The 68094-nt window shown below is 57.5% G+C and overlaps 5 protein-coding genes across 19 annotated transcripts; 4 read left to right on the forward strand and 1 right to left on the reverse strand.

Moving 5' to 3' along the window:
* Positions 1-18189: 18189 nt before the first annotated feature.
* ZBTB7B (zinc finger and BTB domain containing 7B) lies at positions 18190-20512 on the forward strand. The gene is made up of 2 exons (XM_079696663.1): positions 18190-19355; positions 19747-20512. Exons 1-2 carry the CDS (start codon positions 18196-18198, stop codon positions 20210-20212), a joined length of 1626 nt encoding a protein of 541 aa, XP_079552789.1. The 5' UTR covers positions 18190-18195; the 3' UTR covers positions 20213-20512.
* A 219-nt stretch (positions 20513-20731) lies between these two features.
* Positions 20732-33989, reverse strand: DCST2 (DC-STAMP domain containing 2; the record flags this gene model as incomplete). Its single annotated transcript, XM_079696831.1, has 15 exons — positions 20732-22283; positions 25178-25318; positions 25424-25517; positions 25879-26006; positions 27339-27469; positions 28115-28215; positions 28346-28513; positions 29983-30147; positions 30888-31045; positions 31223-31436; positions 31928-31993; positions 32547-32740; positions 32983-33088; positions 33387-33557; positions 33734-33989. The coding sequence occupies 15 exons, from the start codon at positions 33987-33989 to the stop codon at positions 22238-22240; spliced, it is 2139 nt and encodes a 712-aa protein (XP_079552957.1). The 3' UTR covers positions 20732-22237.
* Positions 33990-34309: 320 nt separating this feature from the next.
* DCST1 (DC-STAMP domain containing 1) lies at positions 34310-49610 on the forward strand (the record flags this gene model as incomplete). Its single annotated transcript, XM_079696830.1, has 16 exons — positions 34310-34370; positions 34731-34856; positions 35150-35224; positions 39445-39573; positions 39915-40054; positions 40780-40996; positions 41098-41241; positions 41908-42029; positions 42430-42587; positions 44664-44763; positions 44889-44984; positions 45124-45250; positions 45636-45752; positions 46237-46379; positions 46501-46614; positions 49356-49610. 16 exons carry the CDS (start codon positions 34310-34312, stop codon positions 49608-49610), a joined length of 2124 nt encoding a protein of 707 aa, XP_079552956.1.
* Positions 49611-50139: 529 nt separating this feature from the next.
* ADAM15 (ADAM metallopeptidase domain 15) lies at positions 50140-60591 on the forward strand (the record flags this gene model as incomplete). Of its 15 annotated transcripts, none has more annotated exons than XM_079728368.1 (23): positions 50140-50218; positions 51415-51521; positions 52159-52235; positions 52634-52712; positions 52890-52966; positions 53059-53251; positions 54044-54109; positions 54192-54260; positions 54338-54507; positions 54659-54743; positions 55195-55343; positions 55428-55602; positions 55850-55942; positions 56310-56614; positions 56701-56902; positions 57169-57246; positions 57699-57771; positions 57977-58153; positions 58524-58588; positions 59234-59308; positions 59716-59787; positions 60054-60178; positions 60268-60591. In XM_079728368.1, 23 exons carry the CDS (start codon positions 50140-50142, stop codon positions 60308-60310), a joined length of 2634 nt encoding a protein of 877 aa, XP_079584494.1. In that variant the 3' UTR covers positions 60311-60591. The 15 variants fall into 15 exon arrangements, with proteins under 15 accessions (XP_079584494.1, XP_079584507.1, XP_079584501.1 ...); XM_079728381.1 differs by having other exon boundaries at positions 57977-58115; positions 58519-58588; positions 59716-59793; positions 60117-60178; XM_079728375.1 differs by having other exon boundaries at positions 57977-58115; positions 58519-58588.
* A 1174-nt stretch (positions 60592-61765) lies between these two features.
* Positions 61766-66186, forward strand: EFNA4 (ephrin A4; the record flags this gene model as incomplete). The annotated part of the gene is given in 5 exon segments (XM_079725045.1): positions 61766-61878; positions 64318-64613; positions 65023-65091; positions 65650-65699; positions 65703-66186. Coding segments are annotated over 5 exon segments (630 nt in total). The 3' UTR covers positions 65805-66186.
* Positions 66187-68094: the final 1908 nt, after the last annotated feature.

Here is a 68094-nt window from a genome sequence, read left to right on the forward strand (position 1 = left end):
GTCTGGCAAGGGCCACTGGGGAAGTAGTAGGGGTGGAAGGCAGGGCCTGTGATTGTGGCAGGTGGTGGGAGCTGAAGAGGGGAGAGAAGTAGTGACTGCCAGTAGCCCAAGGAGAGTGTCAGAGCTGGAAAGAGAGTGTCAGAGCCCTAAAAGTGGAAAGACTCAAGAGAGGGATGGGGAGGATAACAAAAACCTCATATACCATTCCAGAGTCCTTTTCAGCTACAGAGTATCTGAGCCTTACAAAAGTCCACTTCAAAAGTAGGCAGGACGAGGGCAATTGTCCCATCTTAACATGAACAAGCCCAGAGAGATGTGGTGACCCCTCCAAAGTCATATGAACAGCACACTGCAGTAGGGTAGTCATTTAGTGAACCCAGATTATTTTCTCATCTCAAATTCAGAGCTTCTCTCCTGCCTTCCTCTTCTGAACTGGTGCTTGGGATGGTAGCCTAAGTGGCCTGGGAGGCAGGGCCAGGCTAGCAGGAATGGGGAGGGGACTATCCACCTCTATTCTGCACCTACTCCATGCTTTCCCACTTCACCTCAACCCTAATCTCCCCTTGTTCTTTTTTTTTTTTTTTTTTTGGAGTATAATTGCTTAACAATGGTGTGTTAGTTTCTGCTTTATAACAAAGTGAATCAGTTATACATATACATATGTACCCATATCCCCTCCCTCTTGCGTCTCCCTCCCACCCTCCCTATCCCACCCCTCCAGGCGGTCACAAAGCACTGAGCTGATCTCCCTGTGCTATGCGGCTGCTTCCCACTAGCTATCTACCTTACGTTTGGTAGTGTATATATGTCCATGCCTCTCTTTCGCTTTGTCACAGCTTACCCTTCCCCCTCCCCATATCCTCAAGTCCATTCTCTAGTAGGTCTGTGTCTTTATTCCTGTATTACCCCTAGGTTCTTCATGACATTTTTTTTTTCTTCTTAAATTCCATATATATGTGTTAGCATACGGTATTTGTCTTTCTCTTTCTGACTTACTTCACTCTGTATGACAGACTCTAGGTCTATCCACCTCATTACAAATAGCTCAGTTTCGTTTCCTTTTATGGCTGAGTAATATTCCATTGTATATATGTGCCACATCTTCTTTATCCATTCATCCGATGATGGACATTTAGGTTGTTTCCAACTCCGGGCTATTGTAAATATGGCTGCAATGAACATTTTTGTACATGACTCTTTTTGAATTATGGTTTTCTCAGGGTATATGCCCAGTAGTGGGATTGCTGGGTCATATGGTAGTTCTATTTGTAGTTTTTTAAGGAACCTCCATACTGTTCTCCATAGTGGCTGTACCAATTCACATTCCCACCAGCAGTGCAAGAGTGTTCCCTTTTTTCCACACCCTCTCCAGCATTTATTGTTTCTAGATTTTTTGATGATGGCCATTCTGACTGGTGTGAGATGATATCTCATTGTAGTTTTGATTTGCATTTCTCTAATGATTAAAGATGTTGAGCATTCTTTCATGTGTTTGTTGGCAGTCTGTATATCTTCTGTGGAGAAACGTCTATTTAGATCTTCTGCCCATTTTTGGATTGGGTTGTTTGTTTTTTTGTTATTCAGCTGCATAAGCTGCTTATAAATTTTGGAGATTAATCCTTTGTCAGTTGCTTCATTTGCAAATATTTTCTCCCATTCTGAGGGTTGTCTTTTGGTCTTGTTTATGGTTTCCTTTGCTGTGCAAAAGCTTTGAAGTTTCATTAGGTCCCATGTGTTTATTTTTGTCTTTATTTCCATTTCTCTAGGAGGTGGGTCAAAAAGGATCTTGCTGTGATTGATGTCACAGAGTGTTCTGCCTATGTTTTCCTCTAAGAGTTTGATAGTTTCTGGCCTTACATTTAGGTCTTTAATCCATTTTGAGCTCCCCTTGTTCTTGATTTCCCCCGCGCTCATTTGGGAGGCCCAGCTACGCCCTTTTCATGTAAGCCACAAAGCCAGGAGATGGTTCCCTGGACTACACCTCTCCACTGGTCTAGAAGGGAAAGTGAAATGTGGCAGCTTCCCTGCAATGTTCTCTTCCCAACTAGAGTAAGTTCAGGTTTTAAGTGTCCAAACTACTGCCTCAAGAACTCACTGGAGGGGGATGAGGGGAGCAATAAAGGAAGATGTGCAGGCACCTAGACAGGGAGGGATGGGTAAGATCTCATCTACCCTTCGGCGCCCCGGGGCCCTCTAGTGGCCACAAGGGGTAGGGGACTGGGCGGGGTAAAACAGGGAAGGAGACCAGGCAGAACTGGAAGTGACCCCCAAGTACGACAGCATGCGGAGGAGCGGCCTGATATCCAGGATTCCCAGCTGATTACGTCGGATATAAGACCGTCAGTGGTGTGCAGAAGCTGGAGGAGAGGTGTCAAGAGAAGTGGTCTGAGGAGCCGTGCGCAATACACTGGATATTATAGTAATAATCTTGGAAGGGCCCCACGTTTTCCCAGCTAAACTGAAAGACGGGCAGAAAGGGGAGTGTGGCAGTTGTTTCACTAGCGCCAGAGCGCAGACCCCCAACGGCATACGCTCTTATTTGCGTCCCTATTTGCATCTCGTTTGCATATGAGTTATTTCCCCTTCAAAAGGCATTAGTCCTTTCTCAGTTATGCCCAGCTGAGACTGTCTACTCCAGTCTTTGCCAGCCTTGGGGGCATACCCATTCTTCTGGCCATTCTCTGACCCCTCTGACCTCGCCCCTCAGTACCCTCAGGTCGTTCTTTCTCAACCCTTTACCTACCCCAGCTTCAAAGCAGCGACCCGGCTTCTCGAGCCGGGGAACCTGCGCCGCCTGGTGGCTGTCCGGAGGAGGCTGAGGGCAGAGGGGTTCAGTTTCGCCTTCTCTGGGACGTGGAGTTTTGGAAAATGTTCCCCCGAGCTTCCTGAGGCTAAATTTATCTCCCCCGGCCCTGGGGGGCGCAGAGATCCCGGCGACGATTAGCGCTGCGCGACACCGGGCTCCCGCCCAGAGGCCCGGAATAGGCGCCGAGTTATAAATAGTGCAGCCCGCAGGTGTGGGGGGAGTCGGCGGGAGGGGGGCAACCCTGGCAGCCACGGCTCCTTCAGGTGGGTTGGGCGGTCGCGGTGGGGGAGCCGGGGGGCGGCAGGGCTGCGGTCTGAGCGCCCCCAGCGGTTTCCTGGGCGGCGGGTTTTTCGAGGGAAGCGGAGGCAGCTGGGGGAAGGCGGAGAGCGGGGAAGAGGTGGGCGCCGAAGCTGATGCGCCGCTTCCAGCTCAGCCCCCCACATTCCAAAGCAGGCCCCTAGACCCACTCACTCAGGACCCCGCCCAGTCACAGCCTTGCCTTTCTTCCCGCCAGAAGCCCTCTCTCCTCCAGGCTCTGCAAGCCTCCAGCTCCTCTGCAGCTCACCCTTGGCGCACGTGGCCCGGCCTAGCACCTGGCCCTCACTCCGAATCGCTGTCGCAGCCCCAGGTGCGCAGTTCTCCCTAAAAGGGGTTAACTCCCGGCCTGGGCGTTCATCCTTCTCTTTGGTCAACCACCTCACTCTCCGGGTATTTACCCACCTCCTGCCACACAAAATTAAGGTCTAGTTGGTCGCTTGAAGACCATCTGAACGTGCAGATCTTGGACGCTCCCTGATCCCCTGGAGGGCCCTTGGAGAGCCCACACCTGCCCTCCAGTTCCCAGTTCCAGTCCAGGCCTAGTGGCGGGCAGGGGTGGCGGCAGGCCCCAGGGGCCAGGCTGGGGTTTCGTGGGAGAGGGCGGGGCCCTCAGTCAGCGTTTCTTGGCCGACGCGGTCTCAGTGGTTTGGCGAGGTAAGGGCCCGGGAATTGGGGGTTAGGCGGGAATTTCAAGTCGGGGTTCCCCACTCCGACTTCTGAGCGAGGGAGCTTTGTGGACCAGAAGAGAACGTGGGAGGGGGCGTCACTGAGAAACTAACAGGAGGTTCCCGGACTCTCGAGACTCAAGTGAGGAATGGCATTCCAGCCACTGAAAAATCCAGGTGGGGTCCAACAAGACGCCTGGGGCGACCCCCAGGGATGGGGGACATGGCGAGCCCGCTGTTCGCTTCTCTATACCTAAGGGCTGATGCCAAGACGCCCTCCCTTCTATTGCCTCTAGAGGCCCTGGCTCTACCCTCCCCGAGCCACTTTCCCGCCCCCCTTTTCCTCGGCCATGCCCTCTCCACCCCGAAGCAGCCCCCTCTCAATTTCACTTGTGCGTCTGGCACTGCCGTCTTGCCCCTGGCACGGCCCTTCTCCAGGCTAGCGCGACCCCGAGCTGGAGAAGGGAGGGAAAATCCCTGGCCTGGACCCCGCCGGCTTCGGGCGCTCGCGAACCAGAATCTGTCCGGCAGGGCCGAGAAGAAGACCCGGAGCAGTGACCAGCCTCGGGACCCAAGAGGGACAGGGACGATAGGAAAACCTGGAGCGGATTACCCGAGCGGGAGAGCCCCATGCCTGCTACTGCTACCCCCTCCTTCCTAGAGCCCCCCTAAATCTACAGTGAGATAATGTCTGGGGTGGGGGGCTGTTTGGTTTGGCCTGGGCCTTCAGGGGCGCCTCACACTTTCCGCCCCTGTCTGGGGAGTAGGGCAGCGGCCCCGAGGCTGAGTCACGGCCGGAGGGAGAGAGAGGGAGGGACCGGGACTCCGCCCCTCCCCCTGCTCGGGGATCCCGGGTCAGCCCGGGTGAGGGCCAGGGCCCCCCTGGCGCCGCCTATTGTGGTCCAACAGGTTGAGCTGGTGTCCCGCGGAGCCACCTGCTGGAAAGGGAGGGAGGCCCTCTGCGGAGGGGGCTGGGGTTGGAGAAAGCAAGTTCGACCCGGTTCGGCCCGGCCGGCCTCGGGGAGCGGAACCTGGCCCGCCGAAGCCGGATTTGAATCAGTTTTACACTAGTGGGAGGGGCTCTTTGGGGTACGTAGCGCCGCAGGCCCAGTTGGAAGCGTCCCAAACAGTCTACCTTCCTCAGTTGGGGGGCACTGAAGTACGTATCCTGATCCCCCCCCAAATCCACATACACATCGTAAAACACTCAGTCCCCTCTCGCCTCCCAGGTCTCTGAGCGAACCCAAGTCCAGAGGTCCCTCCTTCGCGGAGACTCAGTTTCTCCACTTAGGGAACAGCGGGATGGAGGCGGGGAGCAGAAGCGTGAGCGTTCCTCCCCCTCCCCCTTCACGGACCTGGCCCCTCCCCTCCGACAATGCCAAGGCCGCATCGGGCACCGGCTGGAGCGCAGAGGCTGCTTGCCCAGGGCGCCGTTCCCTCCCCGCGAGGCGCCGTCACGCGTGGGGAGGGACGCAGGGTGCCCGCAGCCTCAATTCCCCCGCCTCCAAGGGGTGGGGTGGGGCGTAGGAGCTGGAGTTGATGGCCGGGTGGCTCCCCTCCCCCTACTTCCAGGGGCCCTGACCTGATTATAGCCCCTCACGGGACCCCCTCCCTCAATCCCCAAAGTCCCCGCCTCGCCCCCACCTACTGTATCTTTAACCTCCTCATACCCTTCCCTCCCGAGGTGCTGACCCTACGGAAGCCCCTCTTGTAGGAGTGGGAGCCCTTGATGGGGGTGCTCGGTTCCCCGGCCGCTGCGGACACTGCCCCCTCCTCTTCCCCTCCTCCAGGTTTCAGGCCAGCCCCTCGGCTCCGCCCCCTCCCAGGCCGAACACAGGGAGGGACCCACTTGGGATAGGCGGGTGTTCAGGCCAATGAGCGGGCCGGGAGGTGGAGTGCAGGGGGCGGGACGGAGTAGCGGCGGAGGGCTGGATGGGGGTCGGGGGCGGAGCTCGAGTTAAGGTGGACTGGGAGAGATAGGGGCTAGAGAAAGAGAGAGAGAGAGAGAGAGAGTGAGAGACGGAGAGGGAGAGGGAGAGGAGGAGGAGGAAAGGGACCGCGGCAGGTGAAGGGAGAAAGAGAGAGAGAAGGAAAGAAGGAGGGAAAAGAGGAGGGTGGGAAAAGCTCGGAGAGCAAAGTAAGAGCTTGGAATAAGAGAGCGAAAAAGGAGGGAGGGATCCATCTGCGCCCTGCAGAGACTGGCTGGACCAAGGGGTTGAAGTTTATGTCCTTATTGGGCGGAGGGAGGGGGGCCTGGGGGGGCGGGTGAAAAACCAGGAAGTGACAGAGGGTGTTGCTAAGGGTTGGGAGGGGGAGTTTGGGGGGTGGCAGGGGGCGGGGGGAGGGATGGGGGGAAAGCAAGCAGGAGGACAGGTGAGACAGCAGGACAGGTGAGGCGGGCCCTGAGGGGGGGGCGGGTGGGAGCCAGGTGAATGTACGGTTCTCGGCGGCCGAGGGGGGGGCGGGAGGCAGGAGGAGGCAGAGGGCTGCGGAGGAGGAGCCCCCCAGCAGAGAGCGACGAGCCACTGACCGCGGCCTTCTGACCAGGACCGGAGCAGGGCCCCAAGCCCCCGGGCCTGGCGGGGGACGCGCTTCTCCCCACACCCGGAGCCTCAGCAGCTCCAGCCAGCGGACCCAAAGGCAGAGAGGTGAGTGTACCCCACTTTTGTCTCCTGGCTAGAGGCCCCCCATACTCGAGACTGCTGCAGTGTCCTTCGTCCGTCCTGTAAGTGGGACCCCCCCACACACACACACGCACGCAGACCAGATTCCCACCACTCCCCTTCCCTGTGCCTTCCCAACACTCCGGGTCTTTGGAATTGATTTTAACAGGGAGGAAAGGTAGAGAAGGAACTACTGCCGCCCCCAACCCAGGGCGGAGGGTCCCCAGAAACTTTCTCTGCACTTCTGGGATCAGACAGACTGGCGGCTCCGGGATGCAGAGTGGGTGAGGCGGCGCTGAGCGCTCCCCCAGTCTCCTTCGTGACTTTAGGGGGAGACCCCCGACCCGTCCGAGTTGAGGGAATGGAAACGCTGACGGATTCTAACTAGGACAACGCTCCCCCCCCAACTCCGCGCCCCCTGGCGCGGTGGGTTGGACCCAGGCCAGTTGCATGGGGGGTGGGGGGAGCACAGGAGGAGCCGCGGCTTGGGGGAAAGTTACCGGCTGGACTATTCGGTTTCTTGCGCTTCCAGAGTCGCGCTCTCTCGCTGGTAGTGGGACTCAGCGACAACCTCCGAGCGACATAGAACGACCCCTCTCTCCGCCTCCCCTCAATCCCACTCTCTTCGTTCAGGCTCCAGTACCGCCGCCACCTTTTCAAAGCCAGCTCCGGCCCCCAGAGCCCAAGAGCGAGGGTGGGCGACTGGGAAGAATTCTACCTACTACCCGTCCCCCCACAGGCGCCGGCGCACCTGCCCCTACCCGGAGTGGGGGTCGCTACTGTGTTGTTGTAGAACCTACTCTGAGCGCCGCTGGCAGAGGGCTGCCATTCAAAGGGGTGGGGGGCGCTGCTTTCAATTTCCAGCTTTCTCTCCTCCCACCCCACCCCAAGTAAGAGAGCGACGTGTCCCGGCCAGAGCGAGGGGGGGCCGGGAGTGGGGGGGCGGCGTGGGCAGCGGGTTGTGCCCGGACACGTGCCTGCCCAGGCGCCCCGGCCCTGCTGGTGTTTGGAGAGAGGGCGGGTCCCCTGCCCCCCGCCCCGCACAACCCCCACGTATCAAAGGGCGGCTGAGACGTGGTGAGACCTCGGGGCGCCCTGGGGGGCGGGGGGCGGGGAGCCTGGGTCCGGAGCAGGGGAGGGGCAGAGGCGCGGGTGCTAGCTGACCCACAGGAAACGAGCGCTGCTGACCTAGTTTGGGACACCGGAAGTGGGTGCTGGGGAGAGGGGGAGACCAGCAGGCTGTCCTGGCTTCCGGGCCAGGTGGAGGGCGTTCTTGAATTGACCCCCACCCGAGTGCCTTAGAGACCCCTAGCTGCAGCTGAGAATGGGAATGAGTCAGCGCAGCTATTCCGCCTTCCCCCAACTTATTCCTGGAGGAGGGAGACAGTTTATCACGGGGCAGGGGGAGCCAGATTGGGCGGTGAGGGGTTAAACCAGGATGGGAACTCTGTTTCCTGAGGGTGCATGTGTGTAGGGGGGGTGAGGCCTGGATGATTATGGGGTTGCCTCCTGCTCCCCCCACACACACCAACTGGTTTGGTCACCCCTGTACCCTCCTGGCACTGCTGGGAGAGCTGGCATGGAGTGGGCATCAGGTTGGGAGGGGAGAGTGGGCATATGGAGTGTTGTGCTGGGCTGGAGAGGGACATATTTGTGACTGAGTTTGGGTAACACTTAGTGTTCCTCCTTAGTGGTGACTGGGGAGAAGGGCAGGGGGCTCCCCCTGGAGCAGCTGATGAAACAACAAGAAATCTCTGTCAGTGCCTCCTGGCCCTGGCCCTCGGGACCCCGGCTCCCCCAGCGTGCCTCTGTTACATGGTTGCTGTGGGCACCACACAGCCTGCTGGCACCCCCAGACACTGTCCCCTCCCTTGGGTACCACACCCCCCAACCTTAGCACAGGGGTCAGGAAGGGGTTAATACCACCCGAAGGGGGCTCTGGGGAAGAAAGAACGCAGTGCCCACTAGGCTCAGGTGTCAAGGAGAGAGGCCTGCTCTAATGGGGTACTCTCATCACTGCTCAGCTCTGGCTGACATGGACCCCAGGGACTGGGAGACAGGTGCTGACCTCTTCCCCCTTCCCCATGGTGCCCCCTGGCACCCAGGGCCCCCAGCTCCTCCTTGGCCTAGTGCCTGCCCCGGGAGGGCGAGGCGGGCAGCGGGGGCTGGGCTAACAATGCACCATCGGGCCCTTTGTGTGCTTGCACTTGGCACCCTGGGGAAGGGTGGGGGAGGGGGCCCAGCGGGCATGGGGGGCGGAGCGCCTCTGGGGTGGGGACAGTGAAGGCTGGGGGAGAAAAGCAGAGAATGAAAGCAGGTGGGGAGGAAAGGGAAGTAGGTCAGATAGGGTGCTGGCCCCTCATTCCAAGTCAAGGCCTAGAGAACCAGCCCGTGATCCTATGGCTGCCCAGATGGCATCATGCTGCCTGAGGCACAGCCTAGTACTGGGCATTTGGGGTCAGAAGTCACTGCCCAGGGGACTGGTCAGATGGAGGAGGCCTGGCCTGGTACTGCCCCCTTCTTGGTGGCTAAGAGACCCAGTTCTGGCCTAAGGCCGAGGTCCCAAGACTGGTAGTGAATGGGCTCCAGGCAGGGCACTGCCCTCTGATAGAAGCCTCTGGGCCTGCTTCAGGGCTTCCTGCCTCCAGCCTGCTTGGTTCCCTGACCTTCCAAGAGTTAAGACTGCCCTGCCACCAGGGCTTGGGGCCTATGCCTGTTTTGGCCTAGGACTGAAGAGGAGGGTGGGGGAGGAAGGTGGGGACAAGCAGACGGATAGGACCCTGGCATGGGGTGTGCCTGCCCTGGCCTCTTCCCCCTCCTTCTGCTGAGTAAACTCGTGAGTAAACTTGACGTTTTGCCCGGACAGTTTGAAGTTGCCTCGCCGCCCCCCCCCACCACCAGTCCTGCCAACACACAGGCGGCCAGGCGCCAAGGCGGGCCTGGGGGACTTGGGGGAAGGGGTAAGAGCTACTGTTGCCCACCATCAAAGGCCTTGGAGAGGCAAGAATGACCCACCACCCAGCCAGACCCAGGTCTTGGCAAGAGTCTTGGCTGGGGCCTATAAGCATCTGTCCCAGAACCTTGGGGAGCCCAGGGAAAGTGGCCTGGAAGCAGAGCCTCTGCCCACTTCTGACCTCCACCCCCACTAAGAAAAGGCACCCAGCTGCCATCTGGTCCCCTGAGTTGCCACCATTAATGTTCACAGGCTGCCTGGCACAAGGGGAAAAGCTACCTTTAGCAAATTCCACAGGGACACTGGAAAGGGCCGCCTTCTTCATTCTGTCCCACAGCCTGGGATGGGTGGGAGGCTGGTGGCCTTCCTTGGCATCTTAGCCCTCTCTTCACTGAGGCCTCCCAGTTGTCATGGCCTCAGCCCTAGAGGATGGCATCCTCATTTGCCAGCACAATTCCTTGACCTCACACCTGGGCCTAACCCCATACATGTCTCCCTCCGCCATACCCATCAGGCCTGGCCCTAACCTCCCCCAACCCCTTCCTCTTCCTGCTAGCATCCTAGAACCTAGTCAGCTTTCAGAGCTCTCCAGCCAGCAGATACCTGTGCCAGATCCGGGAGTTGAGGGTGCCCTAGACAAAAGAGGGCTGGTGGCAGGTAAACGGAGCCAGTGACCCCCACAGACACACCAGTCTACTGTTACTTGACATCACTAATTCCTCTTATGCCTCACCAGACCACCAGAATGGTGCCGAGGCCCAGCAGGGGGAAATGCCTTCCCAGTCCTTGCTGAGCCTCGGAGTGGGGCTCCACCAGGCCCTTGCTTTCGACCTCATGTCTCTGGCTTCAGTTTCCTTCCTGTTTCCACCACTCCCCCCAACTCCTCCCCACCCATATGCCCCTTTCAACAGACATCCTCTCCTCCTTCCTTCCTCCTTTCCTCCCCCTTTGCCTGGGAGCAGGGGTCCTCTCCCCACACCATGGACCTCCTGCCTTGTACCTCTTCTAAACACAGTCCCCTTGGAGATTCATAAACAAGTCCTCTGCTCTCCCCTCCCCACCCCATCAGCAAAGCTCTGGGGAAGAGGAGAGCACTGGGCTTCTCAAGGGAACTACAGCTCCCAAGGTACATGCAAAGCAATTGTGGTGCATACTGGGAGTTGTAGTCCTCCTTGATCTCTCAGTTTGGTTAAGTCTGGAAATTTTTCTGGATGGGACTAAAAGTGGACTGGGATGATTTGGAATGTGGGGACCCTCTGCATCCCCCCACCTTGTCCTCACCATCTTGTTACCACATGCCACCATGTACCCATGATTGACCTCCATCCCCCCCAGCTGAGACATGCTACCCATTCTCACCTGAGGGCCCCACCCAAGAGATGCCCACACCCTGCCCTGCTGCCCCTGGCAGGGGTGAAATGGAGGGGCCCCATGAACTCCCTCCCTGCCCCCTGCCCTCTAGGCTGGTTCCCTCCCTTTATGGGGATCAAAGGGCAGAGAGCAGCCCCGCCCCACTCCCTCACAGGCTGCAGGCACTAGGGCACTCAGGAATATCAGGGACTTTGGTGCCCAAGCAAATGCTTGGGCAGGGGGAATGCCGGGAGGCCGGCGCCTGGTGGCAGGGAGAGACACTGGCCCCCACCTTGGGGAGTGGAGCCTTCAATAACTGCTCATCAAGCTGTCCATAGCCCCCTGGGCTCTTTTTGTGTAGGCCCTAACCCGTGCGCTGCCTCTTGAGGAGATGGCTTGAGAACAGGGTCTTGTGCCTTATCTGTAGGACCTAACGGCCTGGGCCCGCCTAGCTGGCACCAAGGCACAGGGGTGACCCTCCCCCACCCAAGGCCCACAGTTGGCATGGGGCGCTGGAAGCCAGGGGGGTAGGAGGGAGAGGAGGGCAGGACTGCCAGCATCCTGGTGGGTAGGTGCCAACCGGGCCGGGAGCTGGTGAGGGGCAGCAGGCCAGCGGCATTGAGCCAGCAGCTGTTGGGGGAAAAGGGGAGGGGATATTTTAGGGGGCATTTCTGTGGTGCCCCCTCCCAGCCCAGTAGGACTTGGGATGGCCTAGTGTCTGGAGGACCTAGGGCACGCCTCATTCCAGGAATAAGAGACCCCAGAAGCTGTTTAAGTGGAACTTTGTGGCCCACCCATCTCTGGGCTCAGAGCCCTCCTGAGTTACCCCTCAGGCCCAGGCGGGTCCCACCCAACCGGCCAGGGTGGCAGCAGCTTACGCAAGGGGTGGGGCTAGCCGCTTCCCAGCAGATGCCCCCTCCCGGCTCGTTCCTCTTTCGGTGCCCACAGCTCCCCCCATCTGTCCACCCCCCTCAGGCCAGCTCTGTCCCCCTGATCCTCCTGGCCATTGGGGGCTGGCACAAGTGCTGCCCCCTGGCCTGGTTGGCAGGGGCTGGTGCCCGGGCAAGGAACTGTGGTATGTGAGTGGGTTTGGGGTGAGGCATGGGGAGGGCGGGGTGCTGCCTTGCCCAGCCCCTGAGGGCCCCAGCCCAGTACAGAGTGGGGAGAATTCGGCCAGCTCCCAGGGGTGCTGAGGGACCTACTGCGGTCTGGAGGGCCTCCCTGTGTTCCCCTATTATACCATATGCCCTGAGGGGCTGGGACCTAGGCACCTGTCGCCCCTGGCACTGACTGTCCAGGGTTCCCCTCCTCCCGCTTCTGGCCACTGCTGCCTCCTGTGCCCTCCCCTCCCTTCTTCCTTCTCCTGGTCCCACCTCCAGCAGCCTCTCCCATTGCTCCTCCTCACCTCTGTCCTCCTGGACTGTCCCAGCTCCTACCTTTCCTACTGCTCACCTTTTTCCCCTTTTAGGACTGAGAAAGGACGGGCCAGGGTGGGTACAGCTGGGGCTTCGGGCACCACAGGCAGAGACTCTAGGCCCTCTCCCACGCTGCCAGCCCTCTGGTAACCCCTCCCTCCATCTGGGGGGAGGGGGACAGCACCCAGAGGGTTAAGGCTGTAGGGGGGAGGGGCTGGGCCAAGTCGTGGGCGGCCCCTTTGAAGGAGGGAGCTGGAGCGGGGAACAGCCACCCTACCTCCCCCCCAGCCCGGCCCTCCCCCACCCCTCCCAACCTGCTCCCCCCAGGGGCCAAGAGGAGTTGCCGGCAAGGCCCCTCAGCGTTCAGGTGAGTAGGCCACACTCTGGCTTGGGAGATCAGGCCCCAGGGGAGGCTTGGAGGCCTAGAATTGGCCAAGGGTCAGAGAGGGACTGAAAAACAGGCTAGGAAGAAGGTGTCTGAACTTCACAGGGGGCGGTTCAGGAACTGAGGGGCTGAGGAGCTGGAACGTGGGGAAGCTTCTGTGTCTGGGGGACCCAGGAGGACAGGAGAGCAGAAGAAGGGGCCTACGGGAGCCGAGGGGTTGCTGGGCCAGGACAGGAGGTTGGACAGCCTGGCAGGGAGCCGGGCTCCGGGGATCGGGCCGGGGTGTCCTCTGGGGCTGGGGGGCTCAGGTTTCTGCTGGCGGCTTGGCGGGTGTGGGGTTACCAGCCGGCTCGGTTACCCAGCCGGAGACGCTAGACTGGGGGGAGGGGGTGGGCACAGGGCAGACCCTGGCACCCTGTGTGGTCTCCTCAGGCCCTAAGGGTATCTGGCACTGCTCCGGCAGACCCCCGCTGGGAACCCTGATGACCAGGGTCTGTCCAAGTGCACAGTTGCCTGGCCTAGGGTGGGCAGCCTCTGGGGAAAGTCCAGCAGCTCCAGCTCCAGGGCTGGAAATTCTGACGGGCAGAGAGGCCGAGGCTGTCCCCCTCACCCCACCCCACATCCGCTTTCACTGTACCACCCCCCCACCCATCTTCCCCAACTGTCCCCCAAATCTTGGCCCTGTGCTTCATCCAAAATGGGGCCGTGGGTACCTTAAATGTGACCATCTCATGGCAAGACCAGGCCTTGGAGGGCAGGCCTGGCATCTTGATTTAATTCCTCTTCCCCTCTCCACACTGCGCCTGCCTGGGGAGAAGAGAAGGGATGCTCGGAGCAAGGTGAAATGGAGGAAGTGAGGAGGCTTGAGTGAGAGAACCAAAAGGGAAAAGAAAGGAGAGGTAGGGATGATTCCTCAGAGGCCTAGGGACGTAGATGCGGTAGAGAGGAAGCGGGAGCCTCGCAAGGGCTGAAGGAAGGAAAGCAAAGGATGAGTCGCAGAGAGGGGAGACAAGGGTCCGAGAAGGCAGTAAGGGGACAGGAAGAGGCCAAGGAAAGGGGCCAAGAGTGGAGAGGGCCTCGTTCCCAAAGGACAAGAGGGGAAGGCTGGGGAAGACGGAGTTGCCCCATTCCTTCCTCCGCCATCTTTTATCTCCCTCAGATTTCCCCTGATGCGGCCTGAGAGGCTGTGGACTAGGACAGTTGTCATGGAAAGAAAATGTGGGGGGACACTGAGGTCTCCCTCGTGTCAGGAGCTGAAGCACCAGGAATTGGGGATTTTGAGGGAGGAGAGGCTTAACCCCCACGGCACCGGGAAGCAGCCAACTCCCCTTGCCTCCTTCCCCCTTCGTGGCTTGCGGTCTCCCTTCCCCGCCTCGGCCCCCAGGAAGTGTGAGTGCCGGGGGTGGTGAGGTTAGGAGGGGGAAGCGGCCTATGGGGGATGGGGAAGGCATGTACTAGCTTGGAGGGGCTGGGGTGGGGAGGGAAGGGCTCCATAAATGCCTAGGGCATCCCTGGGCCAAGGGCCTCTCCTTCGAAGCCATTCCAGTCCTCAAGGGGATTCACCTCAACCCCTCACCCTGACTTCCCAACTGGGCAGGCCAGATGGCTTCAGCCCCTGGGCCTCAGAGGCCCTAAGAAGGGGTGAGAGAAGCTGGGGAACTAGGATTCCTGGGTCCCTGAGGACTTTGGACTGGCTGTCCTATTGCCCCACCCCCCTGGTCCAGCCACAGGCCAAAGCCCTAGCTTCGTGCAAACTTAGCTCCAAAAAAACAGGAAGAGAACCTGAGGCTGGAGTTGGGGTGGGGGTTGGGGGGGCAGAAAGGAGAAAGAAGTAAGGGGGAAGGGTGGCCGGCCAAGGTGGGAAGAGTGTCAGGCCTCTCCATCACCCTGGCAGGAGGTGTCACAGCCTGGTCCTCATCCTCCCTCACCCCATGTTGCTACACCTGGAGAGGACTGGCCAGGTCCCTCTCAGGCTCTCTGGCAGAGCCCAGAGGTGGGGGCCTCCAAGCCTGGGGAGGGGTGGCTCTGTGTGCCTGTGTCTCAGGCCCATATCTATTTTCTCCGCCGCTAATCCTGTTTCCGCCTGCTGCCCCCCACACTAAGCCTTACTCCCCTAATCCCCAGGGTGTGGGGAAGGGGGGCCAGCTTTATTCAGCTGCCCCGTTCAGGGCCTCATATCCCAGCTCTTCAGCTGGCTCGAGCCGGCAGTGTTGGCCCTGGTGCCCCCAGCCCTGCACTGGCCACTGCCGGAGGTCAGCACCTGGAAAGAGTTCCAGCCTCCTTTTCCTTCTCATGCCAGGGCCAGTGCCCTCTACCTTTTGGTTTCTTGGTGGTGGACACACCTTGGCAGGTGCCCTTGGGCACTGAGGGGTAGGTGATAGGGGCTCCCACCTTTGCCCCCTCCCACCTTTCTAACCCCAAAGTCTTCCCCCCACCAAAGATGGGGCAAGCTTGACTCAGGGCCCAGTTTCAAGAGAGCTGCCCACCGGCTTGGCCGGTCTAGCAGGCCTGACAGTGAGGGGAGCCTGGGGGGGGTGGCGGGAAAGTGGGGAGAGATGGGGTGGGGCCCCCAGTTCTTCCCCCTACCAGGCAAACAGACCAAACAGACCTTGCCTGGCTCCCTGGCACAGCTGCCCCCCCAGCCACCACACACGCCCATGCCCACAAGGTCTTAGCAAGAGGGGGCATGCCAGGCTGGGTGGGGACACTCATGGGTGTCGGGGGGCTGGGCCCTCTGGGATACAGAGGTGGGAAGGGTGCCCAAGGTGGGGTGGGCATCCTGGCACCAGTGCCCCACCCTGGCAGAGAGAAGGGGGAGGCCTCCACCTCAGCAACCCCTCCCAGATGATGGGGCTAGGAATATCCCCTTGGCCTGGTTGGCACCAGCCTAGTTCCAGGTGGCACCTAAGTTAGCTTGGGTGCCAGAGCCCTGGGTACGGGCTAGGGGAGTTTCCCAGAAGCTAGAGAACCATGTGAACACCTCCCCTTCCCACGTGTGTCCTCTGCCTCTCCCCTCCTCCATTGGTACCTTGTGGCCACGGGGTTAGGCCCAAGGGGTTAAACACCCACCCCTGCCCGAGCCCTGAGTGAGTTGCATCGTGAACCAGCCAGAGCCTGTGACCTGACAGCGGGGTCAGCCAATCAGCGCCCCCGCCACACCAAGTTGCCTCGGAGACGGCCCTGGGGTGGGAGAAGGGAGGCGGGCTTAGCAGCGGGAATGGGTGGGGTGTGGAGGGAAGGAGGGAGAGGGATGGGGTTAGTTAGCCACGTGCCTGCGGGTGCCCAGCTCCAGGCCAATGGACATCGAGGACAGCCCCACCCATCCCCCTCAGGAGGGACAGGATTTGCTTGGGCCCAGGAGGGAGCCCACTGCTGCTTGAGTGGCCACTGCTGCTGCCCACCCAATTTTGTTTGTTTCTAAGTCCTGGGGCCATTTGCCTCTTGTACTGTTTGTAAAGTACAGGTAGGAGAACCAAAGGAAACTGGGAGTGCTCCCAGACTGCTTGGCCCCCAGGGAGAGAAGTGATTTGGGGACTTAAGGTGGGAAGGGGTGGGCTATCTAAGCGTGTTTGTCTGTGGCTTATGAGCCACATGGGTGCTGCTCACTCATGGCTTCCGCGCAGGCGTTCTGGTGCTGGGACAGGGAGGCAGGCAGAAACAATGCAGTTCTTGTGTCCTCAAGAGGAAACCTGTAGCCCTTGACTCCTCCAACCCCCCCTCCCAAAATCTTCCCCATCAATGGCCAAGACTGAGCAGCTGTTGGGAGTGGCAGAGAAGACACTGACAAAATGTCAGTGGGACTTGCCCTAAGGATCATCTAGGTCAGTCTTTAATTTTACATGAGGAAACAGGCCTCCTCAGGAAAGGAAGTGACTGGTCCAAGGTCATGTAGCTAGTAGTAACCTGACTCCCTGGGGTGATTTGAGGGAGGGAGACAGACTTGTTTCCCAGCAGAGACCATCTGTATAGTGGAATCTGCCTCCATGTGAGGCCTTGTTTCTCCTTGCCAAGGCCAGAACATTTATTGAGCCCCTACTGTGTGTGTTAGGCATTGTGCCACCCACGGTCTCATTTAACCTTCACCACAGCCCTAGGAGTCAGGTGGAATGATCCCATATTAGAGATGAGGAAAGAGGTCCAGAGATTAAATCACTTCTTTAAGGTCACAGAGCTAATCAGCCACAGACTGAGGATTCAAACTCAAGCCTGGATGACTCCAGAGCCCAGCTCTTTCCAGGCCCCAACTCTGTCTCCAGTTGCTCCAGACCCACCAAATGTCAGGGCTGAAGGGCTGAGCCCTTGGGGCATCCATTCCCAGCCCCTCCTTGTACAGTGAGGAGATTGAAGCACAGAGAGAAATGACTTGCCCAAGGTCATTCAGCAAGATAGCAGCAGAATACTTATAAAGATGTTAAAAAATAATAATGATAAATAGATAAATAAAATCTAATGGTATGGTTAAAAAAAAAAAAAAAAAGATAGTAGCAGAGCCAGGACTTAAAGCAGATCTCCCCACTTCCAGGCCAGACTCCCTCTACTACCTCTCCCCTCCCCTCCACCAGCCTCAGGATTGCTGGCAGCTCTGCACCTTCTGTGGCTCTACCTTGGAGGGGAAAGCATAGAGGGTGAAAGATGGTTCTCTGGAGAGGGGGGACTCTCCTGACTGGATGGGAATGGGGAGGGAGAGGTGGTGGTGGTAGCCCAGTGGGGGAGGGGTGGGACTGGAACTTGGCCTATTGGCAGTGGGAGAGGGGGCGGGGACGATGCTTATCGGTGCGGGGCAGGAAGCACCCGCGCCAGCCAGCGACACCCCAGCAAAGGGTGGCTGCTCCTTGGCCCCATGGGGGAGGGGAGGATGTGGGGGGAGGGATGCTGGGAGCTGTGTTTCCCTTTTGGCCTCTAGAAGGGGGGATCTAGAAGGGGAGATGAACTTTTAGTGGGTGGGGAAGGAGGAGGAGGAGGGTGCTGGGAAGCCACCTCTCAGGTTTGCATAGTGTTTTACTGTACACCAAATGCTTTAGGGAGATAACATAAGTTAAAGCACCTGACCTTGCCTTGAACAGTCCTTGGCGCAGTGTGAATCTGAACTCTCTCATTGGCCTCTCTCTGGGCTGAGAGGAGGTTCCATCACAAAGACTGTTACCCCACTTTTCAGATGACTGAGGCTGGCTGCCAGAGCCACCCAGAGTCCTTCAGCCAATTCTTCATGAAGCCTGAACCAGAACCCAGGCATCCTTTCTCCCAGTCCAGTGCTTCTTCCAAAGGGATGGGGAATGGGGCAGGTGAAGCAGACGGGTCTCTAGGAAAGGCCAGAAAGGCAGGGCTCCTGCTCTCACAGAGGCAGAACAGTGCACAGTGGTTAAGAACACGGACTCTGGGCCCATCGCCTGGCTTTGAACCTCTTCTGCAATTAACATAGAAAGTCGCTTCACCTGTCTGCACCTCAGGTTCCTGTCTGTGAAATGAATGCTAACTGTTACTTTAGAAGGTTGTGGAAGATGAAGTGGGTGTAAAGTACTTAGAAGACCGTCTAAATAGTCTGTAGTCACCTGGCCAACATTGGTATGTATTCCTTCCCTGGACCACCTTGCAGGGCTGAGCGCTCTTAACCTCCTTCTCTACTTGACTCTGCAGGAGAAGATGGGGAGCCCCGAGGACGACCTGATCGGGATTCCGTTCCCAGACCACAGCAGTGAGCTCCTGAGCTGCCTCAATGAGCAGCGCCAGCTGGGCCACCTATGTGACCTCACCATCCGGACACAGGGCCTTGAATACCGCACCCACCGGGCTGTGCTGGCTGCCTGCAGCCACTACTTCAAGAAGCTCTTCACTGAGGGTGGTGGCGGGGCAGTCCTGAGCGCTGGGGGCGGCGGGGCGGCTGCCGGGGGAGCAGGGGCCGGCGTGTGTGAGCTGGACTTTGTGGGGCCGGAGGCGCTGGGTGCCCTGCTCGAGTTTGCCTATACAGCCACACTGACCACCAGCAGCGCCAACATGCCGGCAGTGCTCCAGGCTGCGCGGCTGCTGGAGATCCCGTGTGTCATCGCTGCCTGCATGGAGATTCTGCAGGGCAGCGGACTAGAAGCTCCCAGCCCTGACGAGGACGACTGTGAGCGAGCTCGCCAGTACCTGGAAGCCTTCGCCACAGCCACAGCTTCAGCCTCGGGAGTTCCCAACGGTGAAGACAGCCCTCCACAGGTGCCCCTCCCACCGCCGCCACCGCCCCCTCGGCCTGTTGCCCGCCGCAGCCGCAAGCCCCGAAAAGCTTTCCTGCAGACCAAGGGGGCCCGGGCAAACCACCTAGTGCCTGAAGTGCCCACAGTGCCCACCCATCCCTTGACCTACGAGGAGGAGGAGGAGGCGACAGGCAGAGTGGGCAGCAGCGGGGGCAGTAGGCTGGGGGACAGCTACAGCCCTCCCACAGGGACTGCCTCACCCCATGAGGGGCCCCTGAGCTATGAGGCCTATGAGGGTGAGGAAGAAGAGGAGGAGCTGGCATATCCCCCGGCCTATGGGCTGGCGCAGGGTGGCGCGCCCCCGTTGTCCCCAGAGGAGCTGGGCTCAGATGAGGATGCCATCGATCCTGACCTGATGGCCTACCTGAGTTCCCTACACCAGGACGCCCTGGCACCAGGCCTAGATGGCCAGGACAAGCTAGTGCGCAAACGCCGCTCCCAGATGCCGCAGGAGTGCCCGGTCTGCCACAAGATTATCCACGGGGCTGGCAAACTGCCACGCCACATGAGGACCCATACGGGTGAGAAGCCCTTCGCCTGTGAAGTCTGCGGCGTCCGTTTCACTCGGTGAGCACCAGTGGGGAAGGGGTGCAGCAGGGGCTATGTCGAGTGGGAGGGAGGAAGGGATTATGAGACCTGAGGTGTGGAGGCAGGTGATCCTGGAGGGACTGGGGTGGTGATGCCCAGGGTGAGGAGAGAGACCAGGATAGGGAGACCAGGAGAAAGAAAGTCAAGGGAGGTAGGTCTGGGGCATGAAAGATTTGGCTGTGCTGGAGGCAGAGTGGGTGGTGGCCGGGCCCAGTTAAGCTGCGGGCAAGTCAGCAAGGGTCTCCTGGGGCAGTAATAGGGAAACAAATGGTGGGGGACGGGAGTGGGACAAGGCCTGGGAACCCGGCCAGGATGACCCAGGGATCACATCCTGAACCGTTTCCTTGCCCCTCCCCCTTGCCTGTGCCAGGAATGACAAGCTGAAGATCCACATGAGGAAGCACACAGGAGAGCGCCCCTACTCATGCTCGCACTGCCCAGCCCGCTTCCTGCACAGCTATGACCTCAAGAACCACATGCACCTGCACACAGGGGACCGGCCCTATGAGTGCCACCTGTGCCACAAGGCTTTCGCCAAGGAGGACCACCTGCAGCGCCACCTCAAAGGCCAGAACTGCCTGGAGGTGCGCACCCGGCGGCGCCGCAAGGACGATGCGCCCCCTCACTACCCCCCGCCCTCTGCCGCCACCCCGACCCCTGCTGGCCTCGACCTCTCCAATGGCCACTTGGACAATTTCCGACTCTCTCTGGCTCGATTCTGGGAGGAGCCAGCCCCTACTGGGCCCCCAGTCTCCACCCCGGGGCCCCCTGATGACGATGAGGAGGAGGGGGCACCCACCACACCTCAGGCTGAAGGTGCCATGGAGTCCTCTTAAAGAGGGACGAGTGGCCGAGCTGGAGCAGCACGGGGCCGGGATGCCCATGCTGAGCAGCGGGAGTGTGCAGCAGAGACGGCGCTGGGGTCCGGGCACTGAGCCTCCCTGGCATCGGAAATTGGGCCCTTCCCTCAGAGCTCTCATTCCAGTTCCAAGCTGAGAAGGTTTTGGGGCAGAGGCTCCCCAGATTGGGGTGCTCTCCCAAGGGAGTGATACATACGATATTATGTATATATTTACAGCTCCATTGTAAAGGTGGGGTCCCTGTCCCCAGCTGCTCCTGGGGAGTAGAAGCAATAATGTATTTCTGATTTGTGGGGTCCCTCTTCGGCTATGCGGGTTTCTAGGGGGTGGGGGGCTTGGGACCAAAGCCTTGCCCTGCCCCCATGCCCCTTGGGGTTTTGGCTGTGTAAGGGGGTGAAGGACTGCCCCTCCCTTTCGAGACCCCTCCTTCCTGGTTTCTGTTCCCTTTTCCTGGCAGTGAATTATGCAAAGGGGGGCGGCAAAGGAAGGGTAAGTGGGGGAAAGCAAGGTAGAAGCTTGAAAGACTGGGGGACTGGGCCTGTAAGGAAGGAGCCATCCTAGTCCCCCTCCGCCCTGCTCCCAGCGCTGAGTCATGGGGTCCTGGAGAAGGGGGCGGGGTGGCCTGATTGGTTCGCCCGCCCCTGGGGGCAGCGGGAGGGGCCCCGCCCAACTACGGGAGCTGCTGCTGGTTCTCCTCCCCTCCCCTCCCGAGTCGCTGGGCAGGGAATGTCTTGTTCCCGCCGCTCCCTCCCCGGGGCCAGAGGGCAGGGCGGGCCGGGCGGTGGCCTACCCTCTTCTCCTCCTCCCCGCCCAGGTGCAAGCCGGAGCCGCCGACACCGCTGCCGCCCCTGACTCACGCCGCCCCCGGGCTGGCGCGGTGCAGGGTGTGGGACAGGGTGAGGGGTTGGGGGCAGCCTTGCGGAGAACGGGAGAGCCGGCGCCATCTGGCGGCCGTGCCCTGCGCGGGCGAGCGCCCCTGGCGGCCACTTCCAGCGAGCCGTCTTCTCTCAACCTCCACCACCCCAGCTGGTGAGCGGCGCCCCCTTGCCAAGGCCGGGGCAAATAGCTTCTTGCTTGGCCGCAAGGAAGGTGGGCTGCGGACCTGTGGGAAAGGGATCCTTTCCCCAGACCCTTGCCAGCCGGGCTTCCTGTTGGGTCGAGGAGAGTAATCCCCTCACTCTACCCTTAGGATTGAATCCACCCCCGGTCTGTACATAGCCTTTTCTGTTGGTCTTGTTGAAATCTAGTTGCAGATTTTTAACTACCCAATTCTGCTGGGGGTGGGGGTATCTCCTCCCCGCCTTCCTCGCTGGGTGCTGGACCCCATTCTGCCTGGGCTCTGCCTTGCACTATTTCCCCTCCCTGGCCTGGCGGCTCCTCCCCCTCCTTAAAAGGGGCAGGTTCAGGGGCCCGGTGCTCTCCCTCCCCCCCATGCACCCCCATGCCCATTTGCACAGCTGCCCAGGTACCCCCAATAGTGGGGGGGGTCACAGGGAGGGGGTAGCGGGACCAGTCCTTGTATCTATTTAAAAAGTGATGATGTAATATATTGGGGTAGGGGGAGGTCGGGTTGCCCTGGGCCTCATCTTAGCATTTCAGGTGATGGGAGAGCCCAGGGCTGAGGAGACCTGGGGCCTAGCCCCAGGGAGTGAGGACAATGTGGCCTCCCCCCTCCCCCCTTGCGGCTTCTCCACTCAGTGCCTTACGGGGTGGGGGGGAGGCCATCCCCCCTCCCCTGTTCCCCTCCCCTTGCCCTGCCCCCCACCTCGGGTGTAAGTGACAGGAAGAAATAATAATTTAAGATTCACACTTGTGTCCACCTTTGGTTTCTTTATTTTGGAGATAGGCGGGAGGGATCGGGAGGAGAGGGAAATGAGACACAGAGGGACTGGGGTTCTGAAGCAGGGAAGCGGCTGCTTTGGGGGCAGAGGATTTCTGAGGTGGTCAGGAGGGCTGAGGGGGCATGGGTATGCTGACAGACTGGGCCTCACGTGGGTGCTGCTACCTGTGCCTCCTCTTCCAAGGCCCCTTTTCCTCATCCAGGTCACTAGCGAGGAGAGGAAGGGGGGTGGCCCAGTCACCAACATTCTGTTTTCACAGGTGCATTCCTGCCTCCCGCCTCTGCCCCATCTGTTCAGATTTGGCTCCTGTAATTTACCAGCCACTGCTGCTCTCACAGGCCCCCCAAAGCAAACCAGCTCATGGCTGTAGATAGCTTCTGATTTTAGGCTGAGAGATGAGTGGGCAGCGATTTGCCCGAGGTCATGTGGGTAGTAAGGGCAGAACCAGCAGTGACCTTGGGAATAATAGCCGCTCAAGGCTCAAGCTATCCCCTCTGGCGACCCAGCTTTTAACTTCACTGAGCCCTCTGGAACCTCTAAAAATAAAACTTTGCTTCCCCTTCAACCCCTCAACTCATTACTACTTCCAGTGCCCCATTCGCCCTGGAATGTGACCACTGGAAAGTTTTCTTTGCAGTCCTCCCAAGTGGAGGTTGCTTGCCTTTCTCAAATTCGGCAGGCCTGGGGCGTATTGCAAAGTCCCTGGCTGCCATGGCAGCTACACCCCTGGGCTGTGGCCATCTCCCCAGGCCTCACAGACACCCTGCCATACCCATCCAGGGTGCTGGTACCAGACTCGGGCTGTTGGCGAGGCCCAGCCGCCTCCTCACTAGTGGGCGGACTTTTCCAACACTCTGGCCTTTCAGTCCTCAACCTCCTTGGCCATAATGACCTTCACCTCTGCTCCCACTCTGACCTCACCCTCAACCTTGGCCACTGTCTTCATTTATCCCCTAATTCTTCCCAGGCGTGGCCCATCCTCTGTGTCCCTCCTGGCCTCTGCTCTAACACCCCCGTCGAGACATAGACCTAGGACTGCCCCCTGGGGTCTCAGTGCCTTCTCTTCCCCAAAGTCAGTCATCTCAGACACTCCTGACTAAAGACACCCCAATTCTCTCCCCATCTTATCCTTCTGACCTGCCCAGAAAAAACCTTCAACCCTGGAATCCTGTTCATGGCTACCACATTTGCTCGAAAAAACCCGCATAACCAAGCACGCTGGAGTCAATCATTACACGTTATTATGGTTTTCAACTTCATCGGAGCCTGTAATGCTACCTGGAAATCTCTTAACCTCCCCCGCTGGCTCCGTTGCACAGTCCCCAAGGCAGATATTTCAGCCTCCACCACCCACTCCTTGAAACTTTTATTCCACTCCCAGACCCCTTCTTTGCTGTCTTAGCAGGTGTGCTTGCCTCCTACCCCCGGCCCCCACCCTCCCTGAGAAAAGCAAGGCCACCAGACTGGAGCAGGCTCGGCTCTGCTCAGAGGAACATACCCTCTCCCCTCCTGCCTCAGGCGAGCCCGCTCCTATTTGAGGCCACCCTGTTCACCTGGCCTTAGATCCCATCTCTCTGGCATCCCTCTCTCTTCAGCGCTCTCTTTTTCACCTCTGAAATGCTCAAATCCCCCTATACTTGGATAAAGAAAAATCCTTTAGGTTCCCTTCAAGCTACTCTGTGGCATGTGGGATCTTCCCAGACCAGGGCACGAACCTGTGCCCCCTGCATCGGCAGGCGGACTCTCAACCACTGCACCACCAGCGAAGCTCCAAGCTACCCTTTTGTTCTATGAAGCTAACTCCCTCCTCTTTACCATCAAGCTTCCTTTTTTTAACTACTGCAGTTATATTAAAAAGAAAAAGAATTCTCCAACTTCTTGCAACAGTGACACAGAGCCGCGTACCCCATTTCTGTTTCTGAGTCTTCTCTACCAGTCATCCCCCCTCAACCCATTAAGACTGGTGTTGGCCTTCCCCACACCATGAGAAATGTTCCCACAAGCCACTCCAAGGATCTCTCAACTGCCAAATTCAATGGCCAATCTTCAGGCTTCATCCCACTTGATCATCTCACAGCGTTTGATATGCTTGGCTCCCTGTTCCTAGCCTCTCCCCTCCTTGGCTTGTCATTGGGCCCCTCAGGGTTCTGTCCTTGTCCCCTCCTCTCCTGCCCTGCCCTCTGCCAGGGTGATCTAGCTCATCCTCTCTCTTACAGTCTCTAAGTCAACATCCCCCCCAAAAGACACCTCTGGCCCAGAGCCCTGCCCTTTTCTAACTGTCCCCTGGGCATCTCCCGCTGGATTCCCTACAGATACCTCAAAGGTCTCGAACTGGGCCATTCCTCTTTCTGCAGAACCTGTTTCTCCTCTTGCCTTAACACCGCCCAGTCCCAAGCATAAACTCCCTGTCATTCTCAGCACCTCAATCCTGAGGCCATCACCAACTTTTCCTGAGATAAGACAGCCTCCTCTCTGGTCTCCCTGTTCCTGCCCAGCCTCCATTCTGCCTCCTTAGCTTACTGTCCTAAAAGACAAATATGATTATATCACTTTCTGACTGAGGATCTTCAGATGGCGAAGTGAGGCGCTCTCCCACCTCTCCCTGCCTCATCTCCCAGCATGCTCTGCGGTCTCCACCTGGCCACACATACACGTCTCCCTGAGCTCCGCCCACCCCGGAGCACCGTGCACCTCCTAAGTGTCTCGCGTTCTCCAAACTCACACACAAAAGCCTCCCCCTGGAATGCTCTCCTCCACTCCTCAGCCTAACAAACTGCCCCCAAACCCACCTCTTTTTTCACTTCTTCTATGAAGCCTTCATTGATATCCCCCCATCCCAAATTGGTTGTTCTGTCCTCTGTGCTGCCCAGAGCCTGCTTCACTCCTTGATCGGGGCGCTCTCCACATTTGTCACTGATCTATTTGATGTCACTCTCCCCCACCATTTGGTGGGCTCCTCCAGGGCAAGCCTCCCTTCCCTCCCCTCCCTTTATCTCCATCTCCAGCTCTAGCAGGGGACCAGGCACCCAAGAAGCCCTTGGTAAATGTGACAGAACATCTTAGGCCTCCCAGGCCCCAACTCCTTCAGCTTTCTGCTCACCTGAATTCAGAGCTGGAATCCGATAAGGGGGGCCTGCCCAGCGTTTCTTGGAGCCATTGCTGCAGTAACGCCTCCTGCTCAGGACCCTTTCTGCGAGCTGCCGCCAGCCATAGGCGGGGGCCGTCCTCATCACTGGAGTCCCTGGAGAAGCCTCCCATCTCAGTAGCCCACAGAGGTCCTGGGGGAGGGGTGGCTGCTCCCACTGCCCCCACAGACTCCGGCCACCCCATGTCACTGGAGACTCACAGCTCCAGGTCCAGCTCCCCCTGATAGGAGAGGGGAGATGCACACACGGAGCAGGTGTTGTCCAGGAGGCGGAAGCAGGTGAGACAGAAGAGACCTGGAGGAGGCCGGGAGGAAAGGAGGTAAACTTGTACCCCCCCAACCACTGTGCTCCCCAGCTTTCAGCCCTTGCCTCCCCGACCCCACCCTTGGGAGGACCATCCTCATCAAGCGGTGCACACTAGGGAGTTGCTGCAACGCCACTTGCATATAAATTCTATTTGCACCGGAGGATTAAGGCTCACAGAGAAAATGAGCTACCTGAGGGTTCTGTGTAAATGAGGACGTGCATAGTAATGAAGGGAGGGGTACAAAAGGTGAGGTACAGGAGAAGTCCATAAAAGAAGGACAACAGCTGACTGTCATATGCAAATGTGGTGAGTCCCAGAAGGGAGAGGCATACTCCCCAGGAGTCTCACCTCGGCAGCCTGGGGTACTGCAGGACACCGAATTCTCTGTGTCCCCCTCATCCTGGAGCTGCCCGCAGCCCAGGCAGTAGGTCTGGTGTTGCCTAGAGTGGCTGATAAACGGAGCCAGGCAGGAGCACCTGAGGAGAGGGGCCCCAGACACTAAGCAGGCCAGCCCAATATATCCAGACAAAAATGTAATTCAAAAAGATACATACACCCCTGGGACTTCCCTGGTGGCGCAGTGGTTAAGAATCTGCCTGCCAATGCAGGGGACACGGGTTCGAGCCCTGGCCTGGGAAGATCCCACATGCCATGCAGCAACTAAGCTGCTGTGTCACAACTACTGAGACTGTGCTCTAGAGCCTGCGAGCCACAACTACTGAGCCTGCGAGCCACAACTGCTGAAGCCTGTGCGCCTAGAGCCCCTGCTCCACAACAAGAGAAGCCACTGCAATGCGAAGCTCGCACACTGCAGCAAAGAGTAGCCCCCACTCACCGCAACTAGAGAAAGCCCGTGTGCAGCAATGAAGACCCAACGTAGCCAAAAATTAATTAATTAATTAAAAAGATACATACACCTCTATGTTCATAGCAGCACTATTCACAATAGCCAAGACATGGAAACAACCTAAATTTCCAAGGACAGATGAATGGATAAAGAAGATGTGGTACATATATACAATGGAATACTACTCAGCCATAAAAAAGAATGAAATAATGCCATTTGCGGCAACATGGATGGACCTAGATATTATCATACTAAGTGAAGTCAGCCAGCAAGAGAAATACTATGTGATATGGCTTATACATGATATCTAAAATATGACACAAATGAACATTTATGAAACAGAAACAGACTCACAGACATGTGGTTGCCAAAGGGGAGGGGGGTGAGGGAGGGATGGAGTGGGAGTTTGGGGTTAGCAGATGCAAACTATTATATATAGAATGGATAAACAACAAGGTCCTACTGTATAGCACAGGGAACTATATTCAATATCCTGTGATAAACCATAAAGGAAAAGAATATATATTAAAAAAGAGTTTATGTGTGTGTGTGGCTGGATCACTTTGCTATACAGCAGAAATTAACACAACATTGTAAATCAACTATATTTCAATTTTTAAATTAATTAATTTTTTAGAAAAAGCAGGCCAGCCCAGCCAGCGTAACTAACCCTTATCTTCTCTAGCACCACCCTCCAAACCAAGGGTAGCGCTTCCTGAAGGCAAACCTCCATCCCTCTGACTATAGCAACAACATCTCTGCCTCCTGTCCTCCTCCTCCTTTCACTCCCCACCCCTAAGAATTCTCATCCCCAATCCATTCATGCATGAATGCCATGGAATGAGCACCCTCTTCAAACAAACCTCTGGACACCTAGGAAGGACAGTGATCCATTCTGACCTCTGGCTCTTTTTCTACCCCCTCCCACCCCACTTCATATAAGGAAGGACAGTGGGCTCACCGCCTGGCCAGCACCTGGAGGACACTCATGTGGCCCTGGTCAGCTGCCCGTCTCCTCACTGATCGGTGCAGGGCGGCCAAAAGCTTGGTTCGGCGGCTCAGAAGTACATTGTAGAGGTAGGAGATCCTCTCCTGCCGGAGGGGAGGTCAAGGATGGCGTCCCCTTGATCCTGTTTCTTCTACCTGGAATGCCCTCTGCTCCCACCTCACTCCCTACCTTTGCCTTCTGTCCAGCTCCTATGAATCCCTCTAGGCTGGGCTCAATGCCCCTTCCTGGGGGAAGACTTTGGGACTTCCCTAGGTGGATTCACCCATTCCCTCCTCTGGGTTTCCATAGCACTTTATTCATTCCTTAATAAAAACACTTTTTTCATTGTAACATGTGGTTAAAAGCCTGTCCAGCCTGCCTCAAGACTGTGTCTGGTTCACCTTGGCATCCTTGAGGCCAGCACGGTAACTGGCATATGGTAGATGCTCAGTGAGTGAGTCATAAATGAGTAAACAAATGGTGAGTTTCCATTCACACCTCAACATGTTAACATGGCTCCTGTCCCTCCAGGGTTTTAACAAAACTTTGGAGGCAAGCTTTGTCTCAGAAAGCCCTGCCCCAAGAGGCACCATCTCTGCCATCTGCAGTCCAGATCATTTGCTTTGGGGTTCAACCAGAGGAGAGAGAGCTGGGCTGCTGAAGGCCTCTTAACTCCCCCAAACCAAGACAGACAGCCATGAGCTTAGCAGCCTGGGGAGGGGGGCAGGAACTGGCCACGGACCCCTCACCTGCTCCCGGGATGGGTAGTAGGAGGCACAGATGACCCGCCGCAGGCGACTGACATAGCTGCCGAACAAAGTGACGAAGAAGCACAGGCCATACATGACACCTGGGGGCACAGCAGACACAGTAAGCCACTGCCGGAGGACACGAGGTGCCAGCCACGCTCACCCTCAGCAGTCTGCGCCTCCTTCCCTGAATGGCGTCTATTCCCCCAGTGCCCTCAGGGGTGTGGATACCGATGAGTATGTAACCAGTGATGTTGGGCTCCAAGGGACGCAGGAGGCAGCGCTGGGACAAGATGCTGATGTTGCCTTGCTGCAGGACATCAAATGCCGACGCCAGGTCGCGGTAAATCTTCCCAGTAGAGCCAGTGCCTTCCACAGTTATGGATAGTAGCACAGGGCCTGGCACCAAGACACTGTGTGAGGGATGCTCTTGGCAGCTGCCCACTCCCCCATGCCGGAAAGGCCATACTTTCTGGAGGGTGGAGAGTAGACAGTGCAGGGCATAGAGATGGCCCCCAGGCCCTCAGCCAGGGGTCCTGGATGCCCTAGGCACCCTCATGGTGCCCTGGGGCCCAACATCAGCCCTTGGCACCTGGGACCGGCTCCACAGTCCAGAGCTGGCTGGCACTGGTGCCTGGTCTGCCTTCCCAGGCTACCAGATTTGAAATGACCTTAATGGTCAGTGAGTCCACCCCCTGACTCCGTGGCCACCCAGAAGCATTTATTTTAAAGCATTTGCCTGGGGGAGGAAAGGATTGGGAGTTTGGGATTAGCAGATGCAAACTATTATATATAGAATGGATAAACAAGGTCCTACTGTATAGCACTGGGAACTATATTCAATATCCTGGGATAAACTATAATGGAAAAGAATAGGAAAAATAATATATATATTATGTATAACTGAATCACTTTTCTGTACAGCAGAAATTAACACAACATTGTAAGTCAACTATACTTCAATAAAATTTAAAATTAAAAAGAAATGAAGCATTTGCTCAGCATTGACTGTGTAGCGGGTACTGAACTAAGTGTTCTATGGATTGTTTTGGGGTTTTTGTTTGTTTGTTTGTTTGTTTTTTGGCTGTATTGGATCTTCGTTGCTGCATGCGGGCTTTCTCTAGTTGCAGCGAGCGGGGGCTACTCTTCGTTGCGGTGCGCGGGCTTCTCATTGCGGTGGCTTCTCTTTGTTGTGGAGCATGGGCTCTAGGCGCGCGGGCTTCAGCAGTTGTGGCACACGGGCTCAGTAGTTGTGGCTCGTGGGCTCTAGAGCGCAGCCTCAGTAGTTGTGGCGCACAGGCTTAGTTGCTCTGCGGCATATGGATCTTCCCGGACCAGGGCTCGAACTCATGTCCCCTGCATTGGCAGGTGGACTCTCAACCACTGTGCCACCAGGGAAATCCCATGTTCTGGGTTTTTTTTTTTTTTTACTTTTTCTGTTGGGCCTCTGGTATACAGGATTAGATTAATTCTATTCTGTGGTTTGTGGCACACACTCAATCAAAGGTCCACCAGCCACTTAGCACATGTGGTCTCATTTACTCCTTAGAGCCACCCAGAGAGGTTGCTACCATGATTGTGCCATGGTTCAGATGAGGAAACTGAAGGTCTGGGAGGTTCAGCAAGGTTGCTCAAGGTCACCATCTGGTAAAGGACGCTACTGAGATTTGAACCCAGGCCAGTCTGACTTTAGAGCTTGTGTTTTTAGCTATTCTGTTATGGCATAATCTTGAACTGGGCACAGGGGTTACCAGGCAGAGGATAGAGCTGGAGGAGTGGCAATGTCAGGGGCTGGTAAGTATGAGTGACATGGGGACATTCAGGCAATCCCCCAGGACTGAGGGAGCTAAGGAGGTTCGGGCACTCACTGCGGGCCACGATCTCCCCCTGCAGCTGGTACCGGGCCAGGTCCAGGACCCAGAAGATGGCATAGTCCAAGAAGACCAGGAGGAAAACGAGGAGGAGGTGCCGGAGAAGGCGGAAGGTTGCCAGGATGTAAAAAATCTGCTCCCACTGGGACAAGAAGATGGAGCCTGGGTAGAGGAGAGCTGGTCAGGAGGACGTTCCCCAATTTTCCCACCCACCAGAACCCAGCTCCTACAGAGATCTCTCTCCCGGAGGCAGCTCCTGCCCCTGATCAAGCTGGAGCCTGTCTGCTCATCTGGAAGATGCGGGAGCTGTGAGGACCCTTGGGCAAAGGTGGGAAGCACTCTTTGTGGGCAGGGGCTCCGTGGCTAGAGGTGCAGGCCTAGCATCTCCACCTGGGCCTGGTGACCTATTTCCAGTCTCTAGGAATCCTCCCTCCTGAGGCATCCTTGATACGCCTACCTGGCCCTCCACTTCACAGACAGCACTGCCCACCCCTGCCCAGCTGCATCACCTCCATATCAGCACAGGCACACTTCCTGCTCGCCACCCTGCCCCCCACCAAAAGCCTCCCCAACTTCACTTCCCTTGCTCCATACCCACTCCCTACCCATCCTTCCCTCCGTCCTGACATCCAGGGTGCTCCCAGAAGCATCATCTTCCCCTTCTCTCTCTGTCTGCGTGCTCTGAGGGACCCTACTTTCCCTTTTCAGACTGAGGGCTCCCCAAAGACAGGGTTGTGTCTCCCCCCAGACGGAAATTTCCTTCAGCTCTGGCCTGTCTCCCCTACCTCTTGTCCTGCCCTGAGCCCCGGCCTGTGCACGGCACTTCTGGGCAGGGCAGTAGGGTTGGGGGAATCCCTGGCCTCCCTTAAGGGTCCCTGTCTCCGGGTCCTCAGGGCCCTCACCCGGCTGGATGTAGTGTCTGGCCTCACGGGCACTGAGTGGCAGCACCGTGGGCAATCCCGCCACGGAGCGAACAGCATCCATGCGCAGGAATCGGCTGGTGATGTAGAAGTTGTCGAAATTGTCCCAGTTCAGGTAGCGGTATCGGTAACACACGGCTCTGGCGGGGCACACGTGAGGCCCCTCAGCACCCCCCGACCAGACCCCCCAAGGCAGGGCACCCTCCCCCGCCCCCAACCCTGCCCCGAAACGCCAACCTCCCATGATGCCATGGGCATGGGCTGGCCCCCCAGCAGCCCTAGCTCTCCACCCTCACACCCGTCCTCCATCCCCTCACTGGAGGTAGAGAAGCACGAGCAGCAGAGGTGTGGTGTAGCCCATCAGAGCCAAGGCCTCTCGGACGCGGTACAGCTTCATGCTGACAGCTTCGTGGAGGTCCAGAGCTACCTGGGACAGGCTCCGAGAGGCATTGAGATCCACAGAGAAGTGGTGGGTGGCTGTCATGTTGAACTCAAACTCCTGACGCACCTGGTTAATCAAACTCCTCACGGCTGAGGTCCGCGGGTCCAAGGGAGAGGCAAGCAAGGAGAGTTAGGACGGGGTGGGGCTGCACTCGGGAGGGGCCTGGTCAGCCCAGGGGTCCCACGGCTCACAGGCCAGCCAGGAACCCCCAGTGTTGGGACCTACAGTGGACTGAGGAGGGGACAAAGTCTCCACAGCCTATGCCACTGACGCTGCGTGCTTAGCACCAGCCTTACGTCTCCACAACGAACATCTCAATGACCTGCTGCGAGGACAGGGGACCTTGCTTCTCTCCCCAGCTCCTGCTCTCAAGTCAGGCTTTGAGGAAGCACCTCCTCTTCTCTGGGCCCCAATTTCCTAATCTGTACAGCATGGACACTGTCCTGGGTAACCTCTTGAGGTCATTTCCTGCATTTTCATTCATGGTCTGGGAGCACTCCTGGGGTGGCACATCCTGGGAGGAGGGAGGGAGGCCTCTCAGGAGCACCGCATGCAGCAGGGCCACGAGGGGATCACTCACGGGTGACGATGCTCTCGCGCAGGAAGGTTTGGATGTACCCGGGGATGATGCAGAAAACCTGGACCACTGAAAGCCGAGACTGAGTGTCAGCAGGGGCAGAGAGACACAGCCTGCCTCTCCCACCTCCAGGGATCTTGCTCTCACAGGGCCCCCTGACTTTTCATTTTTCCTACTAGCCTCCACACTGGCTCAAAACATTTTGGTTGGGCTTCCCTGGTGGCGCAGTGGTTGAGAGTCCGCCTGCCGATGCAGGGGACGCGGGTTCGTGCCCCGGTCTGGGAAGATCCCACATGCCCCGGAGCGGCTGGGCCCGTGAGCCATGGCCACTGAGCCTGTGCGTCCGGAGCCTGTGCTCCGCAACGGGAGAGGCCACAACAGTGAGAGGCCCGCGTACCGCAAAAAAACAAAAACAAAAACAAAAAACCATTTTGGCTTCTCCTTATTACCCCACCCTCCACATTGGTTCCTCCCTATCTGCCCCCCCAATCCCACAAAGGGCGCATCATCCTTATTGGTCCCGTATTTATTGCCCCCCATTGGGCCCCTGGGCCCACCCTCCCACCTGACCCCTACATTTGCCGGGCCCCCAATCCTGCCGGCGAGCCCTTGGCTCTCTCACCACTGGCAAGTCCACACAGCATCAGCTTGAAGGGCATGAGCACATAACACAGGTGGTAGGCTTGTGGTATGACCTGCATGCAGCTGTCCTTGGCGTCATCGAAGACCCGAGCACACTTCAAGTAAGGGTTGCCCAGCTCCGAGTTGCACACGTCGCCGATGTGCAGGAGCCAGTACCACACGTTCCGCAGGGCCCTGGCTGGGGATGGCTGCGGGGCTGGTACCCAGGAGTCCTACAGCATCTTCTCGGGGGGTGGGTGGGGAACACCAGGACAGCACCCAGAGCTGGAGAGGCTCATGGTCAGGGGCCTGGCTGTGCTATATCCAGTGGGAACTAGTCAACACCCAGGCGGGGCCCAAAAAGTCCTGGACGGGGTGTGAGGGTGAAGAGACTGGGTGAATTTTGACCCCCGCCCCAAACAAACATGTTAATGTACTGACCTATGTGCTTCACGCCATCCATGATTGACCGGAAGAACTTTCGGACCCGGTCAGCCACCTCCTTGGCCTTCTGGGCAATGGCTTTAATCTTGTTCAGGGCACCTGAGAGGCAGGGGCAGGGGTACTGTTGGATCTCCTCCTCCGGGGGAGGAGGTTCTCACCATTGCCCTGGAGTAGGGAGTGGAGGGGGCCTGCCACTCGGGAAATGGGCAGCCCAGATGCTTGGGTCTGGGAAATAGTTCATCTGGCGGTGGAGCAGGCCTGAGAGCGAGGGTCAGGGGGTCTAACAGGGTGCTTTGAGGTTAGGGCCCAGGACCAACGGAGAGGAACGAAGCCAGAGGATGGTAGAATGCGCAGGACGAGGGGGAACTTGGGGGTCCGTGGAGATGGGCGGCCTTACTGACGAGGGGCTGCCTGGCCCTCTCCAGCACTTCGGCGGTCTGGTTCAGGGCCAGTTCTGCCCCACAGGCCACAGCCTCGCTGGCCCGGGTGAAGTTGCGCAGGGTGTTGGCACAAGGCCCTTGCAGTACCAACCCAAAGGCAGCCACCAGTAGCAGTGTCCGGCCCTGCTCTGGGGAGAGAGCTCCCTCAGAACCAGGCCCCCAGCCTGGCACATGGCGGCATATATCGTACAAGTGCCTTATAGAAGCCTTGAGAGTATTTCCCTCAACCGCCCTCTCCCTCAAGATCCCTCCTGCCCCAGCCCCTGCCCCAGGGCCCACCCCTTCCACTGGGTGCCAAGCTCACTGGAGAAGGCCTGGGGCAGCAACAGGAGGACGGTGACTCGGACCTGGCGGGAGAATCCCATGCCCAGACCAAGGAAGGCGGCCAAAGTGAGGGTGCCCACCAGGCAGCCCCAGGGGCTGCGCCCTTCCACCAGCAGCTCCAGGAGCCCATAGGCTGTGGCCAAGGACAAGCCCAGGATAAAGCCCCCCGTGCTGCGGGCCATGGCCCACGCCATGCTCGGCTCCTCCGCCCCAACGGGGTGCACAGCATCCTTCATGACTTTGGGCACGGCTGTGGAGACTAAATGTTTCCCTGTCTCCAGGAGATGCCCACCAGGTTCTGTGGCTCTTAAAGGCCCTAGAATTTCTCACTGAATTCTAAGGTTCCGGAGGGCTTTTGTTGTATCTTGGAATTCTTTATCCAGTTGCAGAGGGATAGGTAGATCTCTAATCTCCACATTTCACAGCAGAGGGATTCAAAGACACAGAACCCAGACAGGCTGTGGGTGAGGTGGTGGAGACAGAAGCAGAACTTCTTGTCCAGGGATATCTTCGAGGAGACTTCTGGGATGACAGAGGGTTAATCCAGAGCACACTTATGGCCGTCAGACCTCATCAGAACGGAGCAAAAGGGCAAAAAAGGAAACTACCCCACACCAGTGAGTCAGTCACCAGAGACCCCGACCCTTCCCAGTGACTCCCAGCGACTTCCAGCCCCCACTCCTCTCACCCAATCTCTCCTCCAGGACCCCAGCCCCTTCCCCCACTTTGGGGTCCCCCAGCCTCCACCCCCTCATCCAGTGCCCTCCTCCGGCCTAGCCCTTTCTTCTTCTCTTGCTCATGTCTGCCCCACTTCCCCAGGGTCCCTCATCCTCCTTCAGGATCCCCCAAGTTCCTGCCACCCTCATCCAGATTCCCCGAGCCTCTACCCCACCGCAAGCCCCTAATCCTAATGAATCACACCCCAGCCGGAAGAGTAGTATGTTGGCCTTGCTGGGCTAAACTCTTCGACCCTTCAGCGGTGCAGAGGTTCCTGAGCTGGGGGCTGCCCGTCTCCTGTAGCCGATTCCTGTGGCGCCAGCGGGGCGAGTTTCCGGTCAGTGCTTTCCTGCTGGGGGCAGGCACCGGGGGGCTCCTGGCCATAGGTGAGTACAGAGCAGACGTCAGGGGTGGGACCCTTTTTTTTTTTTTTTTTTTTTGCGGTACGCGGGCCTCTCACTGTTGTGGCCTCTCCCTTTGCGGAGCACAGGCTCCGGACGCGCAGGCTCAGCGGCCATGGCTCATGGGCCCAGCAGCTCCACGACATGTGGGATCTTCCTGGATCGGGGCACGAGCCCGCGTCCCCTGCATCGGCAGGTGGACTCTCAGCCACTGCGCCACCAGGGAAGCCTTAGGGGGCCCATCTTTTGACCTTTGGCTTTTGACCCTGTATCCTTAGGTCTCTTTCAGCTCCTGGTGAACCCTATGAACATTTATGAAGATCAGAAGATGGTGACGTTGTACAGCTTGGTGGGTTAGTGCCGGGCTAAGGACAGGGACACAGCCCAGCCCTGGGTGCCCAGGAAGGAGTCTCCACTTGTTTCTTCTGTTCCCAAGTGTCCCTTGTAGCCTCAGCTTTGTCTTGGCCTTTGAGAGGAGGGAAGAGGCCCCTACAGTCTACAGAAGAAGACACAGTCCTTGCCCACTAGAGTCTCCCCAATCTGAGGGACTCCCTATTACCCCCATGCTATGGTCCAAACCCCATGACCATTCATAATCCGCATCTCTCCTGACCTCTCTGGTCTTGTTTCCTGCTGCTCCTGATAAATTCAGTTCATTCACTCATTCATTCATTTGGCTCTAACTGAGCACTTGCTAAGGATTCAGCAGTGGACAAGGTTGACAAACACCCAGCACTTTTTTAAAAAAGTTTTACACTCCTAGAGCTTATAATATATATAACACATATTACATACACATACATACATTGTAATATATAGTGCATACTTGTATATATACATGTGCAGTGACAGCTACAATATAAATCTAATGATTTCTTTTTTTTATAATGATTTCTTTTTTTTCTAATTGACATATAGTTGATGTACAATATTATGTTAGTTTCAGGTGTACTACACAGTGATTTGACATTTTCAGACATTATGAAATGATCACCACGATAAGTCTAGGAACCATCTGTCCTTGTACAAAGTTTCTATAATATTATTGGCCATGTTCTTTTTTTAATTGAAGTACAGTTAATTTACAATGTTATATTAGTTTCAGGTGTACAGCATATTGATTCAATATCTTTATAGGTTATACTCCATTTAAAGTTATTATAAAATATTGGCCATATTTTGGCCAGTAAGGATATTGACCAAATTCTTTATGCTATATATTATACCCCTGTGACTTATTTATTACATAGCTGGAATTTTGTACCTCTTAATTCCCTTCAACTACTTCCCCGCTCCCCAACCCCACACCCACACACCCAGCTCTTTCAGAGTTTACGTTCTCTTTCAAGTTTACATTCTAGTGGAGAGAGTTAGACAACACATGAACAAGAAATAAACAAGAGCATTTCTGATGGTGACAAGTGGTATGAAAAAAAGTCAACCGGGGGATGTGATAGAAAGGGATTGGGAGCTAGCTTGAGTAGTCAGGGAAGGCTTCTCAGAGAAGGTGACATTTGAATGGAGACCTCGTATCAGGAGGTGTTGGGCCGCAAGAACAGAAAACCCACCTAAAAGTGGTTTAACCATAGAGGGAGTTTATCATCTCATATAACAAGTTTCAAGGTAGAGTGGTTTGGGAGTTTGGATAATTCAGCAGCTCAGTAAACCCACCAAGACCCAGCTAAGACCCAGCTTCCTTTTGACTTTCTCTGCCGTCTTTGGTCTGTAGATCATTCCTCTTCGGGTCATGAAATGGCTGCAGCAAATCCAGGCATCACATCCTCATACAGGAGTGTCAAAAGAGCAGAACATTCCTTCCTCATGTCTCTTATAAGAACAAAGAAAACTTCCCGTAACCCCCCAGCCAACTTCCCCCACACCTCTTTGGTCAGAGCGACGGCACATGTCCCTTCCTAACACTGTCCCAGGCAAGGGGCTCGGACACGGCATCATCCCCGGTTCACTGAATGATCTACCTCTATGGGATACCAACAGGAAACTACTTTTTCCCTGACCACTGTATTTCAACCTTCCTCCCACTGATGACCTCTCACACAGACCCTTAGCTTTCTGGTGATTTTAATCTAGAAGCCCTAGTCCTGCTTCAGTAATTATGACTGTTTTTAGGGTTTAAGAGGTCCAATCCAGTCTACGTCACGGTTTCACTCTCACGTCCGTTCTCAAACATCTTCCCTCCTTACCGCCCCCTTTGCCCCGCAGCTCAGGCCTGGTCCCTGGCGTGAGGTCCCGCGGTGGAGAAGGGGGCACGGCCTGCTCACTCACTGTTTTTCTCCACTTCCTTCCCCTTCTGGTTCTTCTGATGTCAGAAAGGGGATTAGAAGAATTAGAGGAAAAGGGACAAAAGTCTGAAGTCATTGATACTGTTTGAATTCCACCGCCTCTGTGCGGCGAGTGCTCACATCCTGGCTGTCTCAGGGGGCCCATTCATGGTCCCGCTGGAGGCTCTGTGTGGACCGCACAGTGCCCAGTTTCCTGCTCAGGGCAGTTCTCTTTGACTGACTTCGAATGAAGCTCACTGTAGCTCCTACAGGCCACCTGCAGCCTCTTACCTTTGGATGCCTCCACCCAAGCAGGCAGAGGGTCCCCATCCCAGAGTGGTGGCTTGAGGCCTGCTGCCCTCCCCACGTCTGCTTGTCCCAGAGGAAATGCACACATCCTTGCCCTGCCAAACTGGGAAAGCAGGGCCCCTTGCAGCTGCCCTCTCCCCTGTCATGATGAGAAGCGAGTACCATTCTCCACGTTCATGTTTCCCTGACACTCCCAGGAGACCCTGCTGAGCACGTCCGTGAACTCTCCTCCCTCTCTGTGCTCCAGTGACAGCCCTGGGGTGGCCCTGCCAGGCTCTGCAGCTCAGCGGGCGTCCAGCTGGGAGGGATGAGCCGGGTTCCCCTTCTTGCAGCACCAGCTTCAGAAGGGTTCTCTTGGAGTCTGTCACTGGGCATGAGGAAGTGAACACCCATCCTCTCCTCAGACTCTCCGCCCATGTCTGCCTACTCTAACCACTTCTCTCTACGTCCAGAAAACTCAGATTTCTGGTTTTGTCTTTGTATAGACTGGTTGGGGTAGAGGGGTGAAAAACCAGTTTTGCTCTTTTGGTAAAGCCCAGACTGGGATCAGCAAGCCCCATGGGGCTCTCTTTAGAATGTAGAGCAACGCTTGGTCAACAATCATCCTCAGAATGTAGGACAACTATTTGTCCACTATCATCCTCAGCTTGAGTCTTGGCCAAAAGGCCAAAAGGCTGGTGGAGCCGGCCAGGTGAAGACTAGGAGGACGAGTGCTCCTGGCAGGGGGAACAGCGAGGGCAAAGACCTGAGAGGAGGAATGAGCTTGGCAAGTTCTAGGAACAGCAGTAGGCCAGCATGGGCGGACATGGTGGGCCAAGGGCTGAGTAGCATGAGATCACTTCAGAAGGTAGGCAGGGGCCAGATCACGAGAGTCGGTAGACCGTGTTAGGAGAGTCTGGATTTGTTCCCAAGTGAGATGGAAAGTCATTGCATGGTTTCAAGCAGAAAAGGGACATGATCGGATTTACATTTTTACAAGATCCCTCTGGCTGCCTTGTGAAAATTGAAGTTTAGGTTAGCAAGAGAGGAACTGGGGGACTAGTTAGTCCCAGTGAGAGACGCTGGGGACTCTACGAGGGCAGTGCAGATGGAGGGAAGAGTCAGGACTTGGGATTTGCTTTGGCGATTCTTGGGAGAACACTCTATCCACGCAGGAATCTTCTAGGTTCCCTGACCAGTTTATGCTGTTCCTTTGGCCTGGAATGCCTAACAACACTTACTCATCTTCCAGGCCCAGCTGACACATCACCTCCTTTGTCCAGCCTTCCCAGCCCCACCCGCCCCCGCAGAAACACCCGCTCCCTCCTTGGCTCCCACAGCTCTTTATAAGCACCTCCCTGTGCATTTAGCACTTGGTGTTGCGGTCATTTGTTTACCCGTCTGTCTCTCTCCCTGGATTATGAGCTTCAAGGAGCTCACTGTCTCCCTGCAGAGACCACAGGGAGACACATGTGAAACTCCTAAAACATACTAGGAGTTACACGATTAAGGGCTAAAATTAGGGACCGAGATGGTGAGTGCTGTAGGTGTCAGAGCATGGGGAATATTGAGGTGGCTGTGACCTCTCTTCTGACTGCTCTGAGCACTAGTGCCTGTTTCCAGAATTTTTCTCTTGCTCTCTCTGTTCCCTCAGTACCTAGGGTTAGTGTGAATCCAGCCCGGAAAAGGGAAGTGTTGGCCCCCTTCCCTAACACAAACCCACACACTCATACACACACCAAGTCAATCACCAGCCATGGCTTTTCAATATCTAGCCATCTCTCCAAGCCCTTCCACAGGCTGCCACACAGTCGAACTCTGTAAATGGCTCTTCAATAAATGAATGCATGAGTGGCCTAGAAGGCCTATCAGAGTGAGTGTAAATGGGACAAGGGCAGTACGGTGATGGTTCTAGAAGGGAGTTGTGGGGGGGGGTGCATGCTCTGCTAAACCTGGTGGCTTAGCGTCCTGACTCTGCCTCGCCACCTCCTGTGCTCTCCTGACAGGCTTTGGAGCCATAGGCTGGGGGACCTCCCCTCACATCCGCTGCGCCAGCCTCCTGATAGTACCCAAGATGCTGGGCAAGGAGGGCCGACTCTTTGCTCTGGGATACGCCTTAGCCGCCATCTATGAGGGTGAGTGTGTGCCCCTGGGTACCAGGGCACTGAAGCAGTGACCCTGGGTGGGCCATCCATTGAGAGCCAGGTCTGGTGAAGGAGAAAGAGTGGGGGTCTAATCCCAGCTGCTCCAACTTGCTGTGTGTCCCTGAGAGAGTGCCTCCACATCTCTGGGCCACCTTAGTTTACACAGAGAAAAAACTCAGGGGTTGAATGAGATGACCTCTCACCAGCTTCTGAGCCCCATCAGTGTACAGTTCTAGAAGGTGGTCACTGCCCGCAGAGCAGGAGCTAGGGATGGGCTGAAGAAAGTTAATCGGCTCTAGAGGGAGATAATCTATCAGGGCATCTTCCCCCAGGACCAGTGGCCAACCTGCGGCGCAACCTCAATGAGGTGATAGCATCGTTCGGCTGCACTGTGGAGCTGCAGATCAACAACACCCGCTCGGCCTGGCGTGTCTCCACAGCCCCCCTGCGGGCAGTGTTCAAGGACCTGCTGGTCAGGACCCTACACAGGCAGGGCCTAGGGGTCCCTCTCCCTGCAGGGCCTAGATGACCTGAGCTGGGACCCTGGACTTACAGTTTCCCAACGTGGGGAGCGGTACTGGCATTTTGGGCAGAACTGTTCCCAAACATTGCAGAATGTGCCCTGGTCCCTGGACACTCAATGCCAGGAGAGCCCCCGCCCCCAGCCACTGGGACGCACCACACACACACTTCCAAACGCCTGAGTAGGTGGTAGTCTGCTCAGATGAGCTAGAATGTGAGGAAACTGGGGGCCCTGGCCTTGAGGAGTTTGGAAACTTTGAGGATCAGGGGATGAGGGAATTGGGTACTGGAACTGGGTACTGGAGATTAGGAGAATTGGAAAGTTGAGGAGTTGGGGAGAGAAGGGCTGAGGGGCTTGGGAGTCGGAGACATTGAGCTGGCACAGTGGCCTGAGAGGTTAGTGATGAGGGGTGAAGTCCAAGGACCTGGGGAGCCCTTCCTTGACTAACCAGGACCTGGGATGGGAAGGCTGGGACGTAAGCGGAGCTGAGGCACCTGGGGAGGAGAGAGGGCTCCCAAGCTCTACGAACAGTGGACTGTTTGAGGCGAGAGTCCATCTCTGGGCCTAGGCTCCAAGTTAGAGCCCAAAGTTTGGCTAACAGGGGAAGAACAGGCTGTCTGGCAGCAGAAGCTCTAAGCTCACATGCCTGACCCCTTTCCTCCCTCCGACCCCAGAGCAGCCAAGAGTCATTGAAAGCCAAGACTCAGAACATCACCAACTCCTTTGAGGAACTGGATGCCCAGGTGAACAGTGAGAGTGGATACGCGCCCGAGGATGCCGAGGGCTCGGAGGAGACAGCCCCAGGCAGAGAGACCCTCCGCGCCTCAGCCTTCAGACACCGCCTCTCTACGCAGAAGATGTATGAGCTGAAGACCAAGCTGCGTTGCTCCCGTGAGGGGGATCCCTGGGCAGGGTAGGGCGGGGAGGGCTGCCGGGCCAGGGCTCCAGGTCAGGGTGTGGGGACCTCAGACCCCCATTGTCCCTTCCCGCAGATGTGGTAAACAAGGCCATGACAAACTGCCGCCGCTGGTTTGACCAAAAGCACAGAGAGTGCATTCAACGCATCTGGGTCCCACTGCTCAACCACCTGCTCTGCCTGCCCATGAAGTTCAAGTTCTTCTGTGGCATTGCCAAGGGTCAGCATAGTGGCAGGAGGGTGGGGAGCACCAGGGCTAGGGATCTGAGTCCTTGGGGACCACTGGGTAGGTGTAGGGCAGGAAGGCATTCAGGAGGGGAGGCTTTCGGCTCTGAGGACACAGCATCCTCAGGGTCCAGCCCTTCCAACTGACCAGCTTTGTGACTCAGGTGAGTTTACAGCAAGGCTCTCAGCTTCGTCTCTTCACCTGAAAGATGGGCATAATGATAGTACTCATGCCATTAGGGGTTTTTGAGGATTTAAGGGGATAATACATGTAAAGCAGGTAACAGAGCTGGCCCACAGAGGAATTGCTCTATTAAGTATTGGCTATCATAATTAGTTAGTGTTTGATATGGTTATAGACAGGTGAAAAAAACGGGGGAAAGAATTCAAGGAGAGTGAAGAGGGGAAAGACTCAGGGTGGTAGAAAGTCATGGGCAGGGACTTTCAGTGGTTAGGACTCCACACTCCCACTGCCAAGGACCCAGGTCCAATCCCTGGTCGGAGAACTAAGATTCCACAAGCCACATAGCGCAGAAAAAAAAAAAGAAAGAAAGAAAGTCATGGGCAGAGAGACAAAAAAGCAGCATGAAGAGGGTCACGGGAAGGGAGGACTGGAGGCCGGGCCCAGGGAGGCCCCTAACCTGGCCCCCCTGTCCACCAGTGATGGAAGTTTGGTGCCGTAGTCGCATCCCAGTGGAAGGCAACTTTGGGCAGACCTATGACTCCCTCAACCAGTCTATTCGCAGCCTGGAGGGGGAATTTTCTGCCACTATTAACCTCAAGGTAGGAGAGGGGCAGTGTGAGGGTGGGGGGAGATAGAGAGTGGGAGGAGGGCACAGGGAACAGGGCGTGAGGAAGAAGAGCAAGGGAGCGGGCACAGGAGGGAGGTGGCTGGCTGTGAGGGAGGGAGAAGAGACGAGGAGTGGTGCTGCGATTGGGTGACAGGAGGGGGAGGGTGCCGAGCCTTCGGCACTCTGGATGGGTGGTCGGCCAGGTGTGAGGAGGTGTCAGCTCACACAGGTGCAAGACTGTGTCAAGGAGGGCAGCGAACAGAAGGCAGCGGCAACTCCTAAAGGTCCTGGGAAGAGCCAGGGACAGGAGTGGGGCATCAGGGGAGAGAAGCCACAGAGAGGCTAAGAGGCTGGGTCTGGGCCTCTGAGTGGGCACCCGGGCTGTCCACCAGGAAGAGAAGCGGCCTGGGGTGCTGGGCCTCAACACGAGCTGGGAACACGTGAGCACCGAGGTGCGGGACTACGTGAGACGCCAGGAGGCCCAGCTCGAGTGGGTCCTGGGGCTGCTGCACGTGCTGCTCTCCTGCAGCTTCCTGCTCGTCCTCCACGCGTGAGTCCTGAACCTCCACCCAGATGCCCCTTCCTCCGCTCTGGATTGGAGCCCTGCCCTGAGGGAGGCCCTAAGAACAGAGCTACAGGGCCCTCCTCCGACTCTGAATGTGAACGTTCTTGTGCCTTTAACTTTGCCTTTTTATAAAGCTGGGATCGCTGTTTACCCAAAGGTAAAGGAAGTGTGGACATTTTGTCAGAAGAAACGTTACCCATGTTCCCACTACCTTAAAAGGGCGACCGTCTTCATTTATCTACCTCCTTCCGGCCTTTATCCCAACGCTGACTTTTTTTTTTTTTTTTTCCACTTTTAGCTTTGACTTTTGATTTTTTTTCTTGCCCTTCATATTCCCCTTGGCTCTGACTCTGTGCCATTTTTATCGTCCAACTCTGCTTTCATTTTCTCCCGCCTGCTGCGTTGGCTGCTACTTTCCCTCCATTTGGACCAAAGTCCTCAACCCCACCCAGCCTGGCGTCCAGCTGGGCTGCCCTGAGCCTCACTCAGCTTCCCTGCTGACCTCTGGACCCTCTATTTCCTGTCTCCACCCCCAAATGCCTGAGATGGGCAGGGGCTGGGCAAGGGCGGCCACAGGGGCGCCTGCTCTGTCTGCCCCTGTTTGTGGAGCTTAGAGTGACTGCAGGTGAGTGGTTATGTGTGTGCCCAGGGCCCTGTGGGAGGACAAAGATCAATGAGCCATATTCCTGCCTTCAAGAAGCTCAGGGTCTAGGGGAGGCAGGCGAGGCATCCACAAAACAGAGATGGTTCAAGGGCTGTACTACGGACTGGCTCTCGGGACTGGTATGGGAGCTGAGGAGGGGCCCCTGCAAGGGCCATAACTGGGCTTCAAAAGGCTGCAGATGGGGAGCTACGGTCAAGAAGAGGAAAGGTGTTCTCTTGGGCCAGGAATCTGGCATTTGTGGGATGTGGAAGGCAGAGGCTGGGGTTGAGGACTGGGTTGAAGTGGGCATGGCCAGAACAGTCTGGAAATCCCTGCAGGAGGGCCCTGAACTGCCCCCCAGTTGCAAGGTTTCAGGGTGGACTGGAACAGCCTGGAGGCAGGGAGGCCAAGGTGGGTCAGAGATTAGGGAGCCTGAGTGGAGTGGGGCGTGGCAGGAAGTTGGCCTGAGATGGAGGGAGGTAGGGGGAAGGTGCAGCAGGTCTCAGAGCCAGCCTGGGGAGGGAAGGAAGGAGGCACAGAGTCAAAAGCCACTTCCAGGTTTTCAACCTGGGTGAGGTCACTGACTGAAGGGGCTGAGCTGGCTGAGGGGCGGAGACCAGACTCAGGAGGCCCAGGCCCAACAGCGCTAGGTCTCTCCACAAGGGGGCGCCCACAGTCTTTCTTTGCATTTATAGTTACTTCTAAGGGCAAAGATGTGGATTTTTACAGGGTCCCAAAACCAACAGCACTGGAACTTATGTTTCACAGTTTACAGAGCTTATTTAATGTACTTATACAGTTTTAAACACATTTCCAACAATTAACATTTTTTCCTCAGGAAATTGAGTCATTATGTGGGACTTTGGGGGTTACACAGAGGAGAGTTACATTTGCGCGGGCACACACACGCACACACGGAAAACATCGCCGTATGCAAGGGTGTGTCAGAGGAGAAGGGAAATGATGCTTGAGACGAGTTTTGCTTGAAGTGACCTCCGGGAGATGTTTTGAGGGCTCGGCCAAGAGGCAGGGACTTGAGAGGTGAACGTGGGAGTCAGTGGACCAGGTGATTTCTGCAACCTCCAGGGGTTTCCTTGTCTCCGTGCCTTTGCTCCTGCTGTTTCTTCTGCTTGATATTCATCCTGAAAGTTCCATGCCTGGGAAACCTTCCCCTACCTCTCAGGCACACGCATGCACTTACACGACGCTCCCTCCCCTCCTCACCTCTGTTATGTCTCATCAGTGTGTATGTGCATGTCTTTCGCTGGACCGTGGACTGCTGGAGGGCAGGGCAGAGCCTTCTTCTAGGACGCAGATGGTGCTCAGTGCATGCTGGGTGGCCAGGTGACTGTGCGTCAGGGAAGCTCATGGTTGGGGGTGGGTGAACCTGGAGGCGATGGAGACACCCTCGTCCACAGGTGCTTCTCCTATATGGACAGCTATAACAGGGACATCCGCTTCGACAACATCTACATCAGCACCTACTTCTGTCAGATAGATGAACGCAGGAAGAAGATGGTGAGTGGGCGCAGCCCTGTCCAAGGGTGCCCTGCTCTGCGCCCTGTGTGGCTTCACGCTCCAGGAGGGCAGAGGGGAAAGAGAGAGGGCGCTCAGTGCTCTCACCGTGTGGACGTTTTTCCCAGGGCAAGCAGACTCTGCTGCCACTCCGCAGCGCTGAGAAGAAAACCGTCATCTTCCCCTGGGACCCCACTATCCAGGCCTCAGAAATGAGAAATGTGGTGAGGATGGCACGGAGGGCAGGCCCCTGGATCCTACTAGAGGCGGGGATCTGCGCGGGGGAGGGCAAAGGCATCAGAGGGCACTCCGTGCTGGGGCCAAAGGCGCTGCCCAGCTCTGCCCCTCCTGCTCCCTGGGCAGGTGAGGGAGCTCATGGAGACACTGCCTGTGCTGCTGCTGCTACTACTGCTGTGTGGCCTGGACTGGGCTCTCTACTCCATCTTCGACACCATCCGCCACCACTCCTTCGTGCAGTACTCCTTCCGAAGTGAGCCCAGTCCCCACTCCAGGCTCCAGGCCCAAGAGACACTCCCCTGGAGAACTCCCACCCTTGTGCAGCCACCCCTCCCCAATTCTTCCAATTTCGTCACCTCCTTCTGCATCTCGGCCCCTCCCTGTCCTCCTTAGGGTCAAATATCAGCCCTGCAACCTGACAGCTATCACTGGGGGCCTCTGTTTCCACCCCCCTTTATATCTACCAAAAGGAGGGACTAGTACTCAGTGAAGGGATGGAAAGCCCCGTGCAGTTGAGAAGTATTTGTATGCCTTGACCTCTCCCCTACATCCAGTCCCCAACCTGCCCCATCCCCTTTACTCCAACTCTTTCCTGACTCCCCTCCACACACACACCACGTCCCCTGTCCTGGCTTCAGGCAGTCATAAACTGGAGGTGAAAGTCGGGGGAGACTCCATGCTTGCCCGGCTTCTTCGGAATACCATCGGGGCCCTGAACACCTCCTCAGAGATGGTGGTGGAATCCAACAACATGCGTGAGTGATGCTGAAGGTTTGGATCAGAGGAACTGAGGGCTGGGAGGGCCAGGGTCTTTCCAAGACAAAGAGTTGGGGGACTGGGCCTTGGCTGTGGCAAGATGGGGGTCGGCGTGCTTGCATTGGAGAAATTAAACTAGGGAACATCAGGTCAGGCTTGAAGAGTTGGAGGATGACAGACTTGGGTCAGAGGAGTCTGAGGGCTGGGGCTTTGGGGCCAGATGGTCCCAGCCCTCTGGAGCAGTGCTGTTCAACAGAACTTTCTGCTGTGATGGAAAATTTCTACATCTGTGCCAAGTTGAGCAAATAGCTTCATGGGCCTAGTGGCTATAGTACTGACAACACAGCTCTGCAGGGTGAGGGGCAGGCAGGAGGAGAACAGGGTAATCAGAGATTTAACCCACACCCCACTGGCATGAGGAATTCAACCCAGAGCCGCGGCCGGTCCTGGCCAAACCCCTGACAGGCCTGCCTCCTCTGCCAGCCTGCCTGCCCCAGCCCGTGCCCCTGAGTACCAGGGCCTATTTGAGGGCCTCACTACCAAGCAGTCTGCTAGTGTGTCTCTGCCTGCTCCAAGCTTTCGGCTACCGGCTCCGGAGGGTCATCGTAACCTTCTACTTCCCCAAGGTGCGCCTCGCCCCGCCCTCTCCACCCCTGCATGCACAAACACACCAGCCTGAGCCCAGTTCCCCACAAGCCCCATCTTTGGGGAATGTCTTCCTCCTCTGTACTGTCTCCCTGGCCCCAGCGTGAGAAGAAGCGGATCCTTTTCCTCTACAACGAGCTCCTGAGGAAGAGAGCAGCCTTCACCCAGCTGAGGAGGGCCACCATCGTGAGGCGGGCGCGACAGCAGAGGGCTCCTGTAAGTCCAGGCCTGTGCCCCTGGCTGGGTCTGGGGGGAGGGGCGTCTCCCCTCAGTCCACCCAGCCCCCACCAAGGCCCCAGGCCTACTGATGCTCCGTGAGTTCTGATGGGATGCATGCCAAGGGCCCTGGTCATCCAGCTCCTGGAGGTCAAGGCTGTGTCCATCTCTGTGCCCCAGGATTCAGCACAGCCTGGGATCCTAAGTGGACCATTGGGAAGCAGGCAGAAAAGGGGAATCAGGTTTGATACCGTCAGGTCAAAGGAGAGCAAGAGGGGTTCATCAGAATCAAGCGACCCAAGGCAAAGCCACAGGTTCTTCTGAGAGGGCTTCAGACCAGAACCTCAGTGCAGTTCCATCGGTGGGTGGGGTGGGAGATTGGTGGATGAGGGGAAGCAGGTGGGCTGGGGATCAGGGAGGCTTCATGAAGGGGCATGCAGTGTACAGAAAGAGCACACCGTTGGAAGAACCAGGCTCCAGTCCACACTCCCTCATTAAGCTGTGTGACCTTGGCCATGGTCTTCACTGGACCTCAGATTTTCCTCTGAAGAATGGGGAGTTTGGACAGATCTGTAAGGCCTGCTCACTAGAGATCAGTAATAGAGTGGTGGTCAGGTGTGGGGCTCTGGTGCCAGAGAGCCTGTGTTTGAATCCTGGCTCCTCCCCTTATTACAATGACAATTGTGTGATCTTGAACACACTTAAATGCTGAGCCTTGGTTTTTCCCTTCTGTAAAATGGAGTTAACTACTCCATCTAGTTGTAGTAAGGATTAAATGAGTTTCACTGTCACGGTGCAGGCACATAGCAAGTTCTGTACACGTGTTAGTTGTCACTGTGTGATCCTAGGCAAGTGGTCACCTCTCCAAGCATCAGTTTTCTTGCCTGAAAAAGAGATGATAATAACAATATCTGCCTTACATGGTTATTGTTTGAATTGAGTTAATTTACTTACAGTTTCTTGGTACAGTGCCCAATACTATTTAAAAAGCAAGTGTCGGGCTTCCCTGGTGGCGCAGTGGTTGAGAGTCTGCCTGCCGATGCAGAGGACACAGGTTCGTGCCCCGGTCCGGGAAGATCCCACATGCCGCGGAGTGGCTGGGCCCATGAGCCATGGCCACTGAGCCTGCGCGTCCGGAGCCTGTGCTCCACAACGGGAGAGGCCACAGCAGTGAGGGGCCCGCGTACCGCAAAAAAAAACCAAAACAAAACAAAACTAAAAAGCAAGTGTCAGTCACTCTTATTTAATCAGCCCTAACAAAGCTCATAAAAGTGAGAGACTGTGTTTGCTTAACTTTTTCCTCCAGTGCCTAGATCCCCCAACTCCCATGACACACAGTAGGGGCTGAATGAATGTCTGATGAAAAAATGAACATACTACAGGAGGAGGTGAGCTCCGTGTCCTTCTATTCCAGCATCTTGATCCAGCCTCCTAAGAAACTCACTGAAAATGAACATACTATGGTTCCATGACCAGATCATGGAGTTAACTGGATTTTGATGGGTAGATGGAAATGTGAAGGGCATTCATTCCAAGCTAAGGGAACAGAATGTGCAAAGACTCAGAGTCCAAAGGGAATGCCAAGTGCCAGAGCTAGTCTAAGGAGAAACTGGCACAGAAGATGCAAAGTTCAGGGAAGGGTAAGTTGGAGCAGTGGCTAGAAAGAGACCAGACTGTGGAAGGCTCAGAAGGCCAAGCCCAGGAGTTCTGCCTTTGTTTGGCAGGCAGTGGAGCCCCTGGAGTTTCTTTCTTTCTTTTTCAAAAATTATTTATTTATTTATTTATTTATTTGGCTGCGCCGGGTCTTAGTTGAGGCACACAGGATCTTCGTTGCAGCATGCGGGATCTTTAGTTGCAGCATGTGGGATCTAATTCCCTGACCAGGGGTTGAACCTGGGCCCCCTGCGTTGGGAGCACGGAGTCTTACCCACTGGACCACCAGGAAAGTCCCAACCCCTGGAGTTCCTTTTTTTTTTTTTTTTTTTAAATATTTATTTATTTATTTGGCTGCACCGGGTCTTAGTTGTGGCACGCGGAATCTCCATTGCTGCCTGCGGGATTTTCTTTGCGGCACGCGGACTCTTTTAGTTGCGGCACGCAGGCTCTTAGTTGTGGCATGTGGGATCTAGTTCCCTGACCAGAGATCAAACCTGGGCCCCCTGCGTCAGAAGTGTGGAGTCTTAACCACTGGACCACCAGGGAAGTCCCCCCTGGAGTTTCTTGAGCAAAGAGCATCTGGTAAGGTGGCCTGAGAATTCCTGGCAATTGTGCGGAGAGAGGGTGGGAGAGGGAGGGAACATAATGAGCCAGGCTTGTGATTTGGAATCAGGGTACCTGCGTCCAGGCAGGTTTGATTGTTCAGTCTGTGCCTTTGGGAAAGTCACTTAACATTTATGAGATTCATCTTTCTCATCTGTAAAGTGGGGGGGGGGGAACACAATAGTGATAGTCTTACCTGCCCTACTCACTTCTCAGCCCCACGGTGAGAATCAAATAAGGCGATTTATGGTAACGTGATGATGGTAGTTGCTCTTACTGGCTGGGAGAGAATCGAGGCTTCATCCTCCCACTCTCCATCACGGAGTGAGGGAGGCTCTCTAGGACCCACTTGCATAGCACCCTCGCCCTCCAGGGGTCTTCTTTGCCCAATCTAGCTTCCTCCAACATGTGGGCATAGTCAGGCCTTGAGACTTCAGACAAGAATCGCTAACAGGCTCTAAACCCCCCTTGCCTCCCAACAGCGCCGCCACCTGGAGAACATCCTGCACCGCCGCTGCCTGCCCCTCTTGCGCCCCTGGCTGCGCAGGCGATGCGTGGTGTGCCAGGCACCCGAGACGCCCGAGTCCTACGTGTGCCCTACGCCGGATTGCGAGGCGGTGTACTGCCGGTCGTGCTGGAACGACATGCGGCAGCGGTGCCCGGTCTGCACACCCCGCGAGGAGCTCTCCTCCTCCGCCTACAGCGACAGCAACGACGATGCTACCTACGCGGAGTGAAGGGGCGTCCTGCTGGCTCTCCCACCCGCTCCTTCCTGTTTAATAAAATGCTTTGTACACGCCTGCTGCCCGCGCTTCGCAGGGGTCCGGTACGGGAGGGTGAGCCGGGCAATCGGGAGAACTGGCCCGCCTGATCCGACAGAGCGGGGCGGCTGACTTGAGGCCAGAGGGCAGTGAAGCTGCTAGGAAGGCGTCGGGACCCAGGGCCGGGTGGAGGCGCGACTCCCAAGGCGGTCGGACCGGGCCTCGGCTCCTATTTTGCACAGTAGCCGGGACGCCGCTGTGCAGATCAGCGCTGGCCGTGCGGGAGTCGGAGCCATGGGCTAGGTCCACGCCTCTTTGGGACCAGGCGCGCTGTGGGGGCGGGGCCTTCCGAGGGCGGAGCCTGGCTCTGGTGGGTGGGAGGGGGCGGGGCGGGGCCTGGTGGCTGCGCCTAGCCGCTAGGTGAGCGAAGCAGACCCGGCAGCCGCGGCTCCTCGGCACTCCGCCCAGCACCTGCTGCCCTCGTCCGACCCCGGGCGCCGCTGCCATGCGGCTGGCGCTGCTCTGGGCCCTGGGGCTCCTGGGGGCGGGCAGCCCTCTGCCCTCCCGGCCGCTCCCAGATATAGGTGAGTACCCTGCCAGCAGTGGGCCGGGGGGCGGACTGGGAGGACGCGCAGGGAAGTCGGGAAGCACTGGGGTCCTGGGGTCGGCCGGAGACCCTGAGAGACCCCAACCAGAGTGCAGCCCGCCCTGGTCGGCTGTCCTGGGCCGAGGGCCCAGAGACTGGGCGATGGAGTGGGGAGGGAAGGAGGAGGGATGCCGGCGCCCCCTACTCTGTCATCCTCTGCACAGTCCCCGCGGACACTTTCAGGCTCCGGGACCAGGCACCGCAGGGCCTGGCCCAGCGCCCCCTCAGGATCGCGGTAGAGGGTCTCTGCTCCCCAGGACTGATGTCTTCGCTCCTCTGGGGCCTAGCTGACCGTTCCACCCGGTGCCAGGGCGCCGAGTAGGCACGTCTCCTAGGGTTTGGCGAAGAGGATACTTCCTGGCCCCCATCCCAGACCTGAGCGGCCAGGCACCCCTCACCCTGGTGCTGATGCCACCAGAAAGCTGGCTGAACGGGAGGGGGCCCGGGAGGAGCCAGGAATGGGGAGAATTGGCCAGGAAAGAGGCTGGGACACCAACTCCTCCTTGGAACTTTCACTTCCCGCTGCTGTCTTGGGCTGGGGGCCGAGAGGGCAGGCGGGGGTGGAGTGTCCGGAGGAGAGAGGGCCATTGTGGGGATGGGGGGCGGACTCCGGGAGGAAGCGGAGGCTGTGGGGAGCGGGTGTGCCTAACTGGGCATGAGGGGTATTTAGGGAGGGGGGGTGTTTGCAATGCTTACCCAGAAATGGGCGTTCCCGGCATCTGTGATGTGAGGAAAGGGAGGGTGAGTGGGCACAGGGCCACAAGTCTTCGCCCAGTCCTGAGAGGGGGCGTTCCTGGGGGGAGGTGGTTGGGAGGGGGTAGAAACAGGGGGAGGGTCCCTGTGAGAACCTGGGATTGGTCTGAGGGGGACGGGGGCGGCCACAGACTGGGCAAACTGAACTTCTTTCTTTGGGGACTTGTGGATGGGTTGGTGGGATGAAAGGGAAAAATTGGAGAGAAGCTCCCGCCCCCTCCCTCTAGTATTCTTTAAGTCCCAGCATGCAATGCAAGGGTTCTTCAAGCAGAGAAGGGCCTTGATATGCTGGGAGCCAGGTGGGTCAGAGGGCACCAGCCACCCCCAGCCGTGGTGCTGATTCTCTCAGCACTCTCTTGGGGTGTCCTGGGAACCCTGCAGGTGGCACTGAGGAGAAGCAGGCAAGGCCAGAGAGGGCCCTGAATGGGTCTTCGGAGCCCCAGATCCTTCAGGACAACCTCACGCTCAGCCTAGCAGAGGTACTTCAGGTGAGCCTCTCTCTCCCCTCGAAAAAAGAAATACACCCCCACCACCCACCACCCTGAATAATCAGGTGTCTCCAGGCAAAGACTGGCTGAGGAGTGGGTGAATGGACCTCACTGTAGCATGGCCACCCCAGGTCTGGCTGCCTCTCCCTCCGCACCCCAGCACCTGGCTTCACTTATCTCGCTCTCCCCACTGCACACACATCTGTCTGCCTCAGCCCCACCAAACCCTTCCATCTCCACTGGGAAATTCTGAGGCCAAACTTGCTTTCTTGGTCTCATGTTGTCAGCTTTTTCAGTGGGGAGACTTTGAGAGGGTCAGGGCCTCACCAAACACCCTCCCCTCCCAATTCTAAAGCTGAGTCAGAGGAAGGGCTGGGGCCTGCACTGGGTCCTCCATGATGCTTCCTCTCTGGGCAGGAAGCCGAGAAGGGGCGGCTCGGATACCTTCCTTGACCTCCCCACACAACCCCCCAGAACAATACCCCAGGCCAGGCAGGGCTTCCTGGTCCCTCCCTCAGGATCCCCCCACCAATGATCTAATCATTGGTGCTCTCCTAAGGGCCTGAGGTTTTCTGGTTAGAGAAGATAGGAGTTTCAGACAGGGCCAGGGAGGTGACATGCCCTCTGGTGCCCACAGACCAGTCTGCCTGAGGCTTTGCGGATCAAATTGGAGTTGGATGGTGAGAGTCATATCCTGGAGCTGCTACAGAATAGGTAATAATGACAGTGGTAACATTAACAATAACATGGCTAACAACTTATATAGCATCTACGATGTACCAGGTACTAAGAGCCTGAACTCATTAAATCCTCATAACAACTCTATAAGGTAGATACTATTATGTATTATTATTGGCCTCATATATGAAGAAGGCACAGAGAGGCTAAATAACTCTCCCAAGTTCACACAGCTAGTGGGTGGTGAAAACTAGATTGGAACCCAGATAGCCTGACAGAGTTTGTGGCCCAACCACCATACTCTGCTGTCTCCAGGGGAAGCAGGAAGCTTGCAGGGATTGCCCAGCCCCCAGCCACCCTTCTACCACCTCCAGGTCTCAGGCTGTCACTGCACCACCCTGGGAGCACTGCCCTCCTTCTTCTTCATTCCACAGGGAGCTAGTCTCAGGCCGTCCAACCCTGGTGTGGTACCAGCCTGATGGCACCCGGGTGGTCAGTGAGGGACACACTCTGGTGAGTCAGGTCATCTTGTGCCCTGTTTCTGGCCCAAGGGAAGAAGGAAAGGGGCGACTGGAAGGTGCCATCCCTGGAGAATGGGAGGACACTGCCTATCCTCACCCACAGGCTAGCCTCCTGGGCTCAAACCTTGGCCTGGCCTTCAAGTTTGGCACTCATGTTTCTCTGCTGTAGGAGAACTGCTGCTACCATGGAAGAGTGCAGGGCCACGCCGACTCCTGGGTCTCTGTCTGCACCTGCTCCGGGCTCAGGTACAAGGGGTCAATTCCATGAAGGCGGAGAGAGTGAGTGTAAACGAGGCATGGAGCTGAAAAGTTTTCTGACTTCCTGCATCTTTGCATAGGGGCTTGGTGATCCTGTCCCCAGAGAGAAGCTACTCCCTGGAGCTGGGGCCTGGGGACCTTCAGGGTCCCCCTGTTATCTCCCGGCTCCAAGACCTCCTCCTGCCAGGCCACACTTGTGCCCTGAGCTGGCCCGCATCTGTGCCCACTCAGGCTCCACCAGAGCACCCCCTGGGACAGCGTCACCTTCTCCAGGTGAGGATGAATGGCAGGAGGGCTGGGCTTCTGTTGTCCCCAGGGCTGGCCCCCGGGCCCTCAGAGCTATTTGTTCACAGTAACAACTGCTCCTACTAATGGAGCAATTTCCCAGTACCAGGCATTTTGTGAACATTATCTCCTTTACTGATCCCAGCAACCCTGGGAGGTAGGTGCTACCTGTAGCTCTATTTTAGTGAGAAAACTGGTTCGGAGAGGTTAAGTGACTTGGCCAAGGCCATTCAACTAATAAGTGGTATATCCAGGATTTGGATGCAGGTTCTTGACTCAAACTCCTCATCTTGTCTTATGATCCAAATGCAGAGGGCTCTCACTTGGATATAGCAAATACATAGTTACTGATCATAAAGCAGTAAGAAGCCAATTTCCTAATTTATTCAATGGGGATAATAAAACTACTTACCTTAGAGGATTACTGTGAAGGTTAAATAAATCTATATACATACCTATATACATGTAAATGCTTAGAACTCTGCCTGGCATACGTTAAGTATTTGATGGTGTTGGCTATTATTCTTTTTTTTTCAATTTGGAAAAAGCACTGAATTTGAAGCCAGAAAAGCAGGGCTCTACTCCCAGCTTCTAAACCTATTCTTTGTCTATCTTGGGCAAGTCCCTGGCCTCTCAGGTTCTCAGTGGTTCTCTGTAAAATGGGCTCTTCACTCTCCTGTTTGACCACACAGGGTGGTTGTGGACACAGCCTGGTCAGCCCTACGCGGCTGCTGGCGGTGTGTGGTGGGTGTGCCTGATGCGCCTTCCTCTTGTCCACAGTGGAGGCAGGACGTGGTGACAGAGACCAAGATCGTTGAGCTGGTGATTGTGGCTGACCATTCCGAGGTGAGCTTGCTGACCCCTGCAAGTCCTCCCCTGACCTCTGCCTGCCCTGCTGCCTTTCACGGTCACCTCTCTTGACCCACAGGTCCAGAGGTACCGGGACTTCCAGAGCCTGCTGAACCGTACCCTGGAAGTGGCCCTCCTCCTGGACACAGTGAGTATGGGACCCAGCGGCATCCTTATAGCCCCCGACCATGGGAACCCCTCTCCTGAGCCCCAGTTCTCTTTCAGTTCTTCAGGCCTCTGAATGTCCGGGTGGCGCTAGTGGGCCTGGAGGCCTGGACCCAGCGTGACCTGATAGAGATAAGCCAGCACCCAGGTCTCACACTAGACAGCTTCCTCCGCTGGCGCCGGACAGACCTGCTGCCTCGGTTGCCCCACGACAGTGCCCAGCTGGTGACGTAAGACCCCCCAGGCTCAGCCAGCGGGGCCCAGCTCTGCTCCGGCCCTGCCCCGGCCTGGCAAATTTCACATCCCAACTCCCTAACTGAGACCCTGAAGCTCTGGCCACCTTGGCTTTGGGCCTTAACCTTTGCCCTCTCAATCCCGCAGTGCCACTTCATTCTCTGGGCCCATGGTGGGCATGGCCATTCAGAACTCCATCTGTTCTCCTGAATTCTCAGGAGGTGTGAACATGGTGAGCTATTTCCACGTCTCCTCCCCATTCCCGTTCAGCTCCTCCCAAACGTGGCCCCATGTATTCACTGAAACCCCCAGCAAAGTCACCAACCCCAAAGCTGAGGATATAGAGGGCCGGGGTGCATGACGTGGCCTCTGCTGTCAGGATACCCTCGCCTGTGGCCCGCTCATTAGTGTCTTCACCTATGAGCTCTTCCCATTTCTTGGGGGAGGAGGAGGTAGCTGAGGCCCAAAGAACAAAGGTGCTCTCCCAGGGCCATAGTTAGAGATGGGTAACAGAGGTGAGCTAGAACCCAGGTTTCCTGCCACCCAGGCCTGGGTTCTCCTCCTACTTTAGAAGCACTTAAGGAGGGAGGCGGTGCTTGCTCAGTGCCCAAGAGGTCAGATGAGGAGAGAAGAGGAGCAGTCAGGCTGGTGCTGGACCTGGGGTATCCCCTCCCCAATGACAGGACCACTCCACAAGCATCCTGGGAGTCGCCTCCTCCATAGCCCACGAGTTGGGCCACAGCCTAGGCCTGGGCCATGACTCACCTGGGAATAGCTGCCCCTGTCCAGGTCCAGCCCCAGCCAAGAGCTGCATCATGGAGGCCTCGACAGAGTGAGTAACTGCAGGATGGAGAGGGCAGGGGGCAGGGGGCAGGGAGCCGTCCGCAGCCTCAACCTTCCTTGCCACCATCGCCAGCTTCCTGCCAGGCCTGAACTTCAGCAACTGCAGCCGACAGGCCCTGGAAAAAGCCCTCCTGGGTGGAATGGGCAGCTGCCTCTTTGAACGGCTCTCCGGCCTGCCCTCGATGGCCAGTGTCTGCGGAAATATGTTGGTGGAGCCCGGCGAGCAATGTGACTGTGGCTTCCCAGATGTGAGCCCCTCACCCAGAGCCTCGCCCCACTCACTTCTGTGCCCTCACCCTGGCTCGTCAGCCGTCTCCAAGCCTCAGGAATCCCTCTCCCCACCTCCCTGTCTACGGGGACTGCACATAGATTGTTGGGCTCTGGCCTTCCTTTGCTGTGTGCATCCTTTTGGGTTCAGGCTCTGGGAGGGGGTTAGGGCAGGCTCTCAGGCCCAGCCTGCTCTGATGCTCGGCCCCTCTGTGCCCTTGCCCATAGGACTGCACTGATCCTTGCTGTGATTCCTTCACCTGCCAGCTGAGGCCAGGGGCACAGTGTGCGTCCGATGGACTCTGTTGTCAAAATTGCCAGGTGGGGGCTTCCCTGGTGGCGCAGTGGTTGATAGTCCACCTGCCGATGCAGGGGAAACGGGTTCGTGCCCCAGTCCGGGAAGATCCCACATGCCGAGGAGCGGCTGGGCCCGTGAGCCATGGCCGCTGGGCCTGTGCGTCCGGAGCCTGTGCTCCGCAACGGGAGAGGCCACAACAGTGAGAGGCCCACATACCGCAAAAAAAAAAAAAAAAAAAAAAAAAAAAAAAAAAATTGCCAGGTGGGCACAGACTGGACTGGCCGCCCAGAGCCCACCTGCCAGGGGCCAGTATGGAAAAGGTCATTCTGACTCCCAGGGCCTGGCTGGATTTGCCCAGCACCCACATTGATGCTTACCCACCCCCCACAGCTGCGCCCGGCTGGCTGGCAGTGCCGCTCTACCAGAGGTGACTGTGACTTGCCCGAGTTCTGCCCAGGAGACAGCTCCCAGTGCCCCCCTGATGTCAGCCTGGGGGATGGTGAGCCGTGTGCTGGTGGACAGGCTGTGTGCATGCAAGGACGCTGTACCTCCTATGCCCAGCAGTGCCAGGCTCTCTGGGGGCCTGGGGCCCAGCCCGCCGCGCCACTTTGCCTCCTTACTGCCAACACTCGGGGGGACGCCTTTGGGAGCTGTGGGCGCAGCCCTGATGGCAGCTATGTGTCCTGTGCCCCTAGGTAAGTGAGGGAACCTGGCTCCTCCTCTGGGTTTGTGGGAGTCTTGGCTCCGCCCCACTTACCCTACACCTCCTCCCTAACCCCAGAGATGCCATTTGTGGGCAGCTCCAGTGCCAGGGAGGGAGGGCCCAGCCTCTGCTGGGCTCAGCCCGGGATCTTCACTGGGAGATGCTGGAAGCCAACGGGACCCAGCTGAAATTGAACTGCAGCTGGGTACACCTGGACCTGGGCAACGACGTGGCCCAGCCCCTGATGACTCTGCCTGGCACAGCCTGTGGCCCCGGCCTGGTGAGCAGCCTAGGTGGGCAGCACCAGGTGGGGAGGGATATCTGGACTGCTGCAGGCAGCGCCCAGGCCTCACTAGCCACCGGTGAAGAAGGTGCAGACTCTGAGGGGAGTTCAGATTCTCACTTCCGATGGAGCAGAGTCCCGTCACCCTCTGAGCCTTGGTTTCCCCATCTGTAAAAGCGGGGTGGGCTTCGTTTGTGTTGCCCTCCCGGTGCCAGTAAAGCTCTTGAGAAGGTGATCTTTGCTCTTCTCTCGCCATTGGGCAGGTGTGCATCGACCATCAATGCCAACCGGTGGAGATCCTGGGAACACAGGAATGTCGAAGCAAATGCCATGGGCATGGGGTGAGTTGGCATGGGGGGAGATGAAAGGGGAGCAGGGAGCCTCTGGGAAGGAAAAGAATGGTGGGCTTTGGAAACAGACACACCTGGGTTCTAATCTGTGCTCTACCACATCTTAACTGTTGGATCCGGGGCAGATTATTAACCTCTCTGAGCTCAGTTTCCTCCTCTAACTAACGGGCATAATAATAGTACCCACTTCCTGGGGGCACATGAGATGAGTATGAAAGCTTCTAGCACAGTGCCTGGCAGATAGAAGGCACTCACAATGTGAGTTCAATCTAATTTTCTCTGGCACAGATAAAGAGTCTCTCTCTCCAGAACGCTGGTGCCCTCCACACTATCATTCTCAGCACGCCTTCCAGTTGCGGACATCTGAGATCTTGAAAAGCTGGGGACAGGGAAACACGGCCCCAGAGGGCACAGCTCCTCACTGTTCAACCTGTACCTCCTAGGTCTGCGACAGCAACAGACACTGCCACTGTGAGGAGGGTTGGGCGCCCCCAGACTGCACCACCCACATCAGAGGTAGCATGAGGTGGGGGACAGGGGCAGCTGAGACGGCATCCTTCACTGCCCCTCTTTTTCTGACCCCTTCGCTGCTGGTTCCCTGACTCTGTGTGACCCCTGACCCCTTCACCTACTCTGATCACCTGACCTCCCTGCCCCCCCACCTCTTCCTGGGTGTAGCATTCTTAGCCCTGCCCACCTTCAAACCTGCCTTCACCCACAGCAACCAGCTCCCTGACCACAGGGCTGCCCCTCAGCCTCCTGTTGTTGCTGGTCCTGGTGCTGCTTGGTGCCAGCTACTGGCACCGTGCCCGCCTGCGCCAGAGACTCTGCCAGCTTAAGGGACCAAGCTGCCAATACAGGTACCAGCCTCCCCACTACCAGCTTTCTCCACAGCTCTGTTAAGCACAACAGCTCTGGAGCCCCACCCCCGTCCCTGGGCAGCCCCTGACACCTGATTCTGAACCCAAGCCCCCCGGACCACACCCCACACACATCTCCCTTCCCTACATGTGCCCTGTAACCCTTCACCTCACACGTAGACCCACGTGGGGAAGCTGGGGTGCTAGGATCATTTCTTTCCAGGAACCCCAGTGCTGAAGTGGGGCCCTCCCTCAGGCTGATCAGCTTCCCCTTCCCACCTCTGATTTGGCCTACACCGTGCTCCAATGGGCCACAAAGGGTTAACTCCACTCAAAGGCTGCAAATGGGTGGAGAACAGGGTCTGAGTCTGGGCCCTCTCTCCTTGCCTTTCTCCATGTTCAGGGCAGCCCAGTCTGGTCCCCCCGAACGCCCAGGACCCCCACAGAGGGCTCTGCTGATGCCAGGTGCCAAGGTAAGTCTGCATGCCAGAGGAGAGAGGACCCTGTCCTGGCCAGGCATCCAGCTTGGGCCCTGGCGGGGGGGGGGCGGGTTTTGAAGGCTCTAGACTCAGAGAAAAGACTTGCATTGCCCAAGAGTCAGTCAGAGGAGTCAGGGCCAGCCCTCCCCTCCCGTCCCCTGGCTGCAGGCTGAGAAGCAGAGTCCAGCCTGGACTGGGGAGGGGCAGTCACCTAGAGGAGGGAGTGCTGTGCTCTTTGAGCTGGCCTAGCCAGTGGCTTTGAAAGGTGGGTCTACCTGTGCTCCCAGCAGTGATGCCCCCTGGAGGGCACGAGGGGGTGGTGCTCAGAGTGGCCTTCAGTGTGCCAGGACCTGATGAGGCCCTGGTCACCATGTGTAGAAGGGCTGGTGAGTGCCCCTGCCCTGAGCCCTCTGGATCTGATGACAGAAGTGTGTGTGTGGAGGTGGTCTGCACGCCCACTCCACCACTTGTCACCCCCCTCTGCATGAAACTGAATAACCGCATGCACAGCCCCACTGCCCCCGGGGCCCTGGCTGCCCATCCCTGAGCACTAACACCTCTCTGCCCACATCTGTCTCTCTGCTCCCTCTCCCCCACCCCGCCCCCCACTCTGCCTGTCTGCTCCTCCTGCTCTTTCAGCAGGCTAGTACTCTTGGTTTCCCGGCCCCTCCCTCCAGGCCGCTGCCTCCTGACCCTGTGCCCAAGAGACTCCAGGTAAATCTGGGCCAGGCCCTACCCTGGCCCAGGGCAGGTGGGAGGCTTGGTGCCCAACTGCAGTTCTCCTCCCTGTTCCCTGCCAGTGGCGCTTTTCACTAGGGGACCAGGGTGCCCCTCAGCCTTGACACTCCCCAGAAGTAGCAAAGGGTGAGCCTCCTGCCTTGGTTTCTACCACCATCTGGTGGTCAGTGGTGGGACTGCAGTCTGCCAGGGACACCACAGGTGACCCACACCTTTCTCCCCTAAGGCATCTACTGGCATGCACTCAAGCCCCATGCGCATGCCCCCATTCTCTCCTGCCCCCTGGCTGACCTTGCATGTTGACCTGAACCCCTCGGGAGACCCATTGCATGCCCACTGCTCCTGGCTGTGCTCTCACAGTCACTGCCCCTCTCTCTGTTCAGGCTGAGCTGGCTGACCGACCCAATCCCCCCACCCGCCCTCTGCCCGCTGACCCGGTGGTGAGGTACCCGAAGGTAACGGTGGGGGGAGAGAAGGGCACAGCCTCTCCCCCCACCCAGGGATGTGGTGCTGGTAGCCTCGGCAGTGGTGCTGGTAGTAAGATGCCCCCTGTGCCTAAGGGCACATGCCCCAGTGGCATCTTTAATGGTGACAGGTTTGTTTGCAGACAAAGGTGTCCTCTGGTGCCGCCCCTCAAGCTGGTGTTCCCCAGCACCACTGTGTGGGAGGTGGGCAACATGATACCCCCTCCCAAGCTGGCCTCCTGCCTTCTCTCTCTCAGTCTCAGGGGCCCACCAAGCCCCCACCCCCGAGAAAACCACTGCCTACTGACCCTCACGGCCAGCGCCCTTCGGCTGACCTGCCTGGCCCTGGAGCTGGAATCCCGCCCCCAGTGGTACCCTCCAGGTAGGGGAGGAGGGGCGCTGAGGATGGGCTGGGGGGGCGAGTGGTCTGGGGGGACCTCTGACCTTTCTTCTCGGCCTCCCACACCCCAGGCCTGCGCCGCCGCCCCCAGCAGTGTCCTCGCTCTACCTCTGACCTCTCCTGAGGTTCCGCTGCCTCCAACCTGGACTTAGGACTTCAACAGGCAGACCCCTGGAGTCCCCCGCGGCGACTGAAGGAGCTGGGGCCTGGACGCTACGGAACAGGAGTCTTAAGACACTGACACCGGGCACCTCCACTTGCTGTCGAGCAGCACCCTGGGGACCCGCCCACGCAGTGGCATCTTGGGGTTGGGGAGTGTCTGGGAGCTGGACGGAGCTGAGGGAGGTGCGCACAGCCTGTCTCTGCAGAACTGCAATAAAAGTGAGGTCTTGGGAGCGCGCCTCGAAGTTTGTCTGCTTAGGGAAGGAGGGTCTCCCCTGTCGCGATTCCAGATCTGGCCGCCAGGAGACGCTGCGCCTCAGATGAAGACAGGATAGGGAGGGCGAGAGCCCCAGGCTAGGTCAGCGGGTGTCCCTGGGATGCTCGCGGCTTGTTTCTGCCCAGTCTGAGATGACCTTCTGCACAATCCAGTACCACAAAGGGCGCTGTACGCCCTCTGCCACCCCCAGTAGCCAAGTTCTCGCCCCCAGCGCTGCGCGGCCCCTTGGCGGCGACCATCGACAAACCGGCCAAGTTGTTGGACTCGCTGTCCCCACCCTCTAACCAGCGGCTGGGAAAAATGGAACTAGCTGGCATTCTCAGAGCCCCGGAGCCGGGGCGGGGCGCGGCGGCGGCTCCCACGATTCCAAGGCCGCGCACCTGCCTCTCCCCTCCCCCACCCCACCTAAGGGTTCGGGAACAGAAGTGCTTTGTATGGGCCGCAACCACCTCATTACTTCGTCTTTGAGACTATGACCTTCGTTCGCCCAGAACGAAGGTGTGGGGCGGAAAGGGACAGGGGCCAACCCCAAGGTGGACATCGAGCTCGCCATCTGAGGTTCTTTAAGGGGGGGTGGGGGTGGGGGGTGGTCCCAGGAGGCGATTTGTCCCTTCCCCTCGCTATATCCCTAGATGTGCAAAGAAAAAGGAGCAATGGTGCCTAAGATGGCTGGACAACTTCGTGGATCCTCTCCCGTGCCTCACTTGGCCTCTTTCTGGGCAAAAGGCGTGGGCCCATATTTAAATCTTCCAAAGATTTAATAAGGCTTTCTACCCTGTACCAATACAGACACGAAAGACACGACCTCCCTAAAACAACTCCTAGACAGTGGAATACGTCCCTCCTCGCCGCCCCCTTGAAACGCGGTCTAGCCTCAGCAAGAGTTTGCCTAAGCTGGCGCGCGCGCTACAGCGCACAGAAGGTTAACAAGAGTTGGCTTTGAATGAAGAGGCGGAGACGCGCCCACATTGGTGGAAAGTTATCCAGGGGCGTGGCCTGTGAGTCTCAGCACCCCACCCCCCTTCCCGCAAGTCCCCCCCCCCACCCGCACTTTGTACCTTTCTCGGCGCGACTGCGAAGCGGGACGGGCCGGGCCCGCCCGGGCCAGAGCAGACCAGACCCCGGGGGCGATGCGGCTGCAGCCCCTGCTGCGGACTGTCCTCTGGGCCGCGCTCCTCAGCTCCCGTCTGCGAGGGGGCTGTGGCCTCCGCCACGAGGTCTACTGGAACTCCAGTAACCCCAGGTAGCAGGGCTGAAACCTGCGGGCTCCGAGCCGGGCCTGCGCGCTCCCGGGCCGGGCGCGCGCCCGACACTCGCACTGTGCGCGGCGCCGCCTGGACCCGGCCGCGCGCCGGGGCTCCTTTGTTTGAGCCGGCGGGGGAGGAGGGAGGGGCGAGGCGTGCCCGGGGTCCCCCACCCCTGCCCGCACCCGTTGGGGGGCGAGAGGGGGACCCCAGCCCCGAAGGCAATCGGTGGGGTCTCGGAGCCGGCAGCCGAGAGACCTCGGCCTGCACTCCGAGTCCCGCCCCCCTCGCTTCTCTCTTGGTGATCCCCAGCCTCCCAACGGCCCAAGCTGGGGCCGGCGGACTTGCGGCGGGGGGGCTTTACTCTTGTGAAAGAAGGTTACTCTCCTGCTCGCTTGGCCTTCCCTTTGGTGCTACTCTTTCTCCTGATCTCATTCTGTAACTCTGCTTTCATCTCGTCATTATTAGTCCTATTTCTGTGCAGTCTCGGCCCTGCCCTTCTAGCTGAATCACCTTTAGGCAAGTCGTTTGACCTCCCTAACCTCAGTTATCTCATCTGTAAAATGGGCTAATAATGCCTAGTACCCTGGGAAGTCAGGCGGACTAACTGAGGTCATGTGTGTGAAAGAGGTGCAGGCTGCACAGATATAAACTATTATTTATTTCTCTCTCCTGAGCTGCCTGCCTTTGAACGTCGATATTTTTTCCTGTTTCCATCCTCCTCCCCAATTCTCCCTGCCTCCCTCCGCTTTCTCCATCTGTTTTTCTTTCTGATTTTCACTTAAGACAATCTGTGACGCCGTTTGTTCACTCACTAACATTTTTTTTTTTTTTTAATCAGATTTTGACATCTTTTTAATTTTATTTATTTATTTATTTATGGCTGTGTTGGGTCTTTGTTTCTGTGCGAGGGCTTTCTCCAGTTGCGGAGAGCGGGGGCCACTCTTCATCGCGGTGCGCGGGCCTCTCACTGTCGCGGCCTCTCCCGTTGCGGAGCACAGGCTCCAGACGCGCAGGCTCAGTAGTTGTGGCTCACGGGCTTAGTTGCTCCGTGGCATGTGGGATCTTCCCGGACAGGGTCACGAACCCGTGTCCCCTGCATCGGCAGGCGGATTCTTAACCACTGCACCACCAGGGAAGCCCCTCACTAACATTTATTAAGCATGTACTCTGTGCCGGGATCTGTGCTATGGTGCTGGGGGTTAGAGATAAGACCTAGGCTCTGCCCTCTGGGAGCCCAAAGAACCCCTGGGCCAGCAAGCTTCGGGACAGGTCATTACAATACCAATGCTGTGTGATAAGAGCTATTGTTGTCCTCCAACTCTGAATTCCTCACTCTCTGTTCTAGACCAGTGCTTCTGCATCACTTGGAGGTTTTGTTAAAAATTCAGGTTGCTAGCCCCTAACCCTGAGGTTTCTGGCTCATTCATTCAATCCACAAATATTTGTTGAGCGCTGTCCTTGTGCAAGACACTTTTCCAGGCACTGGGGATGCCGTGGAACAAAACGTACAAAGGCCCAGCTTGTGTTCCAGTAGGTCTGAGCTGAGCCCAGGAATCTGCATTTCTAATCAGAACTCCAGATGCAGGTGGTCTTAAGACCACCCATTGAGAGACAGTTGGGGGCCTTTCATAAGTCAAGTTGGACTCTGTGTATGGTGGGGATGCGGGGGGAAGTGATTCATGCTCTATTTGATGCTGGAGGGGGACAGCATGTCCCAGGTTTTCCCACCTGTACTGGCTCCCCCAGGCAGGTGGAAGGGAGTCCTGAGGAGGCCAAAGATTGGGAGATATGTGGAGGGGGCTCCCCTCTTTGTATGGCACTTGATTGTCCTGGCAAAAAAAAAAAAAAAAAGTGAGGTTCCCACCATCCACTCTCTCATTTTTTTTTTTTTAACTATGGCATTCTTTTCAGCATTGAATTGAGGTCTTAAAAGGCAAGCCTTCCTCTTTATGCATCTGTTAATGAGGATATTGTTCCCAGGCTCCATCTCTAGTCTGTGACTGCTCTGTGGGCCCAGATCTGTGCCCCTTGCCTCTGTGCCCCAGCTTCTTCACAGCAGCCATCCACCTAACATTTATCAAGCACAGGTGCTACACCAGGCCCTGTCTTGGGCACTAGGGCTAGATAGGTGGGTGGCAGCTCCCACCCAAAAGCTAGGGTGTAGTGAGTGGCCTTCTCACATTTGGGCCATGTGGTTATAGGCACTGCAGTCCCTTAACCTCTCTGAACCTGTGAATCGGTTACCTCATCCTTTTCTTGCACTCTGTCTCGCAAGAGGTGTCAGTCTGGAGAACTCAGGCCTTCCTAAGCTGCTCCCTCTCCAGCAGGTGGGGGATTGGCTGGTGGGGACCATTGGGAAGGGGTATCTCTGACCCTTGTGCCCCAGGTATGCCGTGCCATGAGCCCCTCCGCCCTCACCTACCTTATGCCTGCAGGCTGCTTCGAGGAGACGCCGTGGTGGAGCTGGGCCTCAAGGATTACCTAGACATCTTCTGCCCACACTATGAGGGTCCAGGGCCCCCTGAGGGCCCTGAGACATTTGCGTTATACATGGTGGACTGGCCAGGCTATGAGGCCTGCCGGGCCGAGGGGCCGGGTGCCTTCAAGCGCTGGGAGTGCTCCCTGCCTTTCGCTCCCTTTGGCCCCGTTCGATTCTCAGAGAAGATTCAGCGCTTCACGCCCTTCTCCCTCGGCTTCGAATTCTTGCCTGGAGAGACCTACTACTACATCTGTGAGTGAAGATGGGCACACTGGCTGCCTCCTGGGGAAGGTGGGGAGGGGAATGGGGCTACCTGCCATTGCCAGCAGTCAAGGCAGAGATCCTGAGGGGTGGGGGAATGAGAGGACTGGGAAGGAAGGCTAGGCCTAGGAGGGGGGGAGTGGGCAGGGGGCCTGAGTCCAGGACCGAGTAGGGGGACATCTAGAGTGAACCAATAGAGAGGAGGGGAAAGGAAGAGGAGTCAGGAAAGAGGACATGAGTAGGGTCACAGATGGGGGCCTGGCACCTAGATGCGGCCCCCAAATAAGGAAAAGCTTTCCAGGGAACTGGAGAGAAAAGAAGCTGGGAGGGTTTGAAACAGAGTCTGAGGCATGCAAACTAGCCTGTGCTAACTTCTTCCTCCCAATTTCCCACCACCCAGCAGTGCCAACTCCGGAGAGTCCTGGCCAGTGCTTGAGGCTCCAGGTGTCTGTCTGCTGCAAGGAGGACAGTGAGTGGGTTGGGGCAGGGGAGCAACCCTTCTGGCTAGTGTGGGGCCCTCAGGAGTGAGGGGAGGAGTGGGAAGAATCTGGGGGCATCAAACTCTGAGGAACCTCTTCTCCCCCCATTTAGCCTGTGGGAGCCTCCCCTACACAAAGGGAATGGCATCTCCAGGGGCAAGGCTGTCCAAGGCCTTAGCTGAACTGGTGGTCTCTAATGGCAGCTGGGAGGAGACGTGGAAGTTGGGGCTTAGAGATGATGAGGTGGTAGATTATGGGAAGGGATTGGCCAGTTCTGGAGACCCCTTAGAAAGGGGTGGGAGTGAACAGGTAATGGGGAGAGCAGGAAGGAGGCTGCTGAAGCAGGAGGACCCATCAATGCTATACCCCCTCCCCCTCACAGAGCCTGAGTCAGCCCATCCTGTTGGGAGCCCTGGAGAGAGTGGCACGTCAGGGTGGCAAGGGGGGGCCACTCCCAGCCCCCTCTGTCTCTTGCTGCTGCTGCTGCTCCCAATTCTGCGTCTCCTGAGAGTTCTCTGAGCCAAGCGGACCCTTCCTGCCACCCCCAGGAACCAGAGCCCTCCCAAGACTTCCTGGAGGAGGGCCCCTGCCCCCTACCTGAGCTGGGAGGGCCAAGCCAGACAGACAAGATGGAATAGTGATGGGGGAGGTCAGAGGGTCTGGGGTGACCCTTCCAGGTGCCAGCCTCCTCATCACAGGCTGAAGAGGAGCTGCAGGGGAGCTGCAGACAGCCCTGGGCACCCTGGAACAGAGGCAAGACAAACATAGGGTCTCTGTCAGCTGCTTTGATATTCTCATCCCATCCCCCAGGAAGACTGGGATTTGATGGGATTGGATCCTTGAGCCTGCTGGGGGCCAAGGCCGAAGACCTGGGGACAGGTGATTGCTGGACCAGGTCAAGCAAGAAGCCCAGTGCCCTGTGGGTCTCTTCCCTGGGGCAGCACCTTTCCTCCCCAGGGGGTCACCCACTTGTCTTCTGTGAAGACGGACTTGCCACGAGGTCGAATTTCATGCCAATTTGTATTTTTATAAGTGTCTGGACCAAGCCTTCAATAAACCACCCATCTTTTTGTTGCTTTCCCCAACCTACTGCCCTCTGGCTCCTTCCCTGACACCGGGGGGTGGGGGGGGGGGACTCCCTGCAGCCTCTGCTCTCAGCTTGGCTTGGCCTGACCTCCCTGCCAGCTGTGCCCAGACCATCCATGCCAGGCCTCAGTAGGCACCCTCTGGGCAGTGTGGGGTGGGTGCCAGCAGCAGCTGTGGAGCTTGGCACCTTCTACCACCTCCCTAGCTGGCTTCCTGTGCTGGGGAGGGGACAGGTGCTCCTGATAGCCCACCCACTTGGGGCACTGCGGAAGCTGTGGTAGCACCAAGCAGGGCATTGGGGCAAAAGCAAGGGGTAGTAGAAAGACAGCACCTGGGTTTCAGAATGCCTGGGTCCCTGAGAGCTGGGCGTCCCTCCCCCTCCCCAAGGGCAGTCTGGGCGGTGCCTGGCCTAGAACTGGGAAGGTGGGGTCAGATCAAAGCCTTCTTCCCCAGCGGCCTCTTTGTTCTTCGCTTTTATGAGGAGGAGGAGGTGGGGCCGAGGAGGGAGGGTCCCCTTTGCTCTCAGCCTCACTCTGTCTCTTCCACCTCAGGCAGGCAGAGGTGGCAAGGCTATGATCCACCCCAAGACTAACCGGGGTCCTCTTTCTGAACGGTGTCCTGGGTGCAGCCAGGGAAGGGGTGCTCCTTCCCCCGAAGCTATGCTCTACCCGCCCCGGTGCCCCACAGTCTGCACTGGCACCATGCCGGCCCGCCTGGCACCCAGCCAACGATCGATAGGTGGATGTTGTGCTGATTAGCTCGGCGGGGCTGCGGCGGCTAGAGGCGGCGTGTGAACATGCGCGGGGGGGGGGGCGCCGCGGAGGGTGCTGGGGGTCCAGAGACTGACAGACCAGACCGAAGTGCTGGAGACTGCGAACCGCTGCCCCACCCCCTTGCACACCTGGGTCGGACCCCGGTCCCTCTGGGTTGGTTCCATTGCTCTGGCTGAGGCCTGGGATGGAGGACAGCGCCGCGGACGGAGCATACATGAGTGGACCCTCCCGTCCCCCATTCAAGGCCACTTTCATAAAATGCTTTGTCTGTAGGTACGTGTGCCTGCGTGTCAGGGCCCTCACCCCAAAACAAGATCCTTAGCGGGGGCGAGGGGCTGGAGTGGAGAGAGTGAAGTCTGAGCTGAAGCATGAACTATGAGCTCGGTCTTCTGGTCCTGAGTTCGAGTTCAGTCTCTACTGTCATCCAGGAGGGTGTCTCTATGTCGCCTTGGAAACCGACTGTACTGCTACCTCCGCCCCTCTCCGGCGAAAGCAGAGGCGGCGCAGGCCGGGGATGACTGGTTAGCCTGGCACTGAGGAACGTGCGGGTCACATCCTGCTCCCAGCGGCCCCAGACACCCTCTCTTCGCGGACCAAGCCGGGCGCGCTCGCTCTCGAGTCTGTGGCCGGCGCGCGGATCCGCCGCTGATAACGCATGTGCGAAAGAGACGCGGGGCCCAGTCGGCTTTCCCCGGCACTCAGACACACGCCCTCACTCTCAGGCAGACGCGCGCACTTGACACAGACACACACCGTCCCCGGCCGCCTAAGCTCCTTGCAGGTGTTAAGGGTGGACACCTGGGCAGCCACGCACTTGACCTGGGGGCGGGGGGGGCGGTGAAAACTTAGGCCCGCCGGCCGCAGGCCTCAAGCCAGCCCCTCCCTACACTCACTTTCCTTACAGCCTGGGCCCTGTGCGGACAACTGTTTCAGTCCTGGGGCGCGTCTCCAGCGAGGGCCAGGTCCGCTCATGGGACCTAGACGGGCTGAAGGCTCTGGGCCCTACCCATGAGAAGTCCTCGAGGCGTGCTCCGGGGCGCGGTGCCAGGAGGCTGGGAGACCTGCAGGTTTTGGGGAGTCACCGATCTCCCCAGAGCTCAGCGGTGCTAGATGGCCAAGCTAGTCTTTTCGGAA

This window comes from Hyperoodon ampullatus (genome assembly GCF_949752795.1).
Source record: "Hyperoodon ampullatus genome assembly, chromosome: 2".
NCBI classification, from domain to species: domain Eukaryota; kingdom Metazoa; phylum Chordata; class Mammalia; order Artiodactyla; family Ziphiidae; genus Hyperoodon; species Hyperoodon ampullatus.

Coding starts and splice junctions, on each gene's coding strand:
- ZBTB7B (XM_079696663.1), top strand. CDS start 18,196: ATGGGGAGCCCCGAGGACGACCTGATCGGGATTCCGTTCCCAGACCAC. Junction 19,356..19,746: donor TGCGGCGTCCGTTTCACTCG/GTGAGCACCAGT, acceptor TGCCTGTGCCAG/GAATGACAAGCTGAAGATCC.